We start from the raw sequence: 72,089 nt of genomic DNA, 5'->3' as shown, positions 1-72,089 counted from the left end.
AAATGTGTGTTTTATTAACAAAGTTTGAGGTTTGGAAGAGATTCTGGGTAATAGAACCTGGTCAGAGCCAGACAAGTCACCCTATCCTGGATTCCCCTGGGCTTCTGGGGTCATTCCCCTACCGTGCTGGAGGGAGGGGGGGGGGTGCGCACAGCGCCCCGTGCTCATGATGAGCTGAGCTCGTCATGACCACACCCGTTTCATTAGAACACTCGCACAGCAGGGGAATTTGCCCAGCGTGCGAGCGTTCTAACGGTCATGACAAGCTCAGCTCGTCATGAGCACACGAGAACCGCGGCTCATGAGCATGGGAGCGGTTAAAAAATGTATAGGCTTGCTAGGTTTCCCTACGTGCCGGCAGAGCTAGGGTTCAAAATCTACAGCTAGGCACTTTGCAAAAAAAAAAATCAGTATTCACTGTAAAAATATGGTGTGTCCACGTTGCGTTTTGACCCGTTTTCTGTTGCAGGCCCTAGGCCTACCCATACAAGTGAGGCGCCATTTTTATCGAAAGACTTTGGGGAATGTGCAGTGGGTGGAATTTTGAGGATCCACACAGATCCCAGAACTTTCCATCACAGAAATATGAGGACATTTTGTGTTTTAGACTAAGTTTGAGGTTTGCAAGGGACTCTCGGCAACAGAACCTTTTGAAAGGCACACAAGTCACCCCATCCTGATTACCCTGTTGTCTAGTGTTCACAAATGTACAGGTTTGCTAGGTTTCCTTATGTCCCGGCTGCCCTAGGGCCCAAAATCCACAGGAAGGCACATTGCTAAAAACAAGTCTGTGCCTAGTGGGCTTTCTGCCGCCCTGGGGGAGAATCGGGGGGGAGTTGCACCAATATGCCCCCAAGTGAGGCAGACAGACCTAGGCTATCTGTTTAGGGGTTGGGGGCATTAGTATACCCATCCTGGGCAGCCCTATGCATAAAAAAGCCAGCGCAATTGCTGGGGCCTTGTGGGCTCTCATACTCTCCCTGTCTGTCTCCCGGGTGGACGGAAACACTGTGGATTTTTTTGGGGCATGGTGGGGGCATTGGCATGATAAGGGTTTGTTGGCCCTATCTGCCTTCTGGGGGGAAGGTACGGGGTGTAGAAAGACTGTGGCAATTTTGTTTTGGGGTGGGGGCATTGTCATACCCATTATGGGCAGCCCCCACCCCTATGTATAATAAAAAAAGAAATGCCTGGTGCCACAGTAGTTTTAGACCACTTTCGCATTTTGCCACAATTTTCTACTATCTCCACACACCTGCACGCATCATCACGGCTGAAACAAAAAGATCTCCGTTGAAGAGCCCTCTCGCGGGGCCCGTGGGGCATTGCAGCATTGGCACCACGAGGAGGAAAAGCCCGATGAGGAAGTATGATATCCAAAGGGGTGTGTGAGGGCAACAATTCCTAATAAGGAAGACCCCACAAAGTAGTATACTCCAGCCTTTTCTTATCTTTTTTCTCTCTTTATAGGAACAGCCTCCCTTTTCTGTTGATATATAGCCCTACACATCATGCCCTACTCTGAAAGGAAACTGAAGACCTGGCTATTGGAATGGCCCTACGTCTCACTCTAGGTGAGACTAGACTCTCACCTGCGCAGTGCCAGTATACCCTCCTGTGGGAAAAGGCACTTTTTAAATCAACATTACATAACATAACATAATTAAAGCAGTCCATCTCCCTCCGTGCAGATCGGAACCCTCGCCTGTCACCTGAGGTGTCCCTCAGGGCTCATCCTCGAGCCCAACATTTTACATCTGTATCTATGGCACCGCTGGCAGCAAAGACAAAAGACTTCAAAACCCGCTCATTGGCTGAGGGCACTCAGTTAATCTTGCTGATCACAGAAAATGACCACGCCTCTAGACGTGATCCAGTAGATTGTCCGAGGCGCCCACTTTGATGCGGTATCACTGTCTGAAGTTAAATGGTGATAAGACCGAGGTGATCCTGCTGGGGAAAGCCAGCTCCATCTGGTACGATAGATGGTGGCCTCCCTCGCTCGGACCAGCCCCTATCCCTAAGACCTCAGCGAGGAATTGAGGGATCATCAAAGACAACAAACCTTCCATGAAATACCGCGTATCCTGTCTCTGTGGGACGTGCTACTCTGTCCCGAGCCTGGTGCGCAGGATTTTTAGCAGGCTGCCAATGAACTGCTGCTGCACCATTCTCCAGGCACATCACCTGGGGGCAGATTTACTAACATTCGACGCAGCGCAATGCAACGCAGCAAGACAACTCCCTGCCCTGCATCAATTGGAGAGAGCGGGAATGCATCATATCTACCAGGATATAGCGCAATCCTGCTCTCCCTCAGCACAGATGCACTTTCGGCTGCACAGCGGCACTGCAAGCACCCGTGCACCATGGTGTAAGGGCACCTGTGTTACTGACCGGATGGTTTTTGTGCAGGATGGAGCACCCTCCTGCACAAAAACAACCCCTGAGGCAATTTCCTCTTTCTATGTATGCTGCGTAATGCAGGAGAGGTGGAAACAGGAAGAAACTAGGAGAAATAACCATACGTCTCCTTGTTACGCCTCCCCAGAGAAGGGATGGCATTTTGAAGCATTTCCAGGTTGACTAGAGTTAGTTAATCTGGAAATGTGCCAAATCCATGGGTGGATGTGTGGGAATGCCCACGCTCCACCCATGGAACGCCCACGCTGCACCCATGGAACGCCTTTCCAGGGCAGAGTGATGCAAGGCAGAGACTTGTGCAGTTTGGTGTCACTCCAGATTTAATATACCGCTCTGAGACAAACGAAGGTGGCCCTGCGTGACACAGCTGATCGCACTTAAAGGCTTGCGTGGCCCTTGCAATAAGTTGTGTGATGCGGGGGCTTCGTAAATCTGGTCCATGGACTATGGGAATGCGTCATACATTGGAATGGCAATTTATTCTGTTTTTGCACCTTCAGATTATTCAGACCACAGCGGCATGCTTGATCAGTGACCTCCAAAAAGATCTCCTTCCTTCCCATTGGCTTCCAGCCCACAAGCGAGCCAGCTTCAAACTGCTGTGCTACATCCAACGAGCCTTCCGTAACATCGGAAAGTTCTATGGATCAGTACGTATTTTTCACTTTTCTCCTCAACAGTTCATTCATTTGATGGATATAAACTGCTTATTTACAGGATCAGGAATGCTCCGAACCTTTTATTCAATTTTCTATACTCTTAGCCGGACATTATACAGTATTTATTTTGAAAGTTTTATATAGCCCGAACCAGACTCTTGCGAGTAACAGAGCGCTTTATAGGGCAAGTGTAGTAAATATACAATATATTACGATAAAGGATCACACAAAGTAGGTAAGTTATGCATACGTCTTGATCAAGAGGGGATGGTGCTAAGCTAGAGCAAAACAACAAAGATAAAGAGAAGGACGAATATGAACGAAGAACAACAGGTAATACAGTGCAGTGAGTAGACTTAGAGTTCACGTGAATTGAGCCATGAGGATATCTTTCATTTCTCTCTTGAAGGCGGTAGAGGAAAGGTTCATTCTAGTTTCATTGGGCAGAGAGTTCCATATCCTCGGTGCTATACCAGAGAAGGATCGGTTATACGTTTTTTTCTTGGCAAATCGTTGAGGTTGTAGGAGCAGAGTCTTGGCACTCCTGGAAGCTCTGCTGCCAGCCGAGAGCGCCAATGTCTGGGCTAGGTATTGTGCAGCGTTGTGGTAGAGGGGCCTGTGAGTCATACACGCAAATTTTAAATGAATTCTGGCTTCAAACGGTAGCCAGTTGAGGGCTCTCAGGTCTGAGGATATGTGGGCGTTTCTCTTAGAGCATGTGATGAGTCTCGCCGCTGAGTTTATCGTGGCTCCTAGCGGGGCTGTCGATGACCTAGGGAGTCTGCATAAGGTTACTGCTCTGTATTCCAGGCGTGGGATAACTAGGGCTTGAACCGCTTGTTTGAGATCGAAGGCAGGCAGATAGGGTTTCAGTTTTCGCAGGGTCTTAAGGTGGAAGTTGGCTCCCTTTGTTGAGGAGCTGATGTGTTTCTGCATCTTAAGATTACTGTCCAGCGTTACCCCTAGAGATTTTGCTGAGTCGACTATAAGCGGTTGTCCATTGAGAGCTGTTAGGTGCTTCATCCAGTCTATGATAGTGTGAGTTTTGTTAGGGGGAGCGGTTACAAGGAATTCCGTTTTGAGGGAGTTGAGTTTCAAGTGGTTTTTGGCCAGCCAAATTTGGGTTTTTTGTAGTGAGGTGTTGAGTGATTTGATGTCTTCCAGAGAGTGGATTTTGATGTATATTTGGGTGTCGTCAGCATACATGTGGAAGTGTTTCCTGGAGAGGCTGAGAAGATCTGTGAGCAGTTCCATGAAAAGGTTGAATAGGGTGGGAGAGAGGGAGGAACCTTGTGGGACTCCCAGCGTGACAGACGAGGGGGTGGAGAGGGATTGGTTGACCTTGAATCTTTGGGATCTATTTTGGAAGAAAGAGGCAAAACAGTTAAATACATTTCCAGCCAAACCCATTCTGCGTTTCAGGAGATTCAGCAGGTTGTCGTGTTTTACGGTGTCAAAAGCTGATGACAGGTCGAGTAGGATTAGAAGACAGGCTTCATTTTGGTCAAGGATTTTTAGAGCGTCGTCTAATATATGTGTCATGGCTGATTCTGTGCTATGACCTGCTCTGAAACCAGATTGGAATTGGTTCAGCAGGTTGAAACAAGCAATGTGACTGTTCAGTTGTATGTTAACGCATTTTTCCAGGAGTTTGGCTAACATAGGGATGTTAGATATTGGACGATAGTTATGAGGGTCCGAGGGGTTGGTTGTGGGTTTCTTTAGGATAGGCAAAACCTGCCCCATTTTCAGGGTGTCAGGAATGGATCCTTGAAGAAGGGAAGTGTTAATGATCTTGGTCCAGAGGGGTAGTAGGAGAGGAGTGAAGTCTTTTATGTAGTTTGCCGGGAGCGGGTCAGTGAAGTGATTGGATGGTTTCAGCGCGTTTAACATTTTTAGTATGGTGTCTTCACTGTAAGTGTTGAAGTGGGACCACAATGCATTGTTTTTTAGTTTGAATAACGAGATGTCATTAGCTAGGGCCCCGTCTAGGGACTGAGATGGACTCTCTTTCAAGTCTAAGATGGATATTAGGTCCTGGAGTAGATCAGATTTAATGTATTCTGTCTTAGAGGCGAAGAAGGAGGAACATTCATCACAGGTGGGATTAAAGAGAGCGTTGGTGTTGAGGACATTAGGTGGGCTCTTACTTTGGGCTTTGATAAGATCAAAAAGTTTTTGGGGGCGGTTATTGGCAAGGTCTAGTTGAGATCTGAAGAAGTCGGTTTTCGATTTCCTGATTTTTCTGAAATAAGCGTTTCTGGAAGTTCTGAGAAGTTTGAGGAGGTCAGCAGGGGGTGTAGCTCTCCAGCGTCATTCAATTACTCTAAGAGAGCGTCTTTCATCATTTTGCCTCCTATCCTACCATGGTTTGGAATCTTTTGAGGAGGTTCTCTTCAGTTGCAATGGGGCAATGTTGTCTAGGAGGTTGTTCATGGAATGAAAGTAGTGATTTGTCAGCCGCTGTACACCAGCCAGGTCTTCCGGGGGACTAAGAGGATTTGAGTTATCTAAGGCTTTGAGGGCAGATCCGACGTTTTTAAGGTTTCTCTTCCAGGTCTTGGTTCTCAGAGGTTGTGTAGGGAGTCGTGTAATGGTTTCTGGGATTTGGAATGAAAAGACATGATGGTCAGACCAGTTGCAAGGGAGTATCAAGTCAAGCAGGGTGATTTGCTTTCTTGTTGCTCTGACGGTTACTTTGCTCGGCCCTTAAATCACTGGATTTTATCTCTCCAACAAGTGGAGTATCAGTCAGTCAATCACTTTTATTCGATTTTTAAAAATCACAAAAAGACACAGGATACAGATCATATAAAATACAATAAACTACAACAATAATAAAATATGTGCAAAATATATCATATATAAAATCAACATATTTCATATTTCATAAGTTCAATTAAAACGGTATATATAAACATATCTTACATCATTATAAATTTATTATGGAAGTAATTGTTTCACCTAATCTTTAAAACTTTGAACACCGAAAACTTGCTAAAATATTTCAGTGAGGATTTGTCCTTGTCTCCCTTTATTACAAGTGGAGTATCAAAGTCCTCTTGTCTCTTCAGCTCTGATGAGGCTTCACTAAAAACAAATGTTTTACCAAAAAGTCACTCGGAGCAGCAAGCCACCTTGCTATGCTGTGTAATGGGGAAAGGCAGGAACGTGCCATATAAAAAATAATACAGCGCATTCCTGTCCTTTCCCTGTGTGCTGGTGCGTAGCGCCAACGCAGGCACCCTTGCTGCATGGTGCAAGGGCGGCATTGTAAGCAAGATTGTTGTTTGTGAAGGAAGGGGCACCTTCCTGCACAAAAACAATCCTCCGAGGCATTTTCCTCTTTCGACGTGTGCTGCAGATGCAGCACCCATGGAAACAGAAAGGAACAATGAATAATCCAGATATGTTTCCTCATTACTCCTCAGCCTGGAAGGCGTAGCATTCTGACGCATTCCTGGGTCTACGAGTAATGGTAAATCAAGGAATGCATCAGAATCCATAGGTGGAGCATGGGAACACCCGCGCAACGCCCGTGGAACACCCATGCAGCGGCCGTGGAACACCCACGCAATGCCCGTGGAACACCCACGCAGCGGCCGTGGAACACCCACGCAGCGGCCGTGGAACACCCGCGCAACGCCCGTGGAACACCCATGCAGCAGCCGTGGAACACCCACGCAGCGGCCGTGGAACACCCACGCAGCGGCCGTGGAACACCCACGCAGCGGCCGTGGAACACCCTCCCAGGGCAGACGAATACAGTTCAGGGATTTAATGCTCTACTCTGGATTTATCCGGCCCCTCAGGACCACTCAATGTGGCCTTGAGTGAGTTGATAAATCATAGGTTACATAGCTATGTGGAGCAAAAGTGACACAACCCTAGGATGAAAATGCCCCTTTGTTTTTTGATGGGAGAAGTTTAGCGTCAAAGCTTCCACGGCTAAATTCTCCATTTCTGGACCCATGGCCACTGAGGATACATTGGGTGTAGCAATTGACACACCATACTCCCGCCCACGGGCACTTACTTGGGTTTGATGTTGCTATTACTGCTTGTTCCATCCCTTGGCTGTGTTAAGATGGTTCTGTTCTGGCTCTGGGCATAGCTGCTTGTGTCCTGCATCAGCACATGTCACCATCCAAGACTTCCTGGTGTGTTTGTTATTCCATTTACACTTTGAACTTGCAGATCAGTTTGGTCTTCAACCAGCAGATGCCGGTACTTGTATCTTGTCTGGTAGGAGTAGTTTCTGCTGCTCTCCTCTGAGCTTAGGGGTTTGTGTCTGTGTCTTGTGCTTGTGATCTTCAGAAGGTTTGAAACAGGACATCTCTGCTTGCTGGTGTCTCTTCTTCCAGAGTCAGAGCAGCTCTGTGCCTGGAGACTGTGACGTCACTCCAACGTCATCTCTCTGTACAAGAACCAATTCGATTCTACAATGTACACACCCATCTCTGTAAAATATACTTATTTATTATTTCAGTGCCAGCCTTAAATGTAATAGCCAAATGCTCTCTTAACCAACAGATAAAGCTGTTTTTAGGGGGCTACCAATCAATTATTGTTGAGTTGGTACAATATAAAACCCCACACCTACTCGTAACTACAAGGCACTGAACAACTATTAGTCAAATGAGGCACCTCACCTGTGTTTAATTGCAAATATCAAATTCTGCAATACTGGCAATTCAAATACACTGCCTTTCTGTAATGTAAACAGATGTATTTACCATTACCTAGGCTTTCTCAGGTTGGTTCCTTCAATGCACAGGAAGCCAACACGTAAAACAGCTCCACTTTGAATGATACTGCCCCAGTTACTTACCGGTAATTTTCATTACTCCCCATAAGTCTTCCTCACCAGAGGATTTACACAGTGAGCTTCAGCTCCCTACCAGAACCCTTCCACCAACTTTACACTCTAGTTCTTCCTTCCCCCCGACATGGCCGAACTCCTTCACCGATGACCCAGTACAAGAGGAGGGACGACCCACCCCACTACTAAGCCCAGTAAACAACCACATGAAGCCGATAGCCAAACAGGGAGGGAGGGATGGGAACTCATGTGGCGAGGAAGACGGTACTCAGAGTAATGAAGATTACTGGTAAGTAACTGCGGCACTATCACCTCATAAGTTCCTCACCACATGATATACACAGTGAGCATATACCAAAACCAAGCGGCTTCATGGATCAACAAGAAACCACCGGCCAAAGCGTGAGCCAAACACCAAGTGTCTAATCCAAACAACAAAACAGAGGGAAAAAAAACAAACAGACACCCAACAGGAGGGATGCCAATCAAGCACAGGCAGAGCCAACTTGTAGAACAACATCAGCAGACCCCCCAGCAGTCGGACCACCCAACACCACTCGATAGTGGTTGATGAACAAGTGATGAGAGGTGCATACAGAGGCCTTACAGATGTCCTTAATCGAGACCCCCTTGCAAGAGGCCCAGGAGACAGAAATACCCTGGATAAACCTAGCCTGGACCCAGGCAGACACCTCCGACCCCTGGGATCCATAGGTCAGAACGATCGTCTGCTTAATCCACCTACTCAGGGTGCAAAGAGAAGGCTTATGACCCAATCTCACTGGACCAAAAGTGACAAACAGATGATCACACCTGCAAAAAACCATGGTCCACTCTAGATAAACCAACGCTGCCCGCCTGACATCCAGCAGTGGGAGACCAGCATCCACCCCAGAACCAGGCACCAGGGAGAAGGTGGGCAGAAGGACCTCCCTGAAATGACTGGCAACTGAGGGGACCTTGGGAAAGAACTTAGTATTGGGGCGTAAGACAACACAATCTGGAAAAACATGCAAGAAAGGAGGAGACCTCAAAAACAACCCCAAATCTCCAATCCGACCTGCTGACACAATGGCCACCAAAAGCACCACCTTCATGGTCAAGATTTTAACGTCCACAGACCCAAAGGGCACAAAATGAGCCACCTGAAGGGCCTGTAACACCAACGGGAGATCCCAGTCCTGGGCAGGACAAACCACCCTAGGGCGCTGAAGAAAACAACTACACATCAAGCGGGCCACCAATGGTTGCAGCTCATCCAAATGACTACGGAACACCCACAAAGCCGCCCGTGGGTGTAGAAAGAGCTAGGCCCAATGCAAAGCCATTGGACAGAAAATACAGCACCCTGATCAGATCCACCAAACCAGAGTACAGCCCCTTTGAAACCTGTTAGATTTGGCGGTCTCTGGTTGGCAGAGGTAGGTACTTCTGACCAAACAGGGACCCGCCTCCTCTAGGGAGGGTAGAAGATTAACCCCCCTCAGTAGTGTTGCCGAGCACTTTGATCCTCGAAGAAGAGTATCACGCATTTATGAACATGTACAGTAAGATCTGACCACCCTACAGACGTACACCACACCATTCGTATATGAAAACAGAGTGTCCTTTATATAATATTTATCACAAGGCCAATAACGGTACAAAAATTCTACAATAAGTCTGGGGACAGAGGCGACCCCATGTATGTTGTCACGAGGAACAGTTCAGTTTGCTTTTGAGCCGTGGGGGCGACTCGGATACTCACAGTCCACCGGGGGTGTGGTGCAGTCCACTGGTATGAGGAGTACGGGAGTTCGGGTCGGTTCTGGGGAACCGCGATGAGGAGAGGTTGGTCTGCGGGGGTGGGTACGAGGCGTACTCGCCTTCTGGCTCGCAGTCCACGAGCCGTGTTGAAATTCTGCTGGGCTGTGGAGGTACGAGGCGTACCTAAGGTCCGTAGAGGGCGAGCCACGACGAAGTCAGCAGGGCTCTTTCCAGGGTGCTGCGGTGCGTACAGGAAGTACGGGGAGGGCGAGCCGCGACGAAGTCAGCAGGGCTCTTTCCAGGGTGCTGCGGTGCGTACAGGAAGTACGGGGAGGGCGAGCCGCGACGAAGTCAGCAGGGCTCTTTCCAGGGTGCTGCGGTGTGTACAGGAGGTACGGAGAGGGCGAGCCGCGACAAAGTCAGCATGGCTCTTCAGTTCCAAAAGTTAAACCTCTCCCGTAGCAAAAAGGGTCCTCTAGTTATAGTGCCCGGGGTCTTTGAAGTTCTTTGATCCAGCAGGGGGTTCCCTGGTGCCCAGGCCCTGGTTGCGGGGGTTTCCTGCCAGATGGCACCTCACTCTTTTGAAAGTTGGTGGCAGGGTCGTCAGACGACCAGCAGGGAGTGGGGCCGGCCTCGTGGCAGGCAGGACGCTCAACTGAAACTACTCCACCCCTCTCACTTAGAGGCTGCCAGCTAACACCAGGCTGGGGAGACAACCTGGTATCGGGTTTAGACATCCGACTATACATTTTTCATGGCCCGCAGCAAGGTTTGGGGGTAAGGATTCAGTTATCTTAAAAAGGGACTATTGCTAAGCTTCGTATTTCCACAGTCTTTCTCTACAAGGATGTCTTATGAACCCTGATGATTAGGGGCGCTACTCGGGAGTCTCTACTATCTCCCCGGGGTCATATATGAATATACGAGGTCATAGGTCAGTTTATTATTAGAAGCCCTCGCAAGGGGCCACTGTTTTGAGCGCAAAACGAGTCCAGCATGAAAATGGGTCATACACGTAGGAGGCCTAAGGAAGAGATGGCAGGGAGACCCACGCCAAAGATGCCACGTCTAACAAAACCCACCACCTAGACAAGGACCCCCAATGCCGAGAATAAGACTGAAAAGTTGCCCTACGTCGGGGACCCTGAAGCAAGTCAACCACCTCTGCGGAGCAGCCACAGGACAAGAGGGTCACCCTCTCAAGACCCAGACCTGAAGATGGAGCCTATGCAGAACTCCTGTAGGAAGACATGAACCCCTCAGCGAATGCGTAAGATTTGGGAATCGCCCAACACTCCTGAACTGCCAGCTCCCTCAGAAGAGGATACCACAGTCGGCGAGCCCATCCTGGTACAATCAACAGATCAAACACCTTTTCCAGGTGAATCTGGTGAATCTTTTCCAGGTTTGTTATCCATCCGTGGCACTCCATTTACTGCGACCCTCTGCCTCCATTCATTGCGCTACCTGCACTCTGCCATGTCACTACTTCTTATGTTCCGGCTGCGGTTTTACTACTGGCAAAATGCAGCTCTCTAAAACCCAACAGTATACTAAGCACTGTAGGGGGAAAAGGAAGCCTACGAAAGGTGGTACTTCCCCTCCCTCTCTGCTCCATTTTTGGAGCTTAAACTGTAGATCGCTCCCCAAGAATAAATTAGACATCCATGATTTAATAATCGAGGAATCTCCTGATGTTCTATTCCTGACTGAGACCTGGATTCATGCCAGTTCGGGTCCGGACATCGCCGCTGCGATTCCATCTAATTATGTCATGCTACATCAGGATAGACCCTCAGGTAAAGGGGGTGGAATTGCCATTATCTTTAAATCCACCTACCAATGCAAACTGGAGGCATTACATCTTCCAGGTAGTGAAGCTGCATTGTTTAAACTTACGATCAATCCCCGACTGACACTTTCTGGTCTGCTAATCTATCGCCCCCCGGGGAATGCTGCTTCTTGGATTCCCTTACTTGTTGATTGTCTATCAGCAATACTCTTGAAATCAAATAACTTCACCATACTTGGTGATTTAAATATTCATCTAGATGATGTCAATAATTCCCTTACGAAATCTCTTCTCTCTGATCTAGAGGTTTTTAATCTCAAACTTTGCAATACTGGAGCTACTCATACTGCCGGTCACCTTTTGGACCCAGTTATTTCCACTCTTCCATTTGACTGCACCCATCTGGCACGTCCGCTGGTTTGGTCCGATCATTATGCCGTACACTTTGTGCTACCGCCCGGTCTTTATATAGCCAATGATTATGTAGAGGAAACAAAACCCTCTTATCGATGGGACAAAATTGATATAGCCACTTTTAATCTGCATCTGACTGAGACTATTCCTTCTCTCATTGATACTGAGCAAAATCTGAATGCCCCCATTTTTAGGTGGCTAACAGATGCAGTATCTGTGCATGCCCCCCGTTCTGGCAGTAAATTTCGATCTTTGCGTCCCCCAGCACCTTGGTACTCGGATGAGTTAAAAATCCAACGTGTTAAATGTAAAGCCTTGGAGAGGAAGTGGAGAAGATTCTACTCCATTCCCTCTAAACTGATTTACAAGGATGAGCTAAAGGCTTATCATGCCAACTGTAAACGGGCCAAAGCTGCTTACATTACCTCTACTATCACTTCAGTGCAGAATTGTCCTCGGACTCTTTTTGCTACTGTTAAGAAACTCACAGGTGCTGACACTGTTCCTGCGTTGCCGGCTTTAGATGGTAAACATTGTAATGCTATCGCGGACTTTTTTATATCGAAGGTTCAGGACATTCATCAATCTTTAACTTCCCTTCCACCTCCCACTGATCCTTCTCTACCTGGCTTCTGCTGCAATGTCTCTGTCCCTCCCACTGAGTTTCTGCACAACTGGAAATTATTTGATGATGTCTCCTTCCTGTCGTGCTTAAAAAGCATTAGGTCAGGATCTCCTCGGGACCCTGTCCCAATGAAGATACTGAAACAACTTGACCTCGAACCACGTAGATTCCTAATGAGGCTACTTAACATCTCTCTCAGTGAATCTCGTGTTGAACAGGATTGGAAACATGCCATGGTCGTTCCCCTACAAAAGAAATCTGGTGTGGACATTACTAACCTGGCCAACTTTAGGCCTATATCCCTGCTGCCAGCTTGTTCTAAAATTTTAGAACGCCATGTTCACCCAGTAGGTACTTTTAGTAGCCCTTGCTTTTATCTGTCAGTTCTGTATTTTCTTTTACTGTGTTATGTTATTGCGAAGCAGCCCCTCTTTACCTAAAGCGCCGGGACACTCTTTTTGAGTAACCGTTGCGCTATATAAAAGAATAAATAACATAGCATAACATAACATGTCAACCTTCAGCTAAACGAGTTTGTCGAAAATACGGGATATCTTCACCCATCCCAATCAGGCTTTCGCGCCAATTATTCCACCGAATCCGCACTTCTGGGGGTGACTGAGCGACTCCGACACTGTATTGATAGTGGTGAGACCTTTGCGCTTATCCTTTTGGATTTAAGCGCGGCTTTCGATACCGTGTCGCATTCCATTGTATTGGAGTTCCTTCACTCCCTTGGCGTTGCTGGATCTGCGCTTGCCTGGGTGGCCTCATTTCTTAATGAGCGCACTTTTCAGGTATTTTCTACCAAAGCTGAATCGGCGATCTGTTCATCTGCTTACGGCGTTCCTCAGGGGTCTATATTGAGCCCTTTGTTGTTCAATATCTACATCAGACCCCTTGCTACTATCGTAGAGGACGCCGGTCTGTCCATATACTCTTATGCAGACGACACGCAGATTGTGTTTTCCCTGTCTGGCAGTAGGTCTCAGGACACCTCGGCCCTTAAAATCGGCCTTTCTCGGGTTGCGGCCTGGATGCAGGTTAATCTGCTAAAACTCAACGGTGATAAGACTGAGGTCATCATACTTGGCAAACATAAAGATCTGTGGGGCCCTAGACACTGGCCCAGTGACATGGGTCCACTGCCTACCCCCGTGCCAGTTGTTCGTAACCTCGGCTTTCTAATCGACGAGAAACTCTCGATGCGACAACAGACAACTAAGGTCGCTGCAATCTGCTTTAATACCTTACGCTGGTTGCAGAAGATCCTATGGATGTTGCCTGAGTCCACTCGTCGAACTGTTGTTCAGGCTCTTGTAATGTCCCGTATCGACTATGGCAATGTGCTCTATCTAGGAGCCGATAGAGCTACAATGAATATACTCCAGGTTGTGCAGAACTCAGCTGCCCGCCTTTTGTGCAATGTTCCACGAAGAATGTCTGCAACACAAGCCCTGTGTGACCTTCACTGGTTAAAAATTTCTGACCGTGTGGCCTTTAAAACCTTGTGCCTTATGTTCAAAATTCGTCAGGGTTCTGCTCCCACTTACTTGCACAATCTTGTTCGGCCTTACCAGCCTAGTCGTCCTCTCAGGTCATCAAATCAAGCCAATTTTGTAATTCCCAGAATTCGCTTGGCAAAAATGGGAGGCCGCTCTTTCGCCCATTTGGGGCCGAAGATGTGGAATGCTCTTCCGTTGGTGCTCAAAACGGAGACCAATCTTTTTGCTTTTCGCAAAAAGTTAAAAACTTTTTTGTTTTAGTTGGTCACTGCTTCTGCTCATTCCTTGCTTCAGCAATTACCTATCTTTCTTCTCTAGTCTGTCCCTGGCGCCGGGAAACCCATTACGGGTAGCTGAGCGCAATACAAATTCAATAAATAAATAAATAAATAAATCTTGCACAGAACCCGGGCAACCACAGGGATCAGAGGAAATGCATAAAGCAGGGTGTGCGGTCACCTTAATGACATCGCATCCACCCGCCACGCCTCAGGATAGGGATTAATTGTGCAGAAGCTGAGGAGCAGAGCATTGTCCCTGGCTGCAAACAAGTCCACTGTCGGCACCCAAACTTCATTTGCAAAACACGGAACACCTCCCCTGACAGAGAAATCAAAGCCCTGGAGGAAAACCCAGCTCAGGTGGTTCGCTGCACAATTCTCTCTACGATGGAGATACACCGCCTGCGGAGACAACACAGCACCCTCCGCCCAGGTCAGAATCTCCTGGGCCAGGAGCCAGAATGATCGAACCCTCCAGCCCCACTGGCGATTGAGGTAACCCATCTCAACCTGATTGTCCGTCCAGACCCGAACATGAGGCCCCCAAAGGTCCAAGGCAAACTCCAGACAAGCCATCTAAACCACCTTCACCGCCCAGAAGTTGGACAAGTAACCAGCCTGCAGGCAATCCCAGACACCCTGCACAGACCAGGAATCCAATGTCGCCCGCCAGCCCAAAGCAGCTGGCATCTGTTGTCACCAACCAGGAGGTGGACACCTGAAATGGAACCCCTCGCCAGATTGCACTCCACCATCCACCAACCCAGGGTGAGATGAATCTGAGGGGACACCTCCACCGAGCACATCGTAAACTATGGAACAAGAGACCAATGGGGTAGGAGATGGTTCACCAATGACCTCAAACCCTGCAACCTCAACCACTGAGGCACCGGGGCAGAATCCAAGGCCAGCAGACAACCCAGGTCCCTCCACAAGGTTGCCCTCCTCCTGGCTGGCAAAAACACCAGCCCCGTGACCATGTCCAGGTGACCCTCGATAAACAACAACTTCTGGACGGGAACCAGATGCGACTGTTTGTAGTTGATCAGGAAGCTGTTCCTCTCCAGACACTTACAGACCCTCTGGAGATGAAGAGACCCCTTGGAAAAAGAAGAGGCAGAATCAGCCAGTCATCAAGGTACGGGAAACCCCGAATACCCTGCCTATGGATGAGCCCAACCAAGGAATCCAGGACCTTAGTGAAGACTCCCGGGCAGAAGACAAACCAAATGGCAGTACCTGGAACTAGAAATGCTTGTGACCCATGCAAAAGCTGAGTAACCGCCATGACGCAGGGTGAATGGGCACACGGAGGTAGGCATCGAGCAGAACCAAGGAAACCACCACATCTTCCGGAACCAGTAAGGGAAGGATCTCCTACAAGGACAATATCTTAAACTTAACATGAGGGACAAACAAGTTTACCCTTTTCAAAGCACAGGACAAAACTCCCCGGAAACCTTCCTTACCAGAAAAAGAATGGAGTCGAACCATGTGGGCCCTTTGACAGGCTGGAGCAGGACGAATGGCCCCTTTTTCACGAAGATCCTGAACACCCGGCAAAAGTGCCTCCCTCTTTGGCGCAGCTGATGGCAAGGGAGTCTGAACAAAAAATTCTGGGGGCAGAGAGACGAAGACAATCGAGTAACCCTCCCTGACAACTCGCAGGACCCACTGGCCGGAGGCAGACCTTTCCCAAATCTCCACGAATGTCAACAATCAACCCCCCACAAGGAGACGACTCACAGGGCCCCACAGATAGTCAGGACTTCAAAGAGGGGACGGAACCACCATCATTCAGTTAAGATCGGGCCTTATGGGAGAAAGGGGCTGTGCCCCATCCCCCGAAAGGGCAAGCTTCCCCTAGAAGCAGCAGAAGGACCGAAGGCCTTCTTGGTGCCAAAGAACCTTGCCCTAAAAGGACGGATGGGAGCCAACAGCTTCCTATCCTCTGCCGATCTCTTCACCATCTCCTCCAGGGGAGTGCCAAACAGTTTTGCCCAGGTAAAGGATTCTACATCAGAAGGGACTTCTGTGCTGCTTCGGCCCTCCAATGGTGCAACCAGAACTGGCGCCGTTCCTGAAATGCAGCGCCCCCGAAGCAGCCGCAGTCTCTAAGGTATCAAGAGACATGTCAGACAACAGTCTCGTCTGCTGCTCCGTGACCGCCAGGGTAGTCATGGTGTCAGCCCCCTTCTCCACAAGCTCGGCGAGAGACTGATAGTCCTTCAAAGAGGCTGAACGGGCGTCAGGACTGGCTGCGTTACGACCTCGCTCCACTTACCTGAAAATGACGCTCGGAGAGTCTGCAGCACAGAACAAAAGACAGAAGTGAGGTGGGTCGTGCCTCCTTATGCACTGAGACAAGGGTGAAGGAGGTCGGCCATGTTGGGGAGGGAAGGGAGGACTAGAGCGTAAAATAGCTGAGAGGGTTCAGTTGTGGAGCTGAAGCTCACTGTGTAACTCATGTGGTGAGGAAGACTTACGAGGAGGTAAGGATGTGTCTGCACCATAGCCCGACCTCACAAGAAGTATTCTTTTCACATTTGCCTTTTATTGTCACTCCTTTCACCCACCCATCCATCCTTTCATCTCTTGACCAATTTGGCCTTCACACTTCCATCCTTTCACACCTCTATTATTTCATATTTTTACCGATTTGTCCTGCTTCCCTCTTACCATTCATCCATCCCTTTCCCTTTCCTGCATCATTCCCCTCACCACGTGACCCGTCCTTTCCTCTCGCATCCTTATTTGTATTTTAACACTTTCATTGCTTCTTCTCCTTTCTTTACTCCCTTTCTTTCGTTTCTCGCCTCAATGCTTTTTCTCTATTCTCCTTTATCAAACTCACGCTCTCATCGGGGCATAGTAACAAGGGCTTTATCTCCGCTTTTTTGGCTTAAAAAGCCAAAAAAGCGGAGATAAAACTATCGGCCTATATACAAGACGGTTCTAACAGGCATAATCGCATGTTAGCACCCTTTTTCCCGACGCCTCCCTGCGCTTCTATAATGAGATACAAAGTCGGCATCACTGGGTGTACCTCGGATGGACTACCTTGTAAAATATCGGTGATGTACACATTGCGATATTTACAAGGCAGCCCACAGGATTTTAGCACACTTTAGATTTTGGTGAAAACAGCGGGGCATATTACCAAGGGTGGCGATAGGCAATTATCGCCGGTTTAGCGGTTGTTTTTGGCCGCTAAGCGCGATAATTCTATCTCTCTATTAGCAAGCTGTCGCTAACTGATGTTAGCGACAGCTTTTAGGCGATAGCGAGCGGTTTGGGGCCCGCTTTGCATGTCAGCGATATTTATCGCTAATGACATGTAAAGTGGGCGTACCCAACCTGTTAGCGACTGCAAGCAGTCGCTAAAGTCGCTATCGCCTATTAGCAAGGCAGGCGTAGCGATGGAAATATTCCCACTATCACCAAAACCTAAATGCCTGCTCAGACCAGTTCTTAGCCATGTTATCCAATGGTAGTTGGATAACATGGCTAAGAGTATTTTTTTGCTAATGCGTGAATATTGCTGTATTCTCAGTGATATTCACGCATTTCGCCTGATTTTTATCGCTTTTGAGATAAACCTTGCTAATAGCAAGTTATCTCAGCAATAAAAACCGGTGATGCGCGACGATAAAAATATTGCCGCTAACCCTACTTAGCGATAAATATCGCTATTTGTTGGTAATATGCCCCGGCGTTTTTTGCCAAAAACTAAGATCTGCTAAAATGCAGACTTACCTATCCTTAACATAGGGGGTGCATTGTGCTGATACAACCCTGTGGGTCGTATCAGCGAGGTTATCGCCGTTTTGCAGGGAACATCACTGGAAAACCAGCGTTGTTACCTGCAAAACGGCGATAACCTCGCTATCCCTGGAATTTTTATCGCCATTGTGAACAGCGCTATCACGGCGATGAAATCCAGCGATAGGATACACATCGCTAAACGCGCTTCGCAATGTTTATCTGTAATCGTTGTAGATATGCCCCTCCCTCTCTCTGCCTCGCTCCCTCCTCTTCCTCGGCACTGCCTGGTGTCTCCTCTCTCTTTGCACGTGGGTCCTTCCAAGGCATCCCTTGCACTCTTATTCACCGCCTGTTCTCTGTCGTCAGACGAGGCCGATAAGGAACTCACCCGGGGTCTGTTTGTGCCTTAGGGGACCCCACTTCAGCTGCTGGGGCGAGGGGTCCCTCAGTCACTGCCTCACGCGCTGCCCTGAGTATGGAAAGTCTCGCCACGTTGGATGTGATAATAATGGCACCGCTGACACCACGCACTGAATCCATTGGATTCGATAATTTCACACATTCCAAGTTTTGGGGCCATAATATATGGATTTGTTGCAACAAAATCTCATGTCCAGGTAAATTCCAGCTGCTTTGAGCTGGTAATAATCGCAGTTCAAGGGGCCCCTGAACGCCGGGCCCTGTGCTGTGGATCAGATGCTCGAACTCGGCTCAAAGCAGCACTTTCTCCAGATGAGAATCCAGAGCAAAAGCAGTAAAAATGCCGGATTTCAGTCCTGCACCGCCATCTCGTGGCCTTTTATGGGTATGACAGGCAGAACTTTGGTTGCTTGTAAAAAGTTCCAGCTTGTAGCACACATGGGTGCATTGCAGTGCTCTGCCACCGGGAGGCGTGCCAGGGGGGTCGCCACGCAAACGCCCGTGGATTCTGACGCATTCCCACATTTGGGACCTGGGTATGTGTCACAATGCTCATCCCCATGGAAGGCATAACGAGGAGAAATATCATTATTTCTCCTCGTTTTACTTCTTTCTAGGTGTGCTGCATTCTGAATTCTATTGCAGGACAGGAGGCTCCGATTATGCTATCTCATTTCTTTAATGAAATGCCCAACAGCCATAGAAACAAATAAACTACAATACCCAGAAACACATGGGTAACAACCATAGAGTATGTGGTATAAAAGGTCATAGAGAGAGTCACTCTTCCACTTTCTTTGCTGCTCCGCAGCCAGTTAAGTGTTTTTGACTTACCTTACATGCTTTGCTGGTATTGTCTTTCTATTTACTTTCTTGCTGTCGCGTGCTTGCTCTTCGCGCTTTTAGCGCTTTGGTATTTATGCTACACACGTTGATTGTTTACGTCCGTTTCTTCGGTTTGGCTCATATTTGCCCGAGTCTTTGTTTTTCTTTGGAAGCGCGTGTTCCGCCTTCCTTTTGCCCGGGCGCTCGGAGCCTGTGTTGTATTTTCCGTAGTGGAGCGGGAGACGGGGGTTTTGGAGCCTCGCGTGCTGCAGCGCGAGCTCCTTCCTTAACGTGTCTGGCCTCGGGGAATCCCGCGCATGCGCGGTTGTTATTTCCCTGTTCCTCAACTTCTCAGAGTCACGGAGCTCCGAGAGAGACGCCTCTTCTCAGCGTCGACGCCCGCGGCCAGTGTGTTTAACCCCTTCAGACGCCTCTCGTTGTTTAAAGGCTTTGGGCTGTATAATTTGGCATAGGCTCTGCCTAGAGTGTATTTTTTTGTGCACAGCAAGCCCTCCCTCCACGTTAAATTTGCTTTTGGCAGTTTTTTCTGCTTCTTTGGCTTGCTGTCGGGGTTTTTGCACTCCCCCTGCATTTTGCCTTTGGCAAACCGGATTCTTGTCATCCAGTGGGCTATATATATATCTTCTCACTCAGTGAGAACCATGAGTGCTTCTTATGGGGATGACTATTATGATGAGGAAGAAGTCCCTGAGTCCTTGGAATATGATTTAGTAGAGGCTCTTGATCAAGGGGTGCAGCACTCGGTCAATAAAGCATTGGTAAGAGCCATAACGCCTCTGAAGCGGCATTTGACACAATATGCGCAGCAGGGATGGGTTCCTGCTTCGCGCAAGTCTTCGACCTCACCTAACAACCCTCATTCTTCAGATTTCAAGAAGTTGGCTAAAGCTTTGCATACTGTCAAACCTGTGCCCAGGGTGGATGTGTCTTCGGCTGCTTCCCCTGCGGATACGGACGACCAGGATTCATCCTCATCCTCTGATCATGCGAGACCTCCTCCCAAGAAGAAGGTGTGCAAGGAACATTTTGTGGATGCGCCTACGCATCCTCCGGTCCTAACTTTTGAGCCCTCGGACATTGTCCACCCCAATTCATCTGCCTGGCTTCCGTCCCCTGCGGTGGCGGAATATGGGCAAACTCACATACGCCGGCCTTTTGACAAAGATGTGCGAGCTCGCCTTCGTTCCGAGTGTCCGCGTCCGGACCTGGCGGATCACCTTGCAGATACCCCCGAGGTGGATCCAACGATGCTAACCTATCTTCGCAAATTTGCGAAAGACCCGAAGAAAGGACTGGACCGATCTTGGCGCTCTTGCCAGGATAAGGTTCTGGATCTTATGGGTCCGCTAACCAAGATCCTTGACCTTGGGTTTGTGGCTAAAGAATCCTCAGCTATGGTAGATCCTGATGAGTTGATCGAATGGGCTCAGAGGGCCATCTGCCAACTCGGCAACGCAAATTGTGCCCTTTCCAGCGAGCGTCGTCGCTCAATTCTTCTGAAGCTTGATCCAAACCTTGCTGAGCTTTGCACTTCTGAGGCGGGTCCGGAAGCTCAAGGTTTACTTTTTGGCCAGCCGTTCTTAAAAGAACTCACAAAGTTTGTGAACACCTTTAGTGGTTTGGACAAGGCTCAAGCTTCATTACGCCGAGCCTTTCGTCCGGTTTTCGGCAGGGCCGGACGAAGTGGGGGACGTTCATCCGGCCGTGGTCAGACCACCCAAAGGGGAAACCAGTCCCACAGAGGCAATCAACAGGATTCTGGTTATTCAAACAGATCCAGGTTCTATCCTTCCAAAAAAGGACGTAGCCAGTACCAGAAAGGTCGATCTGGAGGATCCTATGGTGGATACCAGGACTCCAATACATCAGGTGAGCTTGATTCCTGCATGCAATGTGATTCTTGGGGGCAGGATACAGTTTTTCCTAGACAATTGGCGATTAATCTCCAACAATGCTTGGGTGCTGGAGACTGTTCAGGGTTACCGAATAGAATTCTATCACCGCCCACATCAGCCCCACCCTCCGTCTCCTCTTTCCTTTACCACGCAGGATCAGGAGTTCATTTCCGCGGAACTGGAATCTCTCCTGTTGAAGGAGGCCATAGTTCCGACCGTGCGCCATCCTCAAGGGTTCGCCAGCACGGTTTTCCCGGTGGAAAAGAAAGGCGGGGTTCCCGCTTGGTTCACAACCTAAGGGATTTCAACGGGGGTGTAGTTTACAGACATTTCAAGATGGAGGGCATCCATCTGTTGAGAGATCTTCTGCGCGAGAAGGATTGGATGGTTCGTCTGGACCTCAAGGACGCTTACTTGTCGGTCCCGATATTTCCACCTCATCGGCGCTTCCTTCAGTTTCAATGGCTGGGGAAATGGTACGAGTACAAGGTTCTCCCGTTCGGCCTCTCATCAGCACCTTGGTGCTTTACGAAACTTCTGAGGCCAGTAGTGGAATCCCTACGCGTGCGGGGTGTTCGTCTGATTATTTATCTAGAGGACATCCTCATTCTGGCGGACTCCCCTTTTCGGGTGTTGACCCATCTGCACTGGGCCATCGATCTCCTGCAGTCTCTGGGGTTCCTTGTGAACATCCAGAAATCTGTTTGGGTCCCGACTCAAGTGTTGGACTTTTTGGGTTTCCAGGTCAATTCTCTTACCTGTCAACTTCTATTACCCGCTCAGCAAGTACGTTATATCAAGAGGGAGCTGACTACTGTTATTTCCAAACCGACTGTGTCGTTGAGGTCGTTAGCACGAGTCGTCGGTCTGTTGGCCTCCTCCATTCAAGCGATCTTCCCGGCGCCTCTTCATTACAGGGCATTACAACGCCTGAAGATCCGTCATCTCCGGAAAGGTCTTCGGTACTCGGACCTGATTCCTCTATCGGAGGAGGCAAAATGGGAGATGCAGTGGTGGTTGGGCCACATGGAGGCCTGGAATGGTCGAGCCCTCTTCGGCACTTCCCCGGAGTTGGTGTTCGAGTCAGATGCCAGTCAATGGGGCTGGGGAGCCCGGTGCAGTTCCGTCTCGACGGGGGATCATTGGTCTCCTCAGGAGCTTTCCCTGCACATCAATTGCCTGGAACTCCTGGCAGTATCCTTTGCGATCAAGTGTTTCTCTCTCCTTCAGTCCCAGTGCTGTCTTCTACTCCGCATGGACAATGTGTCAGCAGTCCGTTACATCAACAAGCTGGGCTGTACTCGCTCAAAGCTTCTGGCGGAGATTGCCAAGGATTTTTGGCATTTTTGTCTGCAACACAGGATCACGGTTATTGCAGAGTATCTTCCCGGTCGCGACAATCAAGTTGCGGATTGGCACTCCAGACACCTGAAAGACTTCAGCGATTGGAGGTTACATCCCCGCGCCTTTCGCGCTCTTCTCAGGACTTGGGGACTGTGTCACATGGATCTGTTTGCCTCCCGGCTCAATTTTCAACTCCCACTGTTCTTCAGTTGGAGATCGGATCCAGAGGCCCTGGCCACGGATGCCTTTCTCCAGCAGTGGCCAGCGACTCTGTGTTATGTCTTTCCCTCTTTCATGATGATACCCAGGGTTCTGGCGTACACGAAACGGTTCCAGTCGGAGATCGTTTTGATTGCTCCTCTGTGGTGGGCTCAACCGTGGTTCCCGGTTCTCTTAGAGATGAGTTGTGCAGCGCCGCTCCTTCTTCCCCAGAAGTGGAATCTCCTGTTAGATCCTCTTCGGAATCCGCATCCCCTGATTCTCTCAGGCTCTCTCCTCCTGCTAGCGTGGCGAATTTTGAGGAACGCTGGTCAGTCCCAGGCCTTTCTGCGGACGCTTCCAAATTCATTAGCGACGCCTGGTCTTCCAACACCCACAAGCGTTACAGGGGATTCTGGAAGCGTTGGTGTGACTGGTGTGTTCAACGGCAAGTTGATCCCACTTCGGCGGATGACTCTGCCATAGTTAATTTTTTGGCTTCCCTGGCTTCTTCCGGTTTGGCTTATCGCACGGTGAACAATTTGCGTTCTGCCATCTCAGCAGGCCACCTCCCGGTGGACGGTAAGCCTGCAGGTGAACACCCGCTGGTTTCTAAACTGCTCAAGGGTATTCGTCTCGCGAATCCTCCGCGTCCGAAGTACGTCTCGTTATGGGACGTGTCGGTGGTGCTCCGTTTTCTGGAGGCCTGGCCTGTCAATTCCTTGCTGTCCCGTAAGCAACTGTCGGCCAAATTAACTATGTTATTGTGTCTGATCTCTTGCAAGCGGGTGTCTGATGTCCGTGCTTTGAATCTAGCCGGAGGTCATTTCACGCCGGATGGCGTTACCTTTCACCTCACCAGACGTGCTAAGACAAACACTGCAGTTATTTCTTATCCTGCTTTCCCTGCTCATCCTAATCTGTGTGTCGTCCAATGTCTCAAAGATTACGAAGTAAGTACTGCTTCTTTTCGTTCAGATATGCAGGGTCAGTTGTTATTTGCTTTGCAAAAGCCTTTCCGCCCTGTCACCCCGGCTACTTTGGCTAGATGGGTTCGTTGGCTCATGGCTGAGGCTGGGATTGATGTTTCTGTGTTTGGGGCACATTCAGCTCGCGGAGCCATGGCTTCTAAAGCTTTCTCTATGGGGGTCACTTTGTTTGACATTATGAAGGCCGCTGATTGGTCTTCTGACTCTGTTTTCAAGACGTTTTATTTTAAGCCTATTGTTACTGTTGCTTCTGTGGTGGTGGATCAGCTTTAAACAAGCATAATCGGAGCCTCCTGTCCTGCAATAGAATTCAAGATTTGCAAACATTCGTGACAAGAATTTTCAATTCTATTAAGGACTAGGAGGCGAGGATTATCCCACCCGTTCTTGTATGCATTGATTATTATTCATATTCTGCATTTATGCTTATGATGTTTTCCTTATATGCATCCTGTTTATTCACCCTCCCTTGCTTTTATGCTCAGTATTTTGCATAGCTTGTGTATTACGGCTTTGTCTTCTTTTCAGGATCTGATCCCAAATGAAGATTTTTCTGACCTGCCTGGTGTCTGCCTGCCTGCTCCTTCGGAATCTTCTGGCTTCAGTTTTCTTCACTTGGTTGCCTTTTGGATGTTCCTTGGCCTTCCTGGATTGGTGATGCTGTTTTCCTTATTTGACTTTCTGGATTGGCTCTGTTCTGTTTTACTGGATATGTTCTCACAAAAGAAAGAGGAAGAGTGACTCTCTCTATGACCTTTTATACCACATACTCTATGGTTGTTACCTATGTGTTTCTGGGTATTGTAGTTTATTTGTTTCTATGGCTGCTGGGCATTTCATTAAAGAAATGAGATAGCATAATCCTCGCCTCCTAGTCCTTAATAGAATTGAAAATTCTTGTCACGAACGTTTGCAAATTTTGAATCAAACATAGAAAGAGGAAAATGCCTCCTCAGGGGAGTGCTTGTGTGCAGGAGGTGTCCCTCGCTGCACACCAACAATCCCGCTCACTACACAGGCACCGTAGCACCACGGTGCAAGGGAGCCGGCGCAGGCGCAAGAAAGCACATTGTAATTCTAATTGTAATTGCATTTTTTAGATAGCGCTTACTACCCCTGACAAGGCGTCAAAGTGCTTTTTTCGGGGAGTAGCACCCTACTCCGGATCCCAAAAAGGATTAGTGGTGAATTAGTATAGGGAGAGCAGGAACCTGATTTTCCTTCACACGGTGTAAAGGTTTTGCACTGTATATTATGGTAAAGGCGTAATATGCATAATCCACTAAAGGTAACGGCAATGTTAGATCCTTTTATGAGTAGCCCCAATGGAAATTCAAATGCGATAAGTGATAAAGAAAATATTATAAACTTTCCAGTTAACTGTCAACTCTCTAATTTGTTGTCAATAAAAAAGTTTAAAAAAACAAAATAGTGTAGGAAGATATTAAATTCATTTCAGCGGTGGACACGTGAGTTTGTAATTTGAATTGAAAAAGGATAGCGGAGGGGGTAGAAGAGTGAAGGGTTTGCTTTTATATAGTGCTTGCTACCCCTGATAAGGTGTCAAAGTACTTTTCGGTGGGTGGCACGCTACTCCAGAACTCAAACAGGATTAGTCGGGAATTAGTATAGGGTAATATGAAAATAATTTGAGCAGTGGCCATGTTAGTCTGTTAGTTGGATTTAAAAGGATAGTCGAGGGAAAGAAGAAGGAAGGGTCTACCCAGCTCGTCATGAGCGTCGAAGGGGTTAAAGGCCAGCACCAACTCAGACGTGGCCGTCCTGCACGCCTTGTTATACCAGGATGAGCAGGGGACCCTCTTGCCCTTCTTAGGCACCCTAGGATTCAGTACCTCAGCTAGGCTAGTAACCGGGTCCACGTGGAGGACCTCTAGCTGTGATAGAGAATCCACGGTGGATGGTAAATTTGCGAGTGCAGCAACCTTAGACAAAACTCTGATTGCCAAGTTATACAATTCCGCTATCTTGTCTGGTTTTTCCTTGAGGCTAGACCACCTAACTCTATGCCTATTATTGGTCAGGGTGAGATTATTATTATCACCATCATCTGTCATGGGAGCTCCACTCCTCCCAGATTTGGGGAGACCCATTTCTAGGATCAGGGCGTTATGATCACTGTCCAATCTAGTCAACACAGTGAAATCGATTACCATCGGCCAGGCCCTACTTTCCAGTAAGATATAGTCAAGATGTGATGTTTGTCCTAGTTTGTTATATGTGCATTTGGCTGGGATGTCCGAGGGGGTACGGCCATTAGTCGCATGTAATGAATGGGTGATAGTAAGTGCCGTGACCTGTGCGGCTAATGGAGACCATGCCTTAGCAACGGTGCCTGGGTCATAGGTATTGACCAATGGTCGTCCACAGCCATTAGGGCACCTTCATTGAGACCCTCTAGAGGCTCAAAATGGCAGTTCCGATCTCCCCTACCACTATATGGAAATCATTCTGGATGGTTGATATGAAGGTGGAGAGGTCATTAATGGTACCGGACTCTCTGCCTATGCTAACCGGACATTAATAGACATGAATCAATGCTAGATTATAGGCGTTTGGCCAGGCAAGAACTACACATTGGATGTCACTCGAGTAAGTACCGAGTACTGAAGCTCTACAGCCCAGATGGAATCCCACCCAGATTGTAAGGCCTCCCGAGGGACGACCTCTCCCTCCCCAGACTGCCGGGACAAAGAATGAAGCAAAGCTCACCCTAAATTGCTCCGTTCTCGCCCATGTCTCCTGAAACATACACACGTCGTTATCATCCACAAAGGATCCCCAATCCGGACAGGAAAGTTTATTGGATAGTCCTGCCAGATTCCAGGACAATAGTTTTATTACATCTACTTTGGGGCCCCGAGCTCCCCCCTCATTGTGCTCATCATTATTTTGCTCCTCCTATGGCCCTACTTCACCCATAGGGCTCTGCAAGAAAATGCCCTCCTCGTTGGATCCGGCCACTAGTTCCCTAGAAGGTGGGCAGTTACCTCCAGCATCTAGAGTCAACATGACCACCTCACATCTTCCTCCCTTGCTATCCCCTATTTCAACCTGTGTCCGTCTGCCTCGGTCGACCCCCTCTTCCTGCTCTGCCTCGTGTTCTGCCTCGATTGGGCCCCTATTTTTAGTGTCCGGTTGACTCAATCAGTCCACAGTATCTAAGCAGCTAAATCTGTTGTGAAGAGGGACAGCCTCAATTAGCTGGAATTCTCTAGGCCTTCCCTCGCCACAGCCTGAGAATAAGTAATGTGTACAATTGTTAAGCAGAACTAATGAATATCTATATATTTTTTTAATGTAATTATCATACATGTTTATACAAAGCAATACACATATCTAGGTACACATCTATAGTCCAAATAATTGCTTGTTTACAGAGGGATATGAAGTATATATCTGTTTGAGTATGGTAGTTATGTAGGAAAGAGCCAACTCTTGAGTAGTTTTCCGAAGATAAGGTGGTCGTCGGTGGATCTTGTGTTGGGAGGTAAAGAGTTCCATAGTTTGGCTGCTTGAACAGAGAAGGATGTGCCACCCATGGTTTTTTTCTTGTATGGTGGGATTTTGATGCGAGATGCTCCTTTAGAGCAGACTTGAAGCCCTGTGGCAGAGGGCAGAGGGCTCGCGCGCTGAGCGCAGAAACTATTTTAATTACCTTCTCTTCGCTGCTGACTACTAGCAGCCCCACAGCTTCCTCGTCCCACTGAATACGAGCGGTGGACGGTTACTCTTTTTTAAAATCACCCCTCCTATCCCGCCTTCCTGACTCCTCCCACCTCCCTCGTCACAAGACTATTTATACGTCCTCCATGCGTCAGCGCAGCGGACGAGCGCAGCGGGCGCGCCGTAAACGTGCCGGAGTTGCGCCAGAGTTAAGCCCGTCTGCGCCCGTCCGCGGCCGGACGGGCCCAGGGGCCATACCCCCTGCCTCTTCTTTGACATATACATCTGGACAACTTCTCTCCTGTTCTGCTAATGTACCTCTTCCCCATTCTGTCATGCAGCACCTCGTTGCTCTAGGTATCTATGTCCCCCACTCAGACCGTGTCACTCCTCCGCGCTCTACGCCTCCCTTGCCTACTCAGGACACTAGACTTCCCCCCATTACAACCTCACTATCTTCTCACACTGCCTCTGCCTACCTCCTTAACACTCGCTCGGCAGGCAAGCATCATCTGGAACTGTTCAACCTTCTTACCACTGACTCCCCGGATATTCTGTTCCTAACGGAAACTTGGTTCTCTGAGGCCTCTCTCCCTGATATTCTAGCCATCCTCCCCGACTCTTATTACGCCCTCCGGGCCAACCGCCCCGACGGCAAGACCGGGGGGGGTGTTGCTATGATTGCCCGATCCACCCTTCAATTTCAGCCTCTCTCACAACCTTCTATAGCTGGGGTGGACTTTCTGGTCGCCCGCTCCACCAACCTTTCCGCGCCTCTCACTGTTGTCCTTGTCTATCGCCCCCCCCTGAGTATGCCTCTGTTTGTGGCCTCCCTGCAGGAACTCCTCGCTACTCTTGTAGTTAACAACTCTTCTGTTCTCCTGCTAGGTGATTTTAATTACTGGCCAGGTGACCCCAGGGAGGACCTAGCGTCCAAGGACTTCACGGCCACTCTTTTATGTCTCAATTTTAAGTCCCATGTACTGACCCCTACTCACAATCTTGGACACACATTGGACCAAGTTTGGTCATCCCCGGATATAGTTTCTTCCCCCAGCATTCTCCCTTGCACCTGGTCCGATCACTCTCTCATCTCCTTCACTATTAACATTGGTTCCCCTCACAAACACCCCCGTCCCAAGAATGTTTTTGCACGTAGTTGGAATCGTGCTGATCTGCTTTCCCTCTCTCATTCCCTCGCTTCTTCCCCCCCTGACCTCAATGGCATCTCCCTTGACTCACAGGCCGCCGCAGTTGGCAACTGGTTATCGTCTGCCTGCGATTTAGTAGCCCCCCTCAAACTAGTTAAGTCCATCCGTCCACACGAGGCTCACCGTTGGTTTAACTCTGAGCTCAAGGCCCTTAAATTGGAACTTAGACGCTCTGAGCGCCTTTGGCGCCGTAGCTACTGCCCCGACCTCAAGGAGAAATATAAATCTCTTCTTAAAGAGTACAAGAAAGCCATTCTTGAGACTAAGTCTAAGTATTTCTCTGAACAAGTAATTCTTTCGTCCAACAAATCTAAAGAGATCTTCTTCTTGGTCAAAATTTGGCTACTTCTGATCGCGCTTGCCCTAATTTTATTCCCTCTCAGGCCCTCTGTTCTTCTTTAAACGACTTCTTCATTGAGAAGATCGTTAAAATTAAATCCAACATTTCTATCACTCCTTTTACTCCACTTCATTCTGTCCCCTCTGCGTCTAATTCCTCCTTCTCCTCTTTCCCACCTCTTTCCCTGGACTCCTTCTTAATCCTGCTCACTAAAATCAAATCCGGCTCTCCCACCGACTGTGCCCCTGCTCGCATTCTCAAAACTCTCTTTTCTTCCTGCCCTGTCACCCCTCTTTCCCTCCTTAACGCCTCTCTCTCCAATGGATCCGTCCCTTCTTCATTTAAATCTGCTATCGTCTCCCCTATTCTTAAAAAACCTGGTCTTGATTCCTCCCTCCCTTCTAACTTCAGGCCCATCTCTCTCCTTCCCTATCTTGCTAAAATTCTGGAATCTTATGTCACCTCCTGTCTTTCTACCGATGTTGAGCAGAACCAACTTCTTGCTTCTCACCAAGCAGGTTTTCGCTCGGGTCACTCGACCGAATCTGTGGTGCTCGCCGTTCTCGACGAGCTGAAAGCCAAGGCTGACACCAATTCTCCCCAAGCTTTGGTTCTCCTCGACCTGTCCGCTGCGTTTGACACGGTCGATCATAACATTCTATTGGACCGTGTCAGCGCAGCGGGCATTAGAGGCCCTGCCCTTTCCTGGATCACGTCCTTTCTAACAGGACGTTCACAAGCTGTTCACCTTCCCGGTTTTTCTGCTCTCCCCCTCCCGGTGCCCTGTGGGGTTCCCCAAGGTTCTTCCCTCTCTCCTCTTCTTTTCAATCATTATATTCACCCACTTATTTCTTCTCTTCTTCAGCTGGGGGTCTCGGTGTTTAATTACGCAGACGACCTCCAGCTTGTCTTTGATCTTTCTTCTCCTTCTCACTCCCTATCCTTCTTTCGTTCCACTATGGTCTTTATCTCTGGGTGGATGGGCGCCAATCATCTCAAGCTCAACCCAGACAAGACTGAGCTTGTCCTGACTGGCGGCTCATCCAGCCCTTGGTGTAATAATTAATGCAGGAACTTATATAAATAAGTAGTTTATTGACAGCACAGCATCAGCTACAGGCACATAAATGTTCAAGCAGCAACTGACACAATTTGGTAGAATGCTACATTAGCAAAACTCTGTTAGGAACACAGAATGCAGTAAAAGATCTATACAGCACATGCAGTTAAAGATACAGTACAGATTGTAACACATCCCCCTTCTTTACAACAAAACAATGAGGGAAAAACACTACACAAAATCTTGAAAAGAATTTGGTCTCTTTCTGATACGCGAATTATCTTTGACCCTGGATGCCACAGATTCAGGAACAGAAGGAGAACAGAAATCAACATTAGAATCATGGCCTTGATCATTTTGTAACGGACATTTAGCAACTTTTCTAATATTCCAAGCCTTACCATCTTGGGTGATGACTGAGTTACTAAAAACTCTTTTAACTTGAATGGGTCTGCCAAACTTACTCAAACCTTTACCGACAAAGAAAGGTTTCTGAACTCTGACCCAATCTCCCACGCACAGATCATGCTCTTTGGTCTTCCATCTGCGATTGTACCACACAGCAGATTTGGCTTGTTTGTCAACTACTTTATTAGCAACCTCCTGAATATCAATTTCATCTTCACACACACTTTTGCACTTCTCCTTAAGCCACCAAGGACACACAGATGACGCAGGATCCCTGCCTTTGAGCAACCTAAAAGGACTTACTTCTGTGGTGGTATGAGGGGTGATGCGATACATCCACAACTTTTCTCTTAAAGCATTCAACCAATTCCTTTTTTCCTTAACAGCGTCAAACACAAAACCTTTTAAAACTCTATTAAAACGCTCAACCTGTCCATTCTCATGTGGTTCGTATAAGGAAGTGCGAATGTGTTTGATATTGCAGGAATGCAAGAAAGACTGCATCTCAGATGAGACTAACTGTACCCCATTATCTGACACTAGTACAGCAGGACTACCCTCCCTTGCAAAGATCTCTTGGAAAAATGAAATAACTACCTCAGACGTAACTTTAGCAACAAATCTTACCTCTGGCCATTTGGAATGATAATCTATCATTACTAATGCAAAACGTGAGGTCTCTGGAAGAATGTGGAAAGGACCCGAGATATCAAAAGCTAATTTGCTCCAAGGCAAAACAGGCCATTCAACCGATTTGAGGGGAGGAACATGCAGCTTTAACATTTTGTCCTTGGCACAACAATCAGGGCAGTCCCTAACAGTTCGATCAATGAAACCGTCCATCCCTGGCCACCAAAAATTAAGCCTAATCAAACGCTTCATACTAGAAATACCAGGATGCGCTTTGTGTGCCAAATTTAAAATAAGTTCTTGAACACCAGCGGGTGGAATACATTTATCAGATTTAAACACAAACTTCCCTTGAAAATGCAACTCATCAGCAACATTGAAAAATGGGAGTAAATCATCCTTGATCTTGGTTTTGTTTGGCCAACCCTCCATCATAAATTTACTAAGTAAGACCAACTTCTCATCCTTATCTTGACATTCCAACCAAAACTGTTCAGAAATTTCTCGATATTGCGAAGACACAACATCAGATAAACTTAGTACAAAATCCAACTCCTTCAAAACATTGACCTTGTCCTCTTTATTGTCAACCGGAAGACGTGACAGACAGTCAGCCGTAACATTCTTTTTTCCAGGAATATACTCAACTGTAAAATTATACTCTTGCAACCTGGAAGCTAACCGTGCAATTCTGGCTGTCGCATTCCAACCACCCCCAACCGATAAAATATTCACAAGAGGCTTATGATCTGTTCTGAGAACAAATTTGCTTCCCCAAATATATATTCTGAAGTGTTCTATTGCCGAAACACACGACAACAACTCCCGCTCTATAACTGCATACCTGCGTTCTGTTTCACTCAAAGTCCTTGAGGAAAATGCGACATTCCATTCAAGCACACCATCAGACTGAGATAATACACAACCTAAGCCATACAAGCTCGCATCTGTTGTGATAATACATTCTTTACCCATCCTAAATGGTTTTAGAGTGGGCGAGTTAACAATTTCATTTTTGATGCCCACAAAAGCTTTTTCTTGTTCAGAACCCCAAAGAAATTCATTATTACGCCTTAGTAATTTTCTTAACGGTTCCATCTTTGTGGCAAAGTTTACCACGAACTTACTATAGTACTCACACATGCCAGAAAAAGAAAGTAGCTGTTCTTTGTTAGCTGGAGAGGGAGCCTTGAGGATAGCTTCCACATTAGATCTTTTGGGAACCAGCCCTTCCCCTGACAATGTGTGTCCCAGATATTCAACTGATTTTTTGAATAAATTACACTTGTGTGCTTTAAGAGTGAGACCAAAATCCTCCAGTTTACTACATACTACCTCCAAATGTGAAACATGCTCAATTTCATCCTTAGAAAACACCAAAATTTCATCTTGGAAGCATTTAACAAATACATCACAGTCTTTAAAAATATGGAACATTACACGTTGAAAAACTGAGGCTGCGGATGCTAATCCGAACGGCATCCTCCTGTATTGAAATAAACCCATGGGGGTGATAAAAGCCGTGTATTTCCTAGAATCTTCGGTTAACTCAATTTGATGGTACGCAGACCTAAGATCAAAAGTGGAAAAGATTTGCCCACCATCAAACAACGAAACAAGCTCATTAATATTTGGCAAAGGGTGGCAATCCACAATAATATTTGAATTGAGCGCCCTTAAATCCACACAGACTCTCAAAGATTGATCAGGTTTTCACACTAAAACAATAGGCGAAACCCATTCTGCAGATTCAATAGGCTCAATTATATTGTCTCTAAGTAAATCATCCAACATTTTCTTAAGCTCATCTCTGACATTTAATGGAACTCCTCTAAGTTTTTGTTTAACTGGAACAGCACCTTCCTTCAATTTAATCTGATGCTCGAAATTTTTTAGCTTACCCAACTGATCACTGAATACCTTATCAAATTTTTTGCTCCAAAACAAAATGTTATTGCACTCCCCTACACTAGGATAAATAGAACCAATCATTTCCTGATCGGTACACATCGAAATGGGATCTTTTGCTCGTGGATTTAGTTTAATACCCAGTTCCCATTGATCTTGCCAACCTAAAACATTTATACCCTTCACAGCAATGTATAATTTAATTTGAGCTACTCTGCCTCTGAATGTTAACTGAACGTTAAAGAACCCTTCTATATCAATCAGGTATCCACTAAAACCTTCTGCTAAAATGTCTGATTGTTGCAAATTAATCAAATCACAAACATTGCTTAACTTTTCATTAAAGTAGTCTTTAGTAATGATGGTCCAGGGAGAACCCGAATCCACCATAAGCTCAATAGCAATTGAGAAAACATGAAAAATACACTTAGGAGATTTCCTTCTTGTTATTAGAGTACAACCACTTTGAACAATAGACACAACATAACCCTTCTCAGTAACTTGTTTTTCCTCCTCCACCTCATTTAGAGAGGAAATTTTTGAAGGTGTCATGCTGCTGGAGGGCGGACGTGATGATGGATTACCACGCCATTGTGTGTTGTAACGTCTTTCCCTACAAACACTACCATAATGTCCCACTCTACCGCAGACATTACAAGTTTTGTTTATAGCAGGGCAACCTTGAAATGATGCAATATGAGACCTGCTACCACATCTAAAACATGACCATGTATTATTTAAAACCTCTGGTCTCCTATTGCCAGTATTTATGGAATTTTTGTTTTTTGGTTGATTAGATATAGTATTTTTCTCATTCCATTTAGCTCTAACAGCACATACCTCCTCTTCAGATATGGTTTTACTAGGATTGGAACTTTGTTTATCCACAATGCCCATCCACTTTTCAGACAATTCAGTTGACTTAGCAATGGCAAAAGTTTCCTCTAAATTTGGATCACCAATACACCATAATTTATCTTGAATCTTTTTGTTCCTAACATGCACAATAATCTGGTCGCGGATCATTTCATCGGCCATTGCACCGAAGTTACAATGTAATGTTAGAGATCTTAAAGCTGTGAGAAAGTCATCAAAAGATTCTTCTTGCTTTTGTGCCCTGGTATAGAACTTAAAACGATTTAATGCTATATTGGCTGTAGGTTTAAACCTTTTTTCCAACCTACTGAGAGCCTCTGTATATACATTTAAGGAATCACCACTTCCTGAAGCAACTGTAATTTGTGGTAAAGTCCTAAAAACTTCTTGGCCTTCTGAGCCAAGACAATGTAACAGAATACTTTTTTTCCTTTCGGAACCCATGCGTTCCCCATCAATAGCTCTCATGTAATTAAAGAACTCCTCCTTCCATCTAGACCAAGGCATGGGAGGGTCACCTTTTACTTGTAAAAACTTAGCTGGTGGATCGAACTGCATCTTAATTTAAATAATGCACTAATTATTATGTAGGATGGAACTGAATAACATTAGTTATAAAGTAAACTTTAGATGCATATAATGGTAATATAAATATATAAACAAAATTCTTACACTTCAAGTACGTTAAAACAGTAACTTGCAATAAATAATGGTACCCTTAGTAAAAATTTGCAAAATTATTGAAGTAAATATCATACACTTGTGAAACTGAGTCTTAAAATTAGTTGTGAAACAAAATTTTGTGCTCCAAATTTCCCTTGTAGAATCAGTAGTATAGTTATTCAACTCGAAGAAATGACTGATCAGCACACTATGCAGCGTGTCTTGAAAACGCTTGTAAAGTAAGGTATAGTACTTTAAATGTGTTTCCCAAAGTTACCGCTTCTTATGTGGCTGCCGTCTGAGATGAAAATTTCTTTACACGCAGAAAATTCCTTCCGCGGTGATTTCCGATGGCCGTGTATTGGTTGCTAAGAGACGCCACAACAAAATGGAGGCACGTCACGTCAGCTTCAGACGCGATGACGTCGATGCGTTCAGACGCGGTGACGTTGTGATGCTCTCCGAGTCAGAGGCGCGTAGTCAGACTCCAGATGGCAGCGTTCGGCAGGCGCTTCAGCAGTTGGAACACGGAAGGTAAGCGCGTCAAAAGCTGGAACTGAGGTGACGTGTTCAACAGCGGCAAACTGCTCGAGCCCAATAGAAATGTTTTGCCAAACAAGTAAAATCTTCCCAAAAATAGCTCTGAATGCTCTGAAATTCGGGCGTTCAGCAGGAGCCAGTCGCTAATGAAACTGATCACGATGTAGGGAGGAATAACGGTCCTGTAGAAATCCGTAGATCTCAAAATCCAATAATAATCGAGATATCCATGAAATAATCCAGAAAACTCCGCTCCTGTGCTGCAGATGGCTGGAGTGGCTTTATCCTTGTCGCCAATTTGTAATAATTAATGCAGGAACTTATATAAATAAGTAGTTTATTGACAGCACAGCATCAGCTACAGGCACATAAATGTACAAGCAGCAACTGACACAATTTGGTAGAATGCTACATTAGCAAAACTCTGTTAGGAACACAGAATGCAGTAAAAGATCTATACAGCACATGCAGTTAAAGATACAGTACAGATTGTAACACTTGGTCCTCTGCTTTTTGGCCCCCCACCCTTGGTCCCCCCCCCCACTCCGGTTGCCTCCGTTAAAACATTGGGCATCAAGGTCAGCCAGGACCTGTCCATGCATGGCCAGGTCAGTGCTGTAGTATCTTCCTGCTTTTTCTCCCTTCGGCTGATCCGAAAAATTTCTCGTTTCTTTTCCCTTGAATCTCTTAAAATTATTATTTCTGCCCTCATCACTTCTCGCCTCGATTATGGTAACAGCTTGTTCGTGGGTATTCCTGCCTACGAAACCCGCCGCCTCCAAGCAATCCAGAATCAGGCTGCCCGTCTCATCTTTCACCTGCCCAAAACTCACCACATCACTCCTGTCCTCAAATCCCTTCACTGGTTACCCATCCTGCAGAGATCCTTGTTCAAACTAGGTTGCCTTGTTTACCGGGCCCTTGATGGCTCTGCACCGGCGTTCATCAACTCTCTTATCTCTTCTCACACCCCTGTCCGTACTCTCCGCTCATCTTCTTCTGCCCTCCTCACTGTTCCCCGTTTCCTCAAAACTCGCACCAGTGGGTCTAGATTTTCTGTTCTTGCACCCCGGTTCTGGAATTCTCTTCCTCTTTCTATGCGTTCTATCCCTATCTTTTCACATTTCCGTAAAGCGCTTAAAACATTCCTGTTTTCTTTAGCCTACTCCTGTTAATCCTCTCTGGCCCTGTTTTGTTCTGCTCCCTAGACCTCCCAGCGCCAGGAAGCCGTTTGGCCATCGTGCGCTCTATAAATAATTTCATTCATTCATTCATTCATTCAAGTTTTTTCTGTTGAATGTGTTTGGTGATTTTATTCCTGATGAAGAGTGGTTCCGTTCCATGTATCGCTTTGTGGGTGATTCAAAGCAGCTTGAACGTGGATCTTCTGGCAACCGGCAACCAATGCAGGGCTTTCAAGGCAGGGGAGATGTGGGCTCGCGGTTTGATATGCAAGAGTAGTCTGGCAGCCGAGTTCTGAATCCGTTGTCGTCTTTTCATGGTCGTTAAAGGTGATCCGTGGTAGAGGATATTGCCGTATCGAGTTTGGACAGAACAAGGGAGATGGTAGCTTGGACCTTGTGTGGAAATTCCAGGTGGGGGAAGATGTGTCACAGAGTTTTTATAGTAACAAAGCTTGATCTTTGCTAGTTTGGCCTCTTGGGCATTCATTGATAACTTGGAGTCCATGGTAATACCAAGGTTTCTTACTTCCTTCGATACTTTAGGCGGTGATCCCAGTTCATCATGCCAAGCGGCGAGTGGGTCATAATTTTTTCAATCGCCACACAAGAGTATTTCCATTTTGAAAGCATTCAGTTTGAGATGGCTCCATGTAATCTACTGATCCCGGCTCTGAGACAAGAGAACATTTGTGAGTTTCCAATGTCTTTGGGTTATTGCAGTTTAAGGAGTATTTGCGATTCATCTGCATAGTTATAGCACGTGAAGTGAAATTGATTGATCAGTGCTGGTAAAGACTTCATGTTGATGTTGAAAAGCATGGGCGAGATGATTGAACCTTGAGGGACCCCTGCTTTTGTGGAGTACGGTTTGGATGAGAAAGGTGGGGTACGGATGACATTAGTTCTGTTTCAAGGTAGGACGCGATCTAGTCTAGAGCAGTCTCCTCTATGCCGGCTTCATAGAGTCTTTGTTTCAGAGTGTCATGGTCAACCGTGTCAAAGGCAGCTGAGAGGTCCAAGAGAAGTAGTAAAGCAACCTTGTTGCGGTCATCTGTGCTCTTCAGGTCATCCCAGATGGCAAGGAGAGCAGATTTAGTGCCTCTTCCCGGATGGAATTCCATTTGGAAGTCTGAAAGTATGGTATTATCTTCAGTGATTTGTGACATTGGGAGAACGCTGCTCCTTCTTTCAGTTTGCCGAGGAAAGGTCCATTTGTAGTCTGTCTGTAGTTGTTGGGGTTAAGTGGGTCCAGGTTTGTTTATCTTAAGTAATGGGCGCATGTATGACTTTTTTTTTAGTTCTTTTATAAATATTCCTGTAGTGAAGGAATTGTTGATCGTTCTTCTTACTGGACTGGCAGCAGAGGTTGTTCGAAGAATGATCTTGAAGGTTTGCAGTGGGCACGGGCCGGAAGGGCTGCCGGCAGGCCTCCTTGCTCGGATCTGGTCCATAAATTCAAGTGAAAATTGTTGGAAGGAATGAAAAGGCTGGGATAGTGTACTCTTGGAGAGTTTTTCTGGAAAAGGGTCGGTGCTGTAGGTTTTCTTTGCTTTAAATAGGAGTCCAACTTGTCTGCTTTAGTCGTGTAATGATTTGACAATTTGACTGTGAAATCTTGAGTAATGGGATGAGCTCCTTCTTGGAAATTTTGGTTCACAAAATGTTATAGATTTCTTTATTTGCACATATAGCATTTTGAATTCTGAATAGTATTTTTTCATAGCTTTTTTGATTGCTGACTTGTATTATCTGTTACGTTTTTGTAGGTGAAGTTTGTCTTCATTGGTGTTTGTTTTGAGCCAGGCATGTTACAGCTTTCTAATTTGCTGTTTTATCTTTTTTATCTCTGTATTTCTTCATGGTGCCTGTTTTCTTCTGTTCTGTTGTGTCGTTTTTAGTGCTATCAGGCTATCGAAAGCTGTGTGTCCTCAACTGTACTGGATGTTAGTTGTGTTTCTTTGGGCCACATTATCATCATCATTGATAACTTTATTTCGGTCGAAGGCCATAAAAGTGCAAGAAAAATACATACAAAGAAGCACAGATCATTAAAACAATAAATAAAGACAAGTCAATATTAGACTTAAAAATTGATTAAACTAGGTAGTTATCTGGGACATGGAAATATAAATTTCATAGTTGGTCACAGGTATTATACAAAACTTTTCCTTCTATGCCACATGCCAAATAAGAAACGAGATACATCAAAGACGATGGGGGGTGAGTATCATACATTAAGACACGACGGGCCTGAGTACAATGTCTGAACCCGAGGTTCCTGCATAATGGAATCAGCCAACATTTCATTATAGTTTCATATGCAGGGCAAAAAAACATAACATGGCAGACATCTTCTTGTTTGTAATTACAAGCCGGACAGGCCATATTTTCAGATTTTGCCCAGAACAGCGATAACATTATTGCCGCTTTAGTGGCAGGAAACTGCAGCTAAATCGACGATAAGGGGCTTGATAATATGCCCTAGAGAATTCCAGAAGAAGCCTAGAGAAGCCTAGGATCTAGTGTGAAGGACATCAAACCTGGGCTTCTATTGGAATTCACTAGGGCATATTATCAAGCCCCTTATCGCTACTTTAGCGGCAGTTTCCTGCTGCTAAAGCGGCAATAATGTTACCACTGGTCTTGATAATATGGCCCTAAGTGTTCAAAATTGAGTTTCTTCCAGGGTCGATAGGTGGATGCGTTTAAGGTGATTTCAGGCGTGTTGCTTTGTGTTGTTTTATGTTGGAAAGCAAGTAAGTGGTGGTCTGACCAAGTGGCTTGAGCCATTGTTTGAAAGGTAACTAGTTCTGTTTTTGCAAAAAAAATCTAGGATGAGTCGGGCAATGTGTGTGGATTTGTGGATGATCTGATGCAGGTTCAGTGCCTCTAGACAGGTGATGATTGTTTTCGGATGGGACATATTGGGTTTGTCAAACCAAAAGTTTAGGTCACCCAGAATGCATAGGTTGAAGTGTAGTGTTATTAGGTTTGAAACCTTGTCTAGAAGTGTCTGGGAATGTTGCATTGCCGGACGGAAGTCTGTAAAGGAGCAGGAAGTTACCAGAGGAAAATGGTGTAGGTTTGCATCTGGTGAAGAGGGCCTCACAACCTTGTATGGAGACGTTGTCAGCTTGAGTGATAATCGCTGGGAAATGACGGGAATGAACCATATAATGCTAAATATGGTGCTTCCCTGCCCGTTCCCGATCACGCAGTGCAGGGCAGCAATGTGGCTCACTACGCAACGTGAGTATTTGATAAATATGACCCCAAGTGTGTTAGTATATAAGATCAGACGTGCCAGAGAGGGAGCAGCTCTTCACTTCCATCCAGGGCTGAGATAGCGCTTCCGTGGGGGCGAGGATGGATGAGTGAATGAATCCCTGTCAGAGGCCAATGGAGAACTCTACAGCACGCTGAGCAATGCCAAAGGGTGCGGTGAGAGAGCTGTGGGAGACACAGGACAAGTATTTAATTTACATTTCTTTTCTTTATATAACCCCTAAAATCAGTAGACACTTTGCACACCATGGGAAGAAAATGGGCTGGTGAGAACCAGTAATATTCATTAGCGTTTCTTATTCCTTTCCTTACAATATGAGGTTTGTCTCCTCCCTAGAGACACCATGTGACATAGTTGAAATCATAAATGAATTTCCCCCCTGCAGAGTCCTCTTTGGTTCTTCCCTCAACCTGAGCCCATAAAGCACTCTCTCTCCTCAACCCCAATCTGTGACCCCAAAGCACTGCTGATCAAGGTTGTGAACAGGAGCAGGAGGGTGGGTAGTACTCGGACAAGGAAGGGGTTGTATGTTTATGGTATTTTGTTACTGTGGAACTTGGCAAAAGTATAAACTCATCGAATGATAGGGGAGGTAGCTGGTCTTAGTTTTTATGCAGTACAAAAACACTAATAAAGTAAAAATGCAAAACAAAACTAACCCCAAACTGGATTAGAAAAAAATTAATAAAAAGACACCAAAATTACCAAAATACAATGGGGAACTGGAAGTATGAATTTTTAAATTTTTCTGTAGAAATAGCACCAAGAAGCACAAAGCACCAATGCTAGTCAATGGTTGCGGCAGACCAGCACCTAGACGCAAGTTCATCTCTGCCCGTTCCGGTCAGCCTCTTTGCTCCTTGGAAGCATCTCACACCTGCTCAGGGCTAATCACTGGCTGAGTTCCGCCAGAGGCTTAAGTTAATCAGCCTGCTGACAGTCCATGCAGGTAAAGGGTAACTCTCCAAAAGTTATGTTTCCTTAATCCATACTAAAAGTCATACTTTCCCACCAAATTGGATTTTTAATAACTATTAAAAATAGAGGTTTAATTATGTTTCTAGCTGGTTCCTTTCCCAAAATACAGCACTAATATTATAATCATTACTCTGTCTTTTCTGCATCCCATAGGTATGCCTACCACAGTAAAAACAGCTTTTGGGTGCTTGTCAGTATAAGGATGTGTTAACATTAAGGGGTTCATTTGGATGGCGGGCGGACTTTGCCCGCCCGCCATCCCCGTGCAAAACGGGACCGCCCACCATAGGAGCGGCGGTCCCGCCTTGGCCATTAGGATGCGCCCTCCACACTGGCGGGCGCATCCTATATTTTTACCATTGCGGCGGGCGGTGCTGAAAGCTCCGCCCGCCTCAATAATAAAAATGCACTTTGTGCATTTCAAAGCACAACATGACAGGCACCGCGCGGTGCCTGCCAAGTTGCACTTTAAAATGCGGGGGGTACCATAGGTACCCCCATGTGCCCCCCCCCCACCCCCCCGGAGTCCCAGGGGGCCCGCAACGGGCCCCCGCAGGGAGTCACCACTTGCCTTTCCGTGGCGGTAAAACCCGCCACGGAAAGGCATGTCTGCAAGCCCATCATAATTTGGCTGGCGGTGTCTAATAGACACCGCCACCATATTAATCATTTTCCGCCCCGGCCGCACTGAATGACAGATGTGTATTGTTACCCAACTCGATGCCACTCAGAATGGAATACAGAAGTACTGAGCTGGTTATGGTGGCAACCAATGGCCATGGCGATATATCTGACCTGTTTATTATGAATTGTTACAACAAAGGCAGTAGATCTGACATGTGTATTGTGAAAAGAACATGTTAACATTAAGCCACTAAAAGGTGGATTGTAATTCCTCGACACTGAAGTCTACAGATACGCATTCTGCTGCACGGAGTCTGAATTCGGACCTCCTTTTGAACCCTGGACTGTGGAGCTTTTGTGTAGCATGAATTAGAAACAGAGGAATTGTCACATGCTCTGGTGAGCCTGGCCTCCTTTGAGCACGAAAGGTGTAACGTACAGGGTTTTGGAAAGGTTAAGCCTGGGAGGTGACACCCAGGAGTTGGACAGACATTGAGTCCGACAATACATATCACAAGGGTTGAAGCTGCTGCTAAAAGGGCCAAGTTTAACCCTTTCAGCGCTTGACTCTCAGTGGTAGCGATGGTGAGCAGTCACATGCTTCTCCAGGAGGTCGCGTGGGTAGCGTGTGAGTACAACCCCTTCAGCGCTTGACTCTCAGTGGTAGCGATGGCGAGCAGTCACATGCTTCTCCAGGAGGTCGCGTGGGTAGCGTGTGAGTACAACCCCTTCAGCGCTTGACTCTCAGTGGTAGCGATGGCGAGCAGTCACATGCTTCTCCAGGAGGTCGCGTGGGTAGCGTGTGAGTACAACCCCTTCAGCGCTTGACTCTCAGTGGTAGCGATGGTGAGCAGTCACATGCTTCTCCGGGAGGTAGCGTGGGTAGCGTGTGAGTACAACCCCTTCAGCGCTTGACTCTCAGTGGTAGCGATGGTGAGCAGTCACATGCTTCTCCAGGAGGTAGCGTGGGTAGCGTGTGAGTACAACCCCTTCAGCACTTGACTCTCAGTGGTAGCGATGGTGAGCAGTCACATGCTTCTCCAGGAGGTCGCGTGGGTAGCGTGTGAGTACAACCCCTTCAGCGCTTGACTCTCAGTGGTAGCGATGGTGAGCAGTCACATGCTTCTCCAGGAGGTCGCATGGGTAGCGTGTGAGTACAACCCCTTCAGCGCTTGACTCTCAGTGGTAGCGATGGTGAGCAGTCACATGCTTCTCCGGGAGGTAGCGTGGGTAGCGTGTGAGTACAACCCCTTCAGCGCTTGACTCTCAGTGGTAGCGATGGTGAGCAGTCACATGCTTCTCCAGGAGGTCGCGTGGGTAGCGTGTGAGTACAACCCCTTCAGCGCTTGACTCTCAGTGGTAGCGATGGTGAGCAGTCACATGCTTCTCCAGGAGGTCGCGTGGGTAGCGTGTGAGTACAACCCCTTCAGCGCTTGACTCTCAGTGGTAGCGATGGCGAGCAGTCACATGCTTCTCCAGGAGGTCGCGTGGGTAGCGTGTGAGTACAACCCCTTCAGCGCTTGACTCTCAGTGGTAGCGATGGCGAGCAGTCACATGCTTCTCCAGGAGGTCGCGTGGGTAGCGTGTGAGTACAACCCCTTCAGCGCTTGACTCTCAGTGGTAGCGATGGTGAGCAGTCACATGCTTCTCCGGGAGGTAGCGTGGGTAGCGTGTGAGTACAACCCCTTCAGCGCTTGACTCTCAGTGGTAGCGATGGTGAGCAGTCACATGCTTCTCCGGGAGGTAGCGTGGGTAGCGTGTGAGTACAACCCCTTCAGCGCTTGACTCTCAGTGGTAGCGATGGTGAGCAGTCACATGCTTCTCCAGGAGGTCGCATGGGTAGCGTGTGAGTACAACCCCTTCAGCGCTTGACTCTCAGTGGTAGCGATGGTGAGCAGTCACATGCTTCTCCAGGAGGTCGCATGGGTAGCGTGTGAGTACAACCCCTTCAGCGCTTGACTCTCAGTGGTAGCGATGGTGAGCAGTCACATGCTTCTCCAGGAGGTCGCATGGGTAGCGTGTGAGTACAACCCCTTCAGCGCTTGACTCTCTTAGCTAGTTTTGGATGCTCGAGCTCAGAAATACACTTTCACCCAATAACGGATTCTCCAACCCAGTGCTTTGCTTCATAAAAGAAAATTACGTTATTACACTGGAAAACTAAATACTACACAAGTAAAAGGAAAGCACAATTTAGAGAACTTGTTAATTGTGAATGGGCACAATTTAATGAACTGGGAGCTGGGACTAATGCCCCTCGATTTGCTAACAGATCCCCTCGTCCCAGTTTTCCTTCCGCCTCTAAACTAGATGGCTCTCCCCTGTAGGTATGTGTTGGACTTGGCCCTTTCTGCAGGGTCATCTCCAAACATTTTTCTGAACCCGTTTGTGTTAGCTTCAGGACTCTGCGCACTTTACCACTGCTAACCAGTGCTAAATTACTTGTGTTCTCTCCTTAAAACATGGTAACCTGGCTAATACCCAACTGGCATATTTCATTTACTTGTAAGCCCCTGGGAAACCTGTAATACATGTACCCAGAACATGTCAACTGAATGATACTTGTGGGCCTGCAGCACTAATTGTGCAACCCACTTAAGTAGCCCTTGACCCTGTCTCAGCCTGCCATCTCAGTCTGTGTGTACAGTTTTCAAATACCATTATGACCTGCCAAAAGAGACCTTTTCCTAGGCCCAAACCTTCCTTTTGAATACATATAAGTTGCGTCTAATGTAGGCTCAGCCCAGAGGGCAGGGTGCAGTATATTAAAATAATTGTACATGTACTTTTAAGCTTTTCATGTCCTGGTAGTGAAAAACTCCTAAATTCGTTTTTCACTATTGCAGCAAGGAACTACCTCTCCCATAGGATAACGTTTGAGTTACCTTATTACATTTAATAAGCTGTAACTTCCAAATGGGAACAAGTAACCAGTTCATGTTGGGTGTCTTCGGAAATGTAATGAAAATTCCTCTCTTATGGTGAAGTTGGATTTTAAATTACAATTTTCAAAATGCCACTTTTAGAAAGTTCCTGCCTTGGCCATTTAGTGCCTGCAACCTGTCTCTAGGTCACATGACTGAGCCCAGGGGTGCACCGTATTCTTGTGAATGCTGCCCAGGGGTGCACCCTATTCTTGTGAATGCTGCCCAGAGGTGCACCGTATTCTTGTGCACACTGACCAGTGGTGCACCGTATTCTTGTGAATGCTGCCCAGAGGTGCACCGTATTCTTGTGAACACTGCCCAGGGGTGCACCGTATTCTTGTGAATGCTGCCCAGAGGTGCACCGTATTCTTGTGAACACTGCCCAGGGGTGCACCGTATTCTTGTGAACGCTGTCCAGGGGTGCATCGTATTCTTGTGAACGCTGCCCAGGGGTGCACCGTATTCTTGTGAATGCTGCCCAGGGGTGCACCGTATTCTTGTGAATGCTGCCCAGAGGTGCACCGTATTCTTGTGAATGCTGCCCAGAGGTGCACTGTATTCTTGTGAATGATGCCATGGGGTGCACCATATTCTTGTGAATGCTGCCCAGGGGTGCACCGTATTCTTGTGAATGCTGCCCAGGGGTACACCGTATTCTTGTGAATGCTGCCCAGGGGTGCACCGTATACATGTGAATGCTGCCCAGAGGTGCACCGTATTCTTGTGAATGCTGCCCAGGGGTGCACCGTATTCTTGTGAATGCTGCCCAGAGGTGCACCGCAGGGGTGCACCGTATTCTTGTGAACGCTGCCCAGAGGTGCACCGTATTCTTGTGAATGCTGCCCAGGGGTGCACCGTATTCTTGTGAACGCTGCCCAAGGGTGCACCGTATTCTTGTGAATGCTGCCCAGAGGTGCACCGTATTCTTGTGAATGCTGCCCAAGGGTGCTCCGTATTCTTGTGAATGCTGCCCAGGGGTGCACCGTATTCTTGTGAACGCTGCCCAGAGGTGCACCGTATTCTTGTGAATGCTGCCGAGGAGTGCACCGTATTCTTGTGAATGCTGCCATGGGGTGCACCGTATTCTTGTGAATGCTGCCCAGGGGTGCACCGTATTCTTGTGAACGCTGCCCAGAGGTGCACCGTATTCTTGTGAATGCTGCCGAGGGGTGCACCGTATTCTTGTGAATGCTGCCATGGGGTGCACCGTATTCTTGTGAATGCTGCCCAGGGGTGCACCGTATTCTTGTGAACGCTGCCCAGAGGTGCACCGTATTCTTGTGAATGCTGCCCAGAGGTGCACCGTATTCTTGTAAACGCTGCGTTGGCGCTAGGCAGCTGAATCCAGGGCTGGGGAAACCCAGGGGTGCATATTCTTGTGAATGCTGCCCAGGGTTGCACCGTATTCTTGTGAATGCTGCCCAGGGGTGCACCGTATTCTTGTGAACGCTGCCCAGGGGTGCACCGTATTCTTTTGAATGCTGCCCAGGGGTGCACCGTATTCTTGTGAATGCTGCCCAGAGGTGCACCGTATTCTTGTGAATGCTGCCCAGAGGTGCACTGTATTCTTGTGAATGATGCCATGGGGTGCACCGTATTCTTGTGAATGCTGCCCAGGGGTGCACCGTATTCTTGTGAATGCTGCCCAGGGGTGCACCGTATTCTTGTGAAAGCTGCCCAGCGGTGCACCGTATACATGTGAATGCTGCCCAGAGGTGCACCGTATTCTTGTGAATGCTGCCCAGGGGTGCACCGTATTCTTGTGAATGCTGCCCAGAGGTGCACCGCAGGGGTGCACCGTATTCTTGTGAACGCTGCCCAGAGGTGCACCGTATTCTTGTGAATGCTGCTATGGGGTGCACCGTATTCTTGTGAATGCTGCCCAGGGGTGCACCGTATTCTTGTGAATGCTGCCCAGATGTGCACCGTATTCTTGTGAATGCTGCCGAGGGGTGCACCGTATTCTTGTGAATGCTGCCCAGGGGTGCACCGTATTCTTGTGAACGCTGCCCAGAGGTGCACCGTATTCTTGTGAATGCTGCCGAGGGGTGCACTGTATTCTTGTGAATGCTGCTATGGGGTGGACCGTATTCTTGTGAATGCTGGCCAGGGGTGCACCGTATTCTTGTGATCGCTGCCCAGAGGTGCACCGTATTCTTGTGAACGCTGCCCAGAGGTGCACCGTATTCTTGTGAATGCTGCCCAGGAGTGCACCGTATTCTTGTGAACGCTGCCCAGGGGTGCACCGTATTCTTGTGAATGCTGCCCAGAGGTGCACCGTATTCTTGTGAATGCTGCCGAGGGGTGCACCGTATTCTTGTGAATGCTGCCCAGGGGTGCACCGTATTCTTGTGAATGCTGCCCAGGGGTGCACCGTATTCTTGTGAACGCTGCCCAGAGGTGCACCATATTCTTGTGAATGCTGCCGAGGGGTGCACCGTATTCTTGTGAATGCTGCTATGGGGTGGACCGTATTCTTGTGAATGCTGGCCAGGGGTGCACCGTATTCTTGTGATCGCTGCCCAGAGGTGCACCGTATTCTTGTGAATGCTGCCGAGGGGTGCACCGTATTCTTGTGAATGCTGCCCAGGGGTGCACCGTATTCTTGTGAATGCTGCCCAGAGGTGCACCGTATTCTTGTGATTTCTGCCCAGAGGTGCACCGTATTCTTGTGAACGCTGCCGAGGGGTGCACCGTATTCTTGTGAACGCTGCCCAGGGGTGCACCGTATTCTTGTGAATGCTGCCCAGAGGAGCACCGTATTCTTGTGAATGCTGCCCAGAGGTGCACCGTATTCTTGTGAATGCTGCCATGGGGTGCACCATATTCTTGTGATTTCTGCCCAGAGGTGCACTGTATTCTTGTGATTTCTGCCCAGAGGTGCACTGTATTCTTGTGATTTCTGCCCAGGGGTGCACTGTATTCTTGTGAATGCTGCCCAGGGGTGCACCGTATTCTTGTGAACGCTGCCCAGGGGTGCACCGTATTCTTGTGAATGCTGCCCAGAGGTGCACCGTATTCTTGTGAATGCTGCCGAGGGGTGCACCGTATTCTTGTGAATGCTGCCCAGGGGTGCACCGTATTCTTGTGAATGCTGCCCAGGGGTGCACCGTATTCTTGTGAACGCTGCCCAGAGGTGCACCGTATTCTTGTGAATGCTGCCGAGGGGTGCACCGTATTCTTGTGAATGCTGCTATGGGGTGGACCGTATTCTTGTGAATGCTGGCCAGGGGTGCACCGTATTCTTGTGATCGCTGCCCAGAGGTGCACCGTATTCTTGTGAATGCTGCCGAGGGGTGCACCGTATTCTTGTGAATGCTGCCCAGGGGTGCACCGTATTCTTGTGAATGCTGCCCAGAGGTGCACCGTATTCTTGTGATTTCTGCCCAGAGGTGCACCGTATTCTTGTGAACTCTGCCCAGGGGTGCACCGTATTCTTGTGAACGCTGCCCAGAGGTGCACCGTATTCTTGTGAATGCTGCCCAGAGGAGCACCGTATTCTTGTGAATGCTGCCCAGAGGTGCACCGTATTCTTGTGAATGCTGCCATGGGGTGCACCGTATTCTTGTGATTTCTGCCCAGAGGTGCACTGTATTCTTGTGATTTCTACCCAGGGGTGCACTGTATTCTTGTGATTTCTGCCCAGAGGTGCACCGTATTCTTGTGAACGCTGCCCAGGGGTGCACCGTATTCTTGTGAACGCTGCCCAGGGGTGCACCGTATTCTTGTGAACGCTGCGCATCTCTGCCTTTTCAGAATGGGGAAGCGCGACCGTAGCAGTGTTTGCTTAACTCCACACTGCTCCATTCTGTTGTAAATCTGCCCCTGTATGTGATGCTTTTGGTTTCACTGGATGCAAATGTGTTCAGACAGTTTAGGGTTCACCATTACCCGGACTTTGCTGAACCTCTCCACAGCAAGGTGCCCCTGGGCTGGCAGACCTCTGGGTCTGATTGAGAAAGAACAAACCTTGGTACTGACACATAAATGAACCCTCTGATTAAGGAATTAAGAAGGTGTCCAGACGTAGCAACATCGCCCTCCTCTCTTTAGTGGTAGAAAGAACCTAAATGAACCTCATCAAAATGACGACCTCAACCCATTGTCTGCATTTAAACATATTTACTATATTGTAATATTTATTGAATCGGCTTTTATTTCTGTTTTTATGGCATTGTGTATAGAGACAAATAAAGCTTTCTTTAATTTATTGATCTAATATTCGACCACAGTGATACTCCCCTACAGACATACCATGTCACGCACTCGTGACGCAGCCATGACTAAAGCTGGCAAATGACGTCACACATAAACTAACATTCCCCATCCGTGACTGTAGTCGCGCTGATGATGTCAGGCGTGACGCATTCATTCGACAGGGCTGGCTTATGATGTCATATGTAACTGTTTCTCAGCAGTCATCATTTAAGGCCGGCCACTTAGGTCATGTAAAACTGTCACTCAACAGCCATGTTATCATGTGTTACTACGTCACGCTAGGCCTGATTCAGAAAGGTAAACGTAGACGTTTGTGTAATTGTATTAGTTGTCGGTATTCACAAAGATGCCTTTTAATGGTGAGTTCACGAGTGTTGCTGCGCACAAGAGGTGACAGGCCTGGCTGTGTTACTGTGCGTGGAGTTTCAGCCCCGACTGTGGGGTTTCCGCACTCATAAACCTACCATTAAAAATGCATTTAGGTTTGGGTGATAATGTCACTCACGCAGGCGTTACTAAAGGGCCGGGCAGGGTTAAGGGCTGACGTCACCGTGTGACGTCACACATGATGCTGCCACTCACCAGCCATGATTCAGGGCCGGCTGATGACGTCGTTCACCGCCCGCGAGCAAGGCCCTAGTGATGACGTCACATCTCAAGTCTTCACTCAGCAATCACGATCAAGGACCGGTTGATGACGTCACACGATGCGCTCACCGTACAGCGATGATTAATGGCCCGCTGATGACGCCACTGCTGACGCAGCCGCTCAAGAGTTGTGATTGAGGCCTGGCTGGCGGTGCCAAGGCGTGGTGGCACGTGTCCTGGGGGCCGGGGCTCCTCCTCTCAGGCCAGGATTGGTTGAACCCTCCCGCCCCTTGCGTGAGGGTCACGCGCCCTTGCACCCCTGCACCAGAGCCCCTCCCGCCCGTGTGCACCTCAGCTGAGCTCAGGGCTGGTCTGTCTGCCGCAGCCGCCCCCGTGTGGCAGACATTCCCCGGTTTATGGCCCTGCCAGGGCTGCGCGAGCCTGAGCGGGCATTAATGGATGCCAGCTGACCGGCCGCTTTAACGAGCGGTGGACGCCGGACGGGAGCCGCAGAGGTGATTCAGGCATGAGATATGCAGCACTGTCAGGGACTCCCGGGGGCTCGTAAAACCCTGCACCGCATGCCAGAGCTGGCAGCCCGGGCGGGGCAGCAGGGCCACCGCCTCCCAATCTGGAGGGCATTAATCGTGCGGAGAGGGCCAGAGGCGCTGGAGAGGGCCAGAGACTTGTAAAGACGCTGCTTATCTCTCCTCTTCTGCTGGGAGCAGTCATGGCCTCGTGGGAAGGCATTTCCTTCCCATTAATGCCCGGACGGAGCTGGAGCCCAGGGCAGGACCCTGGAAGACCCCCCCCCCCGGGGATGGGTCTCCCAGAGGTGATTAGACTTCACCCGCCCGACCCTTATCTAGAATCTGCGGTTTCCTTACAGAGAAGCAGGATCGCAAACTGTGGGTGGGAGAGGGGGGGTATGTGGGGGGGGCGGGGGGGGATAAACAAATCCAAGCAGACAGTTCACCACGGCTACAAGCTGATGCCCGTGCTGCAAGGAAATCTGATTGAAACGTCAAATGTTTAATCCAATAGAGTCTCATATTTCAGGAGGCGGCTCTTATGATGGAGGGAGGGGTGCGCCCCCTCCTGAAGCAGAGGTAAGACTGGTTAAAAGCAGCAGCAGAGGGATACAATACCACAGCAGCAGACACAAACGTGCCTTCATCACAAAACCCACTGTGAGTACAGATGGCAGTGCCCTCACAGCAAGCACTTCTGCAATACTGGGCAAAAATGAAAGTCTGCGCATGCGCACTAATCTTTCTGGTGCACATGCTGCGCCCGGCTCCTGAACCGCCCGACTTAGAAACAGAGGTGTGTGAAGGTTGTGCTTCTGATCTTCGACAGTGAAGACCACATGCGTGCTCGTCAGCACTCCTACATCACAGAAAGATGTGTTGCGAAACAGCTCTCTCGTCATATCAAGGACAATGATCTTCTTGACAATTGTCAGTCCGGCTTCATCCAAAACTGCAGCACTGAAACAGCCTGTTAGACGGGGACCTGGAGGGTCGGCCGAGCACAGTGATCGCACAGACAGGTAACTTCCCCCCCACAGATGGACACCACACAAAGATTAGGGTAACACCTTTTATAGGCACTTCTGGTAGTAGAGTGGTACGATACAGGGTGATCAGGACACGATGATCCTCTCAATTCTAGTCTCTAGTAAGGGAAGGGGGTAGCGGGACAGTCTTGGTACCCACGGGTACGGGGGTGTAACGGTGATAGCTCACAATCCTCGAGCTCGGTGTTCGGATGGGTCAGACCGCGGCAGCGCCGGCAGGTCCCGAAGAGGTCGTAGGTGGCAACGGGCCGCGGCAGCGCCAGCAGGTCCCAACGAGGATGAAGGTTGCAGAGGGCCGCGGCAGCGCCAGCAGGCAGGACAATAGTTCACAAGGCAGGGCTGTGGCCGCGCCAACAGTCCGTCAAGGATGAGTTCGTCGCGGTGTCTCTCGACTCCAGGATACAACTGCCTTCCTGTCCTGGGGCGGCCTCAGTTATAGGTCTGGCGCCCTTTGATGTCCGGACCCTCGCTCTTGGAGGTCGGGAGGTCTGGGATGAGGGAGTCCAGACACCCAGCAGGGGGGTGGAGCCAGCGCCCGGGGAGGCTGGGGGTGCTCGGCACCTGGCAGGGGAGAGCCATCGACACTTCGTACTCCCATTGACCTGCCAAGTGGGCCGTTCACCTCCTGGGTGGAGGGTGGTGCCGGGATGTCGGGGCCTGGCCAGGCCCAGGGTTGGGGTCGGGCTGAGGCCGCTCGGCCGCGTGGTGCCGTGTCCAAGATGGCGGCTGGGCCGGGCAATGGTGCTGACGGTGGCCCGGGCCCTGTCCTGCGGGGAGGGAGCGAGCCCTTCATGTGGCCTGTCCAACATGCGTCCCCCCCAGCTGAAGGCGGGGAGAGTCACCCATCTCCTTGGGGACTTTCCTCGTCGAGGCGGAAAAAGCGGGACAGGCCATCCGCGTTGGCGTGGTCTTGGCCAGGGCGATGTTCCACAGTGAAGTCCATCCCCTGCAGGGAGATGGACCATCGCAATAGTTTGGGGTTCTCCCCCCGCATCTGCAGGAGCCATTGCAGGGGCCGATGGTCCGTCTGTACCCGGAAATGGGTTCCGAAGAGGTACGGCCGGAGCTTCTTGAGGACCCATACCACTGCGAAGGACTCTCGCTCAATGGTGCTCCAGCGCTGTTCTCGGGGCAGTAGGCGTCTGCTGATGAAGGCCACTGGTTGGTCCACTCCTTCGGCGTTCAGTTGGGAGAGGACGGCCCCAATACCATGGTCGGAGGCATCGGTCTGCACGATGAACTCGCGGCTGTAGTCGGGGGCCTGGAGCACAGGAGCGGTGCACATGGCGGCCTTCAGCGTCTCAAAGGCTGCTTGACAGTCGGGAGTCCAGTTGACTCTTTTTGGGTGGTTCTTAGACGTGAGCTCCGTGAGGGGCCCCACAATGCTGCCATAGTCCCTTACAAACCGCCGGTAGTATCCGGTGAGCCCCAGGAAGGCTCGGACCTCGGTTTGTGTCTCGGGGGGTTGCCAGGACTGAATGGCAGCTACCTTGAGTTGGAGGGGGGCCACCAGACCGCTCCCCACTTGGTGTCCGAGGTAGGTCACGGACCCCTGGCCGATTTGGCACTTGCTGGCCTTTATGGTGAGGCCGGCCTGTTGGAGGGCCTGCAGGACCTCTCTGAGGTGGTGGAGGTGATCCGTCCAGTGGCGGCTGTATACCGCGATGTCGTCCAGGTAGGCGGCGCTGAATTCTTCGAGGCCCGCCAATACCTGGTTCACCAGTCTTTGAAAAGTGGCTGGAGCATTCTTCATGCCGAAGGGCATCACTCTGAAATGGTAGTGCCCATCCGGGGTGGAGAAAGCGGAACGTTCTTGGGCTCTGGGGGTGAGGCCGATCTGCCAGTAGCCCGCTGTCAGGTCGAAGATGCTTAGGTAGCGGGCTGCCCCCATGCGGTCGACTAGTTCATCTGCTCGGGGGATAGGGTGAGCGTCGGTTCGGGTGACCGCGTTCAGACCCCGATAGTCAATGCAGAACCGGAGTTCAGGGGTGGTGCCCGGGGCCGCGGCCTTGGGGACCAGGACGACCGGGCTGGCCCAGGGACTGTCCGAAGGTTCGATGACTCCGAGGGCGAGCATCTTGGAGACTTCTTCTTGGATGCATGTACGTACCCGATCCGGTACTCGGTACGGCCGGTGTCGGACAGGAGGACTGTCCCCCGTGTCCACGTCGTGCAGGCACCAGGAGGTGACTCCGGGTGCGAGAGAGAACAGGTTTGCGAACGGCAGCAGGAGGGCCCGGCAATCTTGACGCTGCTCTGGGGTCAGGGACTCGGAGAGTCGGACCCCGTCCACCGAACCATCTCTTTCCCGGGTCCTCAGTAGGTCAGGGAGGGGCTCGGAGTCTCCTTCTGCGCCACTGTCAGTAGCCATCAGCAGGCTGAGCTCTGATCGCACGAAGTGGGGTTTGAGTCGGTTGGCGTGGAGGACCCGGAGGGGGTTCCGGGGGGACTCCAGGTCGACGAGATAGGTGACGGGGCTCCTGCGCTCGATCACCTTGAAGGGCCCCGTCCATTTGTCCTGCAAGGCACACGGTTCGATGGGGGACATCACCCATACCTGCTGACCCGGTTCAAACTCGATGGAGGAGACATGTTGGTCGTACCACTTCTTCATGTCCTCTTGACTGGCCTCCAGATTGGCTTTAGCGATCTCCCTGAATTTCCGGGTCTGATTACGGAGGGTCAGGAGGTATTTGTAGACGTCCGGAGGGGTCTTTAGGGGGGCCATTTCCCATTCCTCCTTCACTAGGCTGAGAGGCCCGCGAACGGGGTGTCCGTACAGGAGTTCGAAGGGGCTGAAGCCGAGGGACTTCTGGGGGACTTCTCGGTAGGCGAAGAGGAGGCACGGCAGTAGCACGTCCCACTGGCGGCGTAGGGGTTCTTCCAGCCCCATGATCATCCCCTTGAGGGTGCGGTTGAACCGCTCGACCAGTCCGTTCCCCTGGGGGTGATAGGGGGTGGTGAATCGGTAAGTGACTCCGCACTGCTGCCAGAGGGATTTCATATATTTTGAAATAAAGTTCGTACCCCTGTCGCTGACGACTTCCCGGGGGAAGCCCACTCGAGAGAAGATCCCCATCAAGGCTCGACCCACTACTGGGGCTGTTATCGTACGAAGGGGGACCGCCTCAGGATAGCGGGTAGCGTGATCCACCAGGACCAGGATGAAGCGATGTCCCTGTGCTGTTCGGGGGTCCAGGGGCCCCACAATGTCTATTCCCACCCTTTCGAACGGGGTGGTCACCACGGGGAATGGTTGTAGGGGTGCCTTGAGTTTGCGGCCGCTCTTCCCACTGGCCTGGCAGGTCGGGCAGGACCGGCAATGGTTGGATACGTCATTTCTCATTTTGGGCCAAAAAAAGTGAGTCACCAGGCGGTGGTAGGTCTTGTCTTGGCCCAGGTGCCCGGCCAGGGGGACATCATGGGCTAGGTTCAACAGGAAGTCTCTGAAGTGGAGGGGCACCACCAGCACTCGCCCGGCCCCCAGTTCTGCGATTTTCTGTTCGCTGTACAAGAGATCATTGTCCCAATAAACCCAGTGGGCCCCGGTGGTGTCTCCTTGGCTCTGGGCGAGCGCTTGCTGACGCAATCCCTCGAGGGAGGGGCAGGTCTTTTGCTCCTGCCGGAATTGTTCCTGGGTGGGCCCCCCTTCTTGACGCCACTGAGCCAGGTCGGGAAGCTCGGGGGGCTGTGTGGACCCCTCTGGGGTGGGGTCTGGGTGGTCGGTCTGGAGGAAGTCTTCTTCTGGAGTGATCGAGGGCGGAGGTGCTGCCCATTCTGGTCCTTCTGGTCTAGGGATGGTGCGGGTGGCCATGGACCGGGTGGTTACGCACGCCCAGTCCGGGAGACCCAACATCCCCAGATGCTCTCTTCTTTCCACAGCGGCCCACGGGGAGCTCTCGAGATCGTTCCCCAGGAGGCAGTCTACGGGGGCATCGTCACGGACAGTTACTTTCAGCATGCCGGACACTCCTCCCCATTCGAAGGGGACGCAGGCCATCCGACACAGGCTCTCCGAGTTATCTGCCGATCAGACGGGGCAAAGTACGTTTGGTAGGATTTGTTCTGGGGTCACCAGGTGACAGCGGACGGCCGTCACACTGGCCCCGGTGTCACGCAGGGCCTCGGCCTTGCGCCCATTGATGCTCACCCATTGGCTGTACTTCCGAGTGTTGGCGGGCAGGGGAGTCCGCGGGCCCATGTCTCTTCCTCCTAGGCATGCCAGGGTCATGGCGGCGGGTTCCCACTCAAACTGCTCCGACTCATAGGTCTCCGTGTCTTCGGAGACTTGTTCTTCTCCCAGGGCGGCGGCCGCCATCTGGCGGGGCCCGGGGGCCTGGTTCTTCGGGCAGGTCGGGTCACTGGCATAGTGGCCGACTCGCTGGCATCGATGACACGTCACGTTAGCTCGGAACCCCGGGCGCATCGGGGGGTTTCCCCGGCCTGCTGGGGCCGGGGTGGCGTTAGGGGGTGCGGCCGGGGCGGCGTCTCTGCCCCGGCCCGGGCCTCCTCCTCCTCCTCGGGGACGATGGTGACCTTGGTTGGTTCTGTTCTGCTCATTTGGCCCACTCCGGGCCACTCGGGTGCTCTCCCACCGGTCAGCCTCGGTGGCGAGCTGCCGGGGTTCAGTCAATTTACTGTCGAGGAGGTGCTGCCTGAGCTCGACGAAGCAGTTGTTGGAGAGGTGCTCCCACACAATGAGATTGAAGAGTTGTTCGTAAGTGGTTACGTTGTTACCCTTGATCCACCCCTCGAAGGCTCGGCTGAAATAGTTCACGTATTCCAACCACGTCGTACCTGGGATCCGGGTGCAGTTGCGGAACCTCTGGCGGTACATTTCGGGTGTAAGTCCATATCGACTGAGGAGGGCGGCCTTCATGTGGTCATAGGACGTCATTTGATGGTCCGGAAGCTGCAGCAGGGCATCACGACCCTCGTTGACGAATCTCCCCCATAGACCGGCTCCCCAGTCACTTCGAGCGACCCGGTGGGCGGTCATGGCAATCTCATAGGCCTTGAACCACTGCTGTATGTCGTCGTTCCGGTGATATTCTCGGACCACATCCTTGGGGATGTGGACCTTCTGCTCGGTAGGACCCGGGGAGTGCGGTTGCTCGGGCACCCCTAGGTTTTTGTTCAGTTTGCGTATTTCTATCTCCGCTAGTTTGCACTCGTGCTCGTATGCCAGTCTTTTTTCTTCGAGGTCTCTCTGTCTCTGTTTTTCCTCTCGCTCTTCTCTGAGCCGTAAGTGTTCTAAGTTTATTTTTTGTTCCGCCAGTTTCAATTCTCCGTCTAATCTGAGTCGTGCCAAGTCTAACTCGTGTAATCTATTTTTTTCCCGCTCTTGGATCTCTTCATGGGAGGGGCCTGTTCTCCGTTCCTCCGTCCGGGTGGTGTTGACTTCCGGGGCTGCGGGGTCCCGGGGGGTTGCGGTATTTGTCTCTGTCCAGGCCTCTAGGGCGTTTTTGAAGTCTTCTTTTGTGCTTAGCCCGGTGGTAGCAATGCCTAAGTCCATGCAAAATTGTTTGAGCTCTCGGTGGTTGTATTCTTCCAGCTTTTCCATCTGGAACTTCTCCGCCGATCCGCTCTCTTTGGTCGTCATTGTGGTTTTAGTCGTAGGGTGAGTTACTGTCTGTACGGTACGCGTTGGTTCGGATCGCGCCGCTAGCCACCAATGTTAGACGGGGACCTGGAGGGTCGGCCGAGCACAGTGATCGCACAGACAGGTAACTTCCCCCCCACAGACGGACACCACACAAAGATTAGGGTAACACCTTTTATAGGCACTTCTGGTAGTAGAGTGGTACGATACAAGGCGATCAGGACACGATGATCCTCTCAATTCTAGTCTCTAGTAAGGGAAGGGGGTAGCGGGACAGTCTTGGTACCCACGGGTACGGGGGTGTAACGGTGATAGCTCACAATCCTCGAGCTCGGTGTTCGGATGGGTCAGACCGCGGCAGCGCCGGCAGGTCCCGAAGAGGTCGTAGGTGGCAACGGGCCGCGGCAGCGCCAGCAGGTCCCAACGAGGATGAAGGTTACAACGGGCCGCGGCAGCGCCAGCAGGTCCCACGAGAATGCAGGTTGCAACGGGCCGCGGCAGCGCCAGCAGGTCCCACGAGGATGAAGGTTACTACGGGCCGCGGCAGCGCCAGCAGGTCCCACTAGGATGAAGGTTGCAGAGGGCCGCGGCAGCGCCAGCAGGTCCCACGAGGATGAAGGTTGCAGAGGGCCGCGGCAGCGCCAGCAGGTCCCACGAGGATGAAGGTTGCAGAGGGCCGCGGCAGCGCCAGCAGGCAGGACAATAGTTCACAAGGCAGGGCTGTGGCCGCGCCAACAGTCCGTCAAGGATGAGTTCGTCGCGGTGTCTCTCGACTCCAGGATACAACTGCCTTCCTGTCCTGGGGCTGCCTCAGTTATAGGTCTGGCGCCCTTTGATGTCCGGACCCTCGCTCTTGGAGGTCGGGAGGTCTGGGATGAGGGAGTCCAGACACCCAGCAGGGGGGTGGAGCCAGCGCCCGGGGAGGCTGGGGGTGCTCGGCACCTGGCAGGGGAGAGCCATCGACACTTCGTACTCCCATTGACCTGCCAAGTGGGCCGTTCACCTCCTGGGTGGAGGGTGGTGCCGGGATGTCGGGGCCTGGCCAGGCCCAGGGTTGGGGTCGGGCTGAGGCCGCGCGGCCGCGTGGTGCCGTGTCCAAGATGGCGGCTGGGCCGGGCAATGGTGCTGACGGTGGCCCGGGCCCTGTCCTGCGGGGAGGGAGCGAGCCCTTCATGTGGCCTGTCCAACACAGCCCTACTGCAAGTGGTATCCTTCAACAGAGAATGGGCATGGAGGGCACTGTGCTCAAATGGTTTGCCTCCTTCCTCTCTGATAGATCCCAAAGGATCAAAATAGCGAACAGTCTCTCATCTCCTTTGGCGGTGGGTCAAGGTGTTCCCCAAGGCTCTATACTTGCACCCACATTGTTCAATCTCTACTTAGAACCACTGGGAAATCTCCTAAGTAAATCCAGGATTCACTATAATCTCTATGCTGACGACCCTCAACTCTACCTCAAGGTTGCCTCCACTCATGATCTCTCCATCCTCAGCTCTACTCTTGACACCATTCAAAACTGGATGGCAACTCATCAACTGATTCTGAACCCCTCCAAAACCGAATTCCTCCTCTTCAATCTCTCCTCCCCCGGTGCAATCATGGATGGACCAGTTGAATCTACTTAACACTAAACCCATCATTGCCGACAGCGCAAAATCCCTGGGTGTCATTCTCGACAAAAAACTCAATCTAACCCTCCACATCAATTCCATTGCAAAGTCTGCTCGATACCATCTGCGCCTTCTTTAGGGAATCCGTCGCTTCTTCCCGGTGCATGACCTTATAACCCTGGTGCAATCGCTGGTCCTCTCCAGACTTGACTACTGCAACTCTCTTCTCACTGGCCTCCCCAAATCCCACCTATCCCCCCTTAAATCTGTTCTCCATTCAGCAGCTCGTTTCATTTACGGGGCCAAAAGAAGCGACCACATCACACCGATGTTATCCACCCTCCGCTGGCTTTCTATCGAGGCTAGAGCTATCTACAAGACTGCTTGTATCACCCACAAAGCTCCTCCTCTCCTCGCTACCTGGCGAATAAACTGAAACTCTCTGGAGGCTCGAGACCTTCACGGAATGCGGAAAATCTACTGCTTGAACCTCCCACTTTCAAGAAGGAAAGATCATGGCCCAATCCTTTACAGGCAACGCAGTGAGAATCTGGAACTCACTTCCGCCGCAGCTACGGACCACCACCTCCTCCTCCCAGGCCTTCAAAAGGGACCTCAAAGTTCTCCTCCTTCAAAGACACCTCCAAAGTTAATTCACGCCCTCTCTATTATCTGAAGGAAGCCCTTCCACTATAGAAAAATCTACTTTACATGACTATGGAAGTGTCTTCCCAGTGTGTTCTTGTGGTTTGAGAGTCTGCCATTTATTGTGGTATTATCTTTTTACATGTGTTTGGTATTCGTGTGTAACTTGCACCCGTCACTTTCTCGTGTAACACACTGTTTCCTACCTCTTACATTTGTTTATTTTCGATACCTGCACAAGTGCCACCATGGCCTACGTAACGTTTGTTCTTGTGCTTGAGTGCCCTACATATATTGCAGTATTATACCTCTATGTTTACTTTGTACGCTTTTGTAACCTGCACACGTCACTTTTTCCTCCTGTAATGCACCGTTTGCTACCTCCTGTATTTTGTTTCCTCACGATTGTCTTTTTTGCTTCATTTAATGTAACGTTTGCTTTTGTATTTTGTTCACTTGTAATGTTCTCATGTATCAGTTCTGTTCCTATTGTGAAGTGCTCTGACACCTTCGGGTAAAGTCTGCGCTATATAAAAACGCACAAATAAATAAATAAATAGCATAGATTGACTTCCTTACCGCACCCACAGACTGCGGCCTCATACGTGCTCGTCAGCGCTCCTAGCATGGATTGACTTCCTTACCGCACCCGCAGACTGGGACCTCATGCGGGATGTATGACGTTACAACGCATACTTTTACAACGCCTACCTTTACATCGCAACTTTTACAACGCATACCATTACAACGCATAATGTTTTAGGCGCTGGATAGTGAATAGTTTAATTTACTATTCCAACTCCAGTCCCCGTGGATAGTAGGGAAGGTTATTGGATAGTAAATTAACCTATTCCCTATCCTAGAGCGCCCCCCAGAGCAATGCGTTGTAATAGTTTGCGTTGTAAAAATTGCGTTGTAATGGTAGTTCGTTGTAAAAGTTTTGTTGTAAAGGTTGTTTCCCCCTCATGCGTGCTCCTCAGCGCTCCTGGCATGGAATGACTTCCTTACCGCACCCGCAGACTGGGACCTCATGCGTGCTCCTCAGCGCTCCTAACATGGATTGACTTCCTTACCGTACCCACAGACTGGGACCTCATGCGTGCTCATCAGCGATCCTAGCTTGGATTGACTTCCTTACCGTACCTGCAGACTGGGACCTCATGCGTGCTCCTCAGCGCTCCTGGCATGGATTGACTTCCTTACTATACATGGTGACTGCGACCTCATGCTTGCTCCTCAGCGCTCCTAGCATGGATATACTTCCTTACTATACACGCACACTGGGACCTCATGCGTGCTCCTCAGCGCTCCTAGCATGGATTGACTTCCTTACCGCACCAGCAGACTGGGACCTCATGCGTGCTCGTCAGCGTTCCTGGCATGGATTGACTTCCTTACCGTACCCCCAGACTGGGACCTCATGCGTGCTCCTCAGCGCTCCTAGCTTGGATTGACTTCCTTACCGTACCCGCAGACTGGGACCTCATGCGTGCTCCTCAGCTCTCCTAGCTTGGATTGACTTCCTTACCGTACCTGCAGACTGGGACCTCATGCGTGCTCCTCAGCGCTCCTGGCATGGATTGACTTCCTTACTATACATGGTGACTGCGACCTCATGCTTGCTCCTCAGCGCTCCTAGCATGGATATACTTCCTTACTATACACGCACACTGGGACCTCATGCGTGCTCCTCAGCGCTCCTAGCATGGATTGACTTCCTTACCGCACCAGCAGACTGGGACCTCATGCGTGCTCGTCAGCGCTCCTGGCATGGATTGACTTCCTTACCGTACCCCCAGACTGGGACCTCATGCGTGCTCATCAGCGCTCCTAGCATGGATTGACTTCCTTACCGCACCCGCAGACTGGGACCTCATGCATGCTCCTCAGCGCTCCTAGCATGGATTGACTTCCTTACCGTACCCGCAGACTGCGACCTCATGCGCGCTCCTCAGCGCTCCTGGCATAGATTGACTTCCTTACTATACACGGTGACTGCGACCTCATGCTTGCTCCTCAGCGCTCCTAGCTTGGATCGACTTCCTTACCATACACACACACTGCGACCTCATGCGTGCTCCTCAGCGCTCCTAGCTTGGATTGACTTCCTTACCGTACCCGCAGACTGGGACCTCATGCGTGCTCCTCAGCTCTCCTAGCTTGGATTGACTTCCTTACCGTACCCGCAGACTGGGACCTCATGCGTGCTCCTCACCGCTCCTAGCTTGGATTGACTTCCTTACCGTACCTGCAGACTTGGACCTCATTCGTGCTCCTCAGCACTCCTAGCTTGGATTGACTTCCTTACCGCACCCGCAGACTGCGACCTCATGCGTGCTCCTCAGCGCTCCTGGCATGGATCGACTTCCTTACCATACACACACACTGCGACCTCATGCGCGCTCGTCAGCGCTCCTGGCATGGATTGACTTCCTTACCGTACCCGCAGACTGGGACCTCATGCGTGCTCCTCAGCGCTCATGGCATGGATTGACTTCCTTACCGTACCTGCAGACTGGGACCTCATGCGTGCTCCTCAGCACTCCTAGCATAGATTGACTTCCTTACCGCACCCGCAGACTGGGACCTCAAGCGTGCTCCTCAGCGCTCCTGGCATAGATTGACTTCCTTACCGCACCAGCAGACTGGGACCTCATGCGTGCTCCTCAACGCTCCTAGCATGGATTGACTTCCTTACCGTACCTGCAGACTGGGACCTCATGCGTGCTCCTCAGCGCTCCTAGCATGGATTGACTTCCTTAACGCACCAGCAGACTGGGACCTCATGCGTGCTCCTCAACGCTCCTAGCATGGATTGACTTGCTTACCGTACCTGCAGACTGGGACCTCATGCGTGCTCCTCAGCGCTCCTAGCATGGATTGACTTCCTTACCGCACCCGCAGGCTGGGACCTCATGCATGCTCCTCAGCGCTCCTAGCATGGATTGACTTCCGTACCGTACCCGCAGACTGGGACCTCATGCGTGCTCCTCAGCGCTCCTAGCTAGGATTGACTTCATTACCGTACCCACAGACTGGGACCTCATGCGTGCTCCTCAGCACTCCTATCATGGATTGACTTCCTTACCGTCCCGCAGACTGGGACCTCATGTGTGCTCCTCAGCGCTCCTGGCATGGATTGACTTCCTTACCGTACCCGCAGACTGGGACCTCATGCGTGCTCCTCAGCGCTCCTGGCATGGATTGACTTCCTTACCGTACCCGCAGACTGGGACCTCATGCGAGCTCCTCAGCGCTCCTAGCTTGGATTGACTTCCTTACCGTACCCGCAGACTGGGACCTCATGCGTGCTCCTCAGCGCTCCTAGCTTGGATTGACTTCCTTACCGTACCTGCAGACTTGGACCTCATGCGTGCTCCTCAGCGCTCCTGGCATGGATTGACTTCCTTACTATACACGGTGACTGCGACCTCATGTGTGCTCCTCAGCGCTCCTAGCTAGGATTGACTTCCTTACCGTACCCACAGACTGGGACCTCATGCGTGCTCCTCAGCGCTCCTAGCTTGGATTGACTTCCTTACCGTACCTGCAGACTGGGACCTCATGCGTGCTCCTCAGCGCTCCTAGCATGGATTGACTTCCTTACCATACCCGCAGACTGGGACCTCATGCGTGCTCCTCAGCGCTCCTGGCATGGAATGACTTCCTTACCGTACCTGCAGACTGGGACCTCATGCGTGCTCATCAGCATTCCTAGCATGGATTGACTTCTTTACCGTACACACACACTGCGACCTCATGCGCGCTCCTCAGCGCTCCTGGCATAGATTGACTTCCTTACTATACACGGTGACTGCTACCTCATGCTTGCTCCTCAGCGCTCCTAGCTTGGATCGACTTCCTTACCATACACACACACTGCGACCTCATGCGCGCTCGTCAGCGCTCCTGGCATGGATTGACTTCCTTACCGTACCCGCAGACTGGGACCTCATGTGTGCTCCTCAGCGCTCCTAGCATGGATTTACTTCCTTACCATACACACACACTGGGACCTCATACGTGCTCCGAAGCGCTCCTAGCATGGATTGACTTCCTTACCGTACCCGCAGACTTGGACCTCATGCGTGCTCCTCAGCACTCCTAGCATGGATTGACTTCCTTACCGTACCCGCAGACTTGGACCTCATGCGTGCTCGTCAGCGCTCCTAGCATGGATTTACTTCCTTACCATACACACACACTGGGACCTCATACGTGCTCCGAAGCGCTCCTAGCATGGATTGACTTCCTTACCGTACCCGCAGACTGGGACCTCATGCGTGCTCCAAAGCGCTCCTAGCTTGGATTGACTTCCTTACGGTACCTGCAGACTGGGACCTCATACGTGCTCCTCAGCGCTCCTGGCATGGATTGACTTCCTTACCGTACCCGCAGACTGGGACCTCATGTGTGCTCCTCAGCGCTCCTGGCATGGATTGACATCCTTACCGTACCCACAGACTGGGACCTCATGCGTGCTCGTCAGCGCTCCTAGCATGGATTGACTTCCTTACCGTACCTGCAGACTGGGACCTCATGCGTGCTCATCAGCGCTCCTAGCATGGATTGACTTCCTTACCGCACCCGCAGACTGGGACCTCATGCATGCTCCTCAGCGCTCCTAGCATGGATTGACTTCCTTACCGTACCCGCAGACTGGGACCTCATGCGTGCTCCTCAGCACTCCCAGCTTGGATTGACTTCCATACCGTACCTGCAGACTGGGACCTCATGCGTGCTCCTCAGCGCTCCTGGCATGGATTGGCTTCTTTACTATACACGGTGACTGCGACCTCATGCGTGCTCCTCAGCGCTCCTAGCTAGGATTGACTTCCTTACCGTACCCACAGACTGGGACCTCATGCATGCTCCTCAGCATTCCTATCATGGATTGACTTCCTTACCGCACCCGCAGACTTGGACCTCATGCGTGCTCCTCAGCACTCCTAGCATGGATTGACTTCCTTACCGTACCCGCAGACTTGGACCTCATGCGTGCTCGTCAGCGCTCCTAGCATGGATTTACTTCCTTACCATACACACACACTGGGACCTCATACGTGCTCCGAAGCGCTCCTAGCATGGATTGACTTCCTTACCGTACCCGCAGACTGGGACCTCATGCGTGCTCCAAAGCGCTCCTAGCTTGGATTGACTTCCTTACGGTACCTGCAGACTGGGACCTCATACGTGCTCCTCAGCGCTCCTGGCATGGATTGACTTCCTTACCGTACCCGCAGACTGGGACCTCATGTGTGCTCCTCAGCGCTCCTGGCATGGATTGACTTCCTTACCGTACCCACAGACTGGGACCTCATGCGTGCTCGTCAGCGCTCCTAGCATGGATTGACTTCCTTACCGTACCTGCAGACTGGGACCTCATGCGTGCTCATCAGCGCTCCTAGCATGGATTGACTTCCTTACCGCACCCGCAGACTGGGACCTCATGCATGCTCCTCAGCGCTCCTAGCATGGATTGACTTCCTTACCGCACCAGCAGACTGGGACCTCATGCGTGCTCCTCAACGCTCCTAGCATGGATTGACTTCCTTACCGTACCTGCAGACTGGGACCTCATGCGTGCTCCTCAGCGCTCCTAGCATGGATTGACTTCCTTACCGTACCTGCAGACTGGGACCTCATGCGTGCTCATCAGCGCTCCTAGCATGGATTGACTTCCTTAACGCACCAGCAGACTGGGACCTCATGCATGCTCCTCAGCGCTCCTAGCATGGATTGACTTCCGTACCGTACCCGCAGACTGGGACCTCATGCGTGCTCCTCAGCACTCCTAGCTTGGATTGACTTCCTTACCGTACCTGCAGACTGGGACCTCATGCGTGCTCCTCAGCGCTCCTGGCATGGATTGACTTCCTTACCGTACCTGCAGACTGGGACCTCATGCGTGCTCCTCAGCACTCCTATCATGGATTGACTTCCTTACCGTCCCGCAGACTGGGACCTCATGTGTGCTCCTCAGCGCTCCTGGCATGGATTGACTTCCTTACCGTACCCGCAGACTGGGACCTCATGCATGCTCCTCAGCGCTCCTAGCTTGGATTGACTTCCTTACCGTACCTGCAGACTTGGACCTCATGCGTGCTCCTCAGCACTCCTAGCATGGATTGACTTCCTTACCATACCCGCAGACAGGGTCCTCATGCGGGCTCCTCAGCGCTCCTAGCTTGGATTGACTTCCTTACCGTACCCGCAGACTGGGACCTCATGCGTGCTCCTCAGCGCTCCTAGCTTGGATTGACTTCCTTACCGTACCTGCAGACTTGGACCTCATGCGTGCTCCTCAGCGCTCCTGGCATGGATTGACTTCCTTACTGTACACGGTGACTGCGACCTCATGTGTGCTCCTCAGCGCTCCTAGCTAGGATTGACTTCCTTACCGTACCCACAGACTGGGACCTCATGCGTGCTCCTCAGCGCTCCTAGCTTGGATTGACTTCCTTACCGTACCTGCAGACTGGGACCTCATGCGTGCTCCTCAGCGCTCCTAGCATGGATTGACTTCCTTACCATACCCGCAGACTGGGACCTCATGCGTGCTCCTCAGCGCTCCTGGCATGGAATGACTTCCTTACCGTACCTGCAGACTGGGACCTCATGCGTGCTCATCAGCATTCCTAGCATGGATTGACTTCTTTACCGTACACACACACAGCGACCTCATGCGCGCTCCTCAGCGCTCCTGGCATAGATTGACTTCCTTACTATACACGGTGACTGCGACCTCATGCTTGCTCCTCAGCGCTCCTAGCTTGGATCGACTTCCTTACCATACACACACACTGCGACCTCATGCGCGCTCGTCAGCGCTCCTGGCATGGATTGACTTCCTTACCGTACCCGCAGACTGGGACCTCATGTGTGCTCCTCAGCGCTCCTAGCATGGATTGACTTCCTTACCGTACCCGCAGACTTGGACCTCATGCGTGCTCCTCAGCACTCCTAGCATGGATTGACTTCCTTACCGTACCCGCAGACTTGGACCTCATGCGTGCTCGTCAGCGCTCCTAGCATGGATTTACTTCCTTACCATACACACACACTGGGACCTCATACGTGCTCCGAAGCGCTCCTAGCATGGATTGACTTCCTTACCGTACCCGCAGACTGGGACCTCATGCGTGCTCCAAAGCGCTCCTAGCTTGGATTGACTTCCTTACGGTACCTGCAGACTGGGACCTCATACGTGCTCCTCAGCGCTCCTGGCATGGATTGACTTCCTTACCGTACCCGCAGACTGGGACCTCATGTGTGCTCCTCAGCGCTCCTGGCATGGATTGACTTCCTTACCGTACCCACAGACTGGGACCTCATGCGTGCTCGTCAGCGCTCCTAGCATGGATTGACTTCCTTACCGTACCTGCAGACTGGGACCTCATGCGTGCTCATCAGCGCTCCTAGCATGGATTGACTTCCTTACCGCACCCGCAGACTGGGACCTCATGCATGCTCCTCAGCGCTCCTAGCATGGATTGACTTCCTTACCGTACCCGCAGACTGGGACCTCATGCGTGCTCCTCAGCACTCCTAGCTTGGATTGACTTCCATACCGTACCTGCAGACTGGGACCTCATGCGTGCTCCTCAGCGCTCCTGGCATGGATTGGCTTCTTTACTATACACGGTGACTGCGACCTCATGCGTGCTCCTCAGCGCTCCTAGCTAGGATTGACTTCCTTACCGTACCCACAGACTGGGACCTCATGCATGCTCCTCAGCATTCCTATCATGGATTGACTTCCTTACCGCACCCGCAGACTGGGAACTCATGCGTGCTCCTCAGCGCTCCTAGCATGGATTGACTTCCTTACCGTACCTGCAGACTGGGACCTCATGCGTGCTCATCAGCGCTCCTAGCATGGATTGACTTCCTTACCATACATGCACACTGGGACATCATGCGTGCTCATCAGTGCTCCTAGCATGGATTGACTTCCTTACCGTACCTGCAGACTGGGAACTCATGCGTGCTCCTCAGCGCTCCTAGCTTGGATTGACTTCCTTACCACACACACACACTGGGACCTCATGCGTGCTCCTCAGCGCTCCTGGTATGGATTGACTTCCTTACCGTACCTGCAGACTGGGACCTCATGCGTGCTCCTCAGCACTCCTAGCATGGATTGACTTCCTTACCGTACCTGCAGACTTGGACCTCATGCGTGCTCCTCAGCGCTCCTGGCATGGATTGACTTCCTTACTATACACGGTGACTGCGACCTCATGCTTGCTCCTCAGCGCTCCTAGCTTGGATCGACTTCCTTACCATACACACACACTGCGACCTCATGCGCGCTCGTCAGCGCTCCTGGCATGGATTGACTTCCTTACCGTACCTGCAGACTGGGACCTCATGCGTGCTCATCAGCGCTCCTAGCATGGATTGACTTCCTTACCGCACCCGCAGACTGGGACCTCATGCATGCTCCTCAGCGCTCCTAGCATGGATTGACTTCCTTACCGTACCCGCAGACTGGGACCTCATGCGTGCTCCTCAGCACTCCTAGCTTGGATTGACTTCCTTACCGTACCTGCAGACTGGGACCTCATGCGTGCTCCTCAGCGCTCCTGGCATGGATTGGCTTCTTTACTGTACACGGTGACTGCGACCTCATGCGTGCTCCTCAGCGCTCCTAGCATGGATTGACTTCCTTACCGTACCTGCAGACTGGGACCTCATGCGTGCTCATCAGCGCTCCTAGCATGGATTGACTTCCTTACCATACATGCACACTGGGACCTCATGCGTGCTCCTCAGCGCTCCTAGCATGGATTGACTTCCTTACCGTACCTGCAGACTTGGACCTCATGCGTGCTCCTCAGCGCTCCTAGCATGGATTGACTTCCTTACCGTACCTGCAGACTTGGACCTCATGCGTGCTCCTCAGCGCTCCTAGCTTGGATTGACTTCCTTACCGTACCTGCAGACTGGGACCTCATGCCTGCTCCTCAGCACTCCTAGCTTGGATTGACTTCCTTACCGTACCTGCAGACTTGGACCTCATGCGTGCTCCTCAGCGCTCCTAGCTTGGATTGACTTCCTTACCGTACCCACAGACTGGGACCTCATGCGTGCTCCTCAGCGATCCTAGTATGGATTGACTTCCTTACGGTACCCGCAGACTGGGACCTCATGCGTGCTCCTCAGCGCTCCTAGCTTGGATTGACTTCCTTACCGTACCCACAGACTGGGACCTCATGCGTGCTCCTCAGCGCTCCTAGCATGGGTTGACTTCCTTACCGTACCTGCACACTTGGACCTCATGCGTGCTCCTCAGCGCTCCTTGCTTGGATTGACTTCCTTACCGTACCTGCAGACTTGGACCTCATGCGTGCTCCTCAGCGCTCCTAGCATGGGTTGACTTCCTTACCGTACCTGCACACTTGGACCTCATGCGTGCTCCTCAGCGCTCCTTGCTTGGATTGACTTCCTTACCGTACCTGCAGACTGGGACCTCATGCGTGCTCCTCAGCGCTCCTAGCATGGGTTGACTTCCTTACCGTACCTGCACACTTGGACCTCATGCGTGCTCCTCAGCGCTCCTTGCTTGGATTGACTTCCTTACCGTACCTGCAGACTGGGACCTCATGCGTGCTCCTCAGCGCTCCTAGCTTGGATTGACTTCCTTACCGTACCTGCAGACTTGGACCTCATGCGTGCTCCTCAGCGCTCCTAGCTTGGATTGACTTCCTTACCGTACCCACAGACTGGGACCTCATGTGTGCTCCTCAGCGATCCTAGCATGGATTGACTTCCTTACGGTACCCGCAGACTGGGACCTCATGCGTGCTCCTCAGCGATCCTAGCATGGATTGACTTGCTTACCGTACCCGCAGACTGGGACCTCATGCGTGCTCCTCAGCACTCCTAGCTTGGATTGACTTCCTTACCGTACCTGCAGACTGGGACCTCATGCGTGCTCCTCAGCGCTCCTAGCATGGATTGACTTCCTTACCGTACCCGCAGACTTGGACCTCATGCGTGCTCGTCAGCGCTCCTAGCATGGATTTACTTCCTTACCATACATACACACTGGGACCTCATACGTGCTCCAAAGCGCTCCTAGCATGGATTGACTTCCTTACCGTACCCGCAGACTGGGACCTCATGCGTGCTCCAAAGCGCTCCTAGCATGGATTGACTTCCTTACCGTACCTGCAGACTGGGACCTCATGCGTGCTCCTCAGTGCTCCTAGCATGAATTGACCTCCTTACTATACACGGTGACTGCGACCTCATGCGTGCTCGTCAGCTCTCCTGGAATAGATTGACTTCCTTACTCTACACGGTGACTGCGACCTCAAGCGTGCTCCTCAGCACTCCTAGCATAGATTGACTTCCTTACTATACCCGGTGACTGCGACCTCATGCGTGCTCGTCAGCGCTCCTGGCATAGATTGACTTCCTTACTATACACGGTGACTGCGACCTCAAGCGTGCTCCTCAGCGCTCCTGGCATAGATTGACTTCCTTACCGTACCTGCAGACTGGGACCTCATACGTGCTCATCAGCGCTCCTGGCATGGATTGACTTCCTTACCGTACCTGCAGACTTGGACCTCATGCGTGCTCCTCAGCGCTCCTAGCTTGGATTGACTTCCTTATCGTACCTGCAGACTTGGACCTCATGCGTGCTCCTCAGCGCTCCTAGCATGGGTTGACTTCCTTACCGTACCTGCAGACTTGGACCTCATGCGTGCTCCTCAGCGCTCCTTGCTTGGATTGACTTCCTTACCGTACCTGCAGACTGGGACCTCATGCGTGCTCCTCAGCGCTCCTAGCTTGGATTGACTTCCTTACCGTACCTGCAGACTTGGACCTCATGCGTGCTCCTCAGCGCTCCTAGCTTGGATTGACTTCCTTACCGTACCCACAGACTGGGACCTCATGTGTGCTCCTCAGCGATCCTAGCATGGATTGACTTCCTTACGGTACCCGCAGACTGGGACCTCATGCGTGCTCCTCAGCGATCCTAGCATGGATTGACTTGCTTACCGTACCCGCAGACTGGGACCTCATGCGTGCTCCTCAGCACTCCTAGCTTGGATTGACTTCCTTACCGTACCTGCAGACTGGGACCTCATGCGTGCTCCTCAGCGCTCCTAGCATGGATTGACTTCCTTACCGTACCCGCAGACTGGGACCTCATGCGTGCTCGTCAGCGCTCCTAGCATGGATTTACTTCCTTACCATACACACACACTGGGACCTCATACGTGCTCCAAAGCGCTCCTAGCATGGATTGACTTCCTTACCGTACCCGCAGACTGGGACCTCATGCGTGCTCCAAAGCGCTCCTAGCATGGATTGACTTCCTTACCGTACCTGCAGACTGGGACCTCATGCGTGCTCCTCAGTGCTCCTAGCATGAATTGACCTCCTTACTATACACGGTGACTGCGACCTCATGCGTGCTCGTCAGCTCTCCTGGAATAGATTGACTTCCTTACTCTGCACGGTGACTGCAACCTCAAGCGTGCTCCTCAGCACTCCTAGCATAGATTGACTTCCTTACTATACCCGGTGACTGCGACCTCATGCGTGCTCGTCAGCGCTCCTGGCATAGATTGACTTCCTTACTATACACGGTGACTGCGACCTCAAGCGTGCTCCTCAGCGCTCCTGGCATAGATTGACTTCCTTACCGTACCTGCAGACTGGGACCTCATACGTGCTCATCAGCGCTCCTGGCATGGATTGACTTCCTTACCGTCCCGCAGACTGCGACCTCCTGCGTGCTCGTCAGTGCTCCTAGCATGGATTGACTTCCTTACTGTACCCGCAGACTGGGACCTCATGCGTGCTCCTCAGCGCTCCTAGCATGGATTGACTTCCTTACTGTTTCCGGTGACTGCGACCTCATGCGTGCTCGTCAGCGCTCCTGGCATAGATTGACTTCCTTACTATACACGGTGACTGCGACCTCATGCGTGCTCGTCAGCGCTCCTAGCATGGATTGACTTCCTTACCATACCCGCAGACTGGGACCTCATGCGTGCTCGTCAGCGCTCCTGGCATGGATTGTACTCTTTACCGTTCTTGCAGACTGCGACTTCATGCCTGCTCGTCAATGTTCCTAGCATTGATTGTACTCATTACGATACCTGCAGACTGCCACCTAATGAGTAAAAAGTATTTTTTGTTAAAAATGTACTTGCCTTATTATGAAGATCTAGGTCTTTAAATAAAATACAAACAAAACGTATTTTGGTGAAACTGGTGGGATTCCATTTTGAGTTCTGTTTCACTTATTGATCATTGTTGTACAATAAATGTCTTGCACTCCTCTGTGTTAGGCCTAAGGCTGCTCTCCCACACAACCACTAATAGAGCTCCTTGGGTTTTACATTCGGACTGTGTGCATGTTATAACCACCTAGTGGTGATACCATATACAGAGCCTGCTTCCTACACAGCGATACCAAAGGGGATGATGGACGGAGCGGTTGAGCAAATCAAACACTCACCCCCAGTCAACTGATCTGGGTTTAATCCATCACCATTCTTTAGCTCACTCAGCCACCCCAGTTCAGACATGGCTATATGCAAATCAGTCTGACCCTGTGCCTCATGGGAACAGTCCAGCCCGAACTGCCAAGTCATGTCTTCCCTGGACCGGAAACAAGCATCCTGGGACCGGTTTCGGATTCATAATCCTCATCAGCCAGGCTGTCTTGAATCCAGTGGCCAAGTGAACAAGGGACTCACGTCTGAGCATACCCTGCCACACTTAGGGCGAACAAAGCGATACAAAAGGGGATGATGGACGGAGCATTTGAGCAAATCAAACACTCACCCCCCAGTCAACTGATCTGGGTTTAATCCATCACCATTCTTTAGCTCACTCAGCCACCCCAGTTCAGACATGGCCATATGCAAATCAGTCAGACCCTGTGCCTCATGGGAACAGTCCAGCCCGAACTGCCAAGCCATGTCTTCCCTGGACTGTAAACAAGCATCCTGGGACCGGTTTCGGATTCATAATCCTCATCAGCCAGGCTAGCTTGAATCCAGTGGTAGAGTGAGCAAGGGACCCACGTCTGGGCATACCCTGCCAACTACACAGCGGCAACATTCCCCGTCAGGGAAGTAATACCCAGGTGGGTGGTACCAGAGGTTCGTTTCTTCTAAACCCCTGGTATCAGTTTACGCACGCGCCGTGTTCCTGTATTCACTGGCTCATGGATATTGTAGTATTTTCTTTTACGCCAACGAAGTCTCCAGGTCAATTTCCATTCTCTACATAGCTTCACTCGCGCATGCGTCTCAAAAATATACTCCCGGGCTTTTCAAATGCATACGTGCTTTCAGAGTGTTGGCGTTGGCCGCCATGTAGTCAGGCTTATGTCTGTTTCTCTAATGCAATACCTTTCTCTTATCACATTTTCAAACCTCGTTGTGTGATTATAACATTAATTCATGGATCCATTTCTTCCTTCCTTCCTTCAGGAGTACCATCCTCAGCCGCCTGGATTACTGTAATGCTCTCTTACTGGAATCCCCTATCTATCTCATCTCCAGGCTTCAAAGTATCCAGGCGGCTGCAGCAAAGCTGGCACTGTCTCGAGAGCGAAGATCCTCCACCACCCTTGCCCTGGCCGACCTACATTGGCTGCCCATACACCAGAGGATCCGTTTCAAAGCCCTGTGCATTGTCTTCAGAGCAGTGCGTGGGCGAGGTCCCCGACCACTTCAAAACAAACTTAACTGGTATGAACCCACCCGGTCTCTTCGTTCCTCTTCCTTAAATTTCGTTAATGTACCCAGGATCAAGAAATCCACC

Source organism: Lissotriton helveticus, chromosome 9 (assembly GCF_964261635.1).
Source record: "Lissotriton helveticus chromosome 9, aLisHel1.1, whole genome shotgun sequence".
Lineage (NCBI taxonomy): Eukaryota > Metazoa > Chordata > Amphibia > Caudata > Salamandridae > Lissotriton > Lissotriton helveticus.
The sequence above is the reverse complement of the archived record's forward strand: the minus strand, read 5'-3'. Positions refer to the sequence as shown.